The 72,089-nt window shown below is 39.8% G+C and overlaps 3 protein-coding genes across 3 annotated transcripts; 1 reads left to right on the forward strand and 2 right to left on the reverse strand.

The window, feature by feature from the left end:
- Positions 1–1,857: 1,857 nt before the first annotated feature.
- LOC104220513 (psbP domain-containing protein 2, chloroplastic) lies at positions 1,858–4,755 on the forward strand. Its single transcript, XM_009771396.2, has 3 exons — positions 1,858–2,241; positions 3,171–3,326; positions 4,198–4,755. Exons 1-3 carry the CDS (start codon positions 1,864–1,866, stop codon positions 4,456–4,458), a joined length of 795 nt encoding a protein of 264 aa, XP_009769698.2. The 5' UTR covers positions 1,858–1,863; the 3' UTR covers positions 4,459–4,755.
- A 2,203-nt stretch (positions 4,756–6,958) lies between these two features.
- On the reverse strand, positions 6,959–12,792 carry LOC104220514 (proteasome subunit beta type-3-A-like). The gene is made up of 7 exons (XM_009771397.2): positions 12,657–12,792; positions 12,343–12,524; positions 11,425–11,532; positions 9,170–9,259; positions 8,970–9,054; positions 7,934–8,028; positions 6,959–7,205 (listed from the first exon to the last, which is right to left on the reverse strand). The coding sequence occupies exons 1-7, from the start codon at positions 12,660–12,662 to the stop codon at positions 7,157–7,159; spliced, it is 615 nt and encodes a 204-aa protein (XP_009769699.1). The 5' UTR covers positions 12,663–12,792; the 3' UTR covers positions 6,959–7,156.
- An 858-nt stretch (positions 12,793–13,650) lies between these two features.
- On the reverse strand, positions 13,651–18,686 carry LOC104220515 (PHD finger-containing protein 1-like). Its single transcript, XM_009771399.2, has 6 exons — positions 18,499–18,686; positions 16,536–16,621; positions 15,677–16,297; positions 15,350–15,571; positions 14,941–15,065; positions 13,651–14,861 (listed from the first exon to the last, which is right to left on the reverse strand). Exons 1-6 carry the CDS (start codon positions 18,499–18,501, stop codon positions 14,638–14,640), a joined length of 1,281 nt encoding a protein of 426 aa, XP_009769701.1. The 5' UTR covers positions 18,502–18,686; the 3' UTR covers positions 13,651–14,637.
- Between the last annotated feature and the right edge of the window lie 53,403 nt (positions 18,687–72,089).

A 72,089-nucleotide genomic window follows, 5' to 3' on the forward strand; every position in this document is an offset into this window, starting at 1 on the left:
TTTATGTGAGATTTGAATTTTGTGTAAAAAATTAACCGGGTAGCATAAAATTGTGCTTAATAATTTAATCGAATATATGAACCGCCAAAAGCAACATATCACCTACACAAGGTATGAAAGACTCTCACGGCTGGCTAGAGGTCTCGCTCAACTGGATAGGTGGAAGATGACCTCATTCAGAATAAGACAATTGAAGGCGACAAAGATTCAGTTCGAGCCACCACGAGTGTTTAGATATAGCTTTTTTTTTCTTTACACGTTAATAGATATAGACAAAGGAGATATAGATTACTTTGATAATCTCTCATATATAATCAGGGGCTTTAACTCCTCAACTTTACTCTCTGCTCAGTTTTAATAAAAGAAAACAATTTGATTAAAAATAACGCTAAAACATAAAACCAAGACCAAAAAAAAGAAAGATTACTTCAAATATAATGTTTTAAATATTGTATAGAAACAAAAAAATGCCTTCAAATATAATGTTTACTGTAATTGTTACTTAAATTTTAATGTATCGTATTGTTTAATTTGTCGTTACCTAACGACGAAAAGTGCGTGTGGTCGCATTATTACCTCATTTTCTTCTTTCATCTTGTCATTCCATATTATTAAATAATCCTATTTTAACATTTACCCTCCATTTTGATGTAGTAATTCTACTTCGTATCTTATTTTTTCTTTATAATATTATAAGTTTATTCTTCATATTGTTGGTACATGACATCATAAAAACGACGAAAAATAATACGACCTATCCAAACATTGTATACTTCAAAACGATACAATACATTATTATACATAGTACCTTCCAACAAGCTGTAAGTTTCACTTGGTATATGCATTAGTTTAGCACATGGGGTTAAAAAAATAAATACTTCCTGAGTTTGTTTATATATTAAAATTGTATTTAAATTTTTTGGTCTTGAGATTTTTTTTTTTTTTTGGTAATAACTGTGACATATTACCATTCAATTTAATTTGTTTGTATGGTAATATCTCACAATTATACAAAACTTTTAAATTCTCAAGACCACAAGATTTAGAGAATTAAAAAAATTTATTAAATATAAAAAATAATTTTTGTTCAGATTATAAAGTAACGTAAGACATTTGAATAAACGAAGAAAATAATATTTTTGTCGCTATAGGTGTTACTCCCGATCCGTTTTATGCATGTTAGACTTGAAGTTTCTTTTTGTAAATTATTAAATATAATTTGTACTTTTTAATGTAATTTTTAAATATATTATTTTGTTTAAATAAAAAATTGAAGCCTAAAATCACACTGAATGTTTTTGTGTTTTGACCTTTATATTCAGAATTCACTTACACAAATTTAAATAAGAAGCTAATCCATAATTTAAATTCTTTGGGTACAACATTTAAGGATTTTATCATTGAACCTATTATATTTTTAAAATTAAAGATTCGTATATACTATTTATTGTAATTTTAATAAATTTTTACATATAAATTTATGTTCTGCGTCAAAAGTTATATGTTCAGTTGAACCCAGTATTAGAGTAAATTTGGATAAAGAGTAAATATTTTTACATTTTTTTGTTTAAAATTTTGTTTAGCTAATATTTTTCACTGCCAAACATCCTATAATAATGTACTGATTTAGACCATCGAAGCTCATTTTGTTTCAACATAAGAATAACTCTACCAGCCAAACAGTTACTTCTCTTAAATTATTTTGTAAGCATAAACTGGTGATTTGTTCAATTGCTTAAATAAATAAATAATGATTTGGGTTACTTTTTATATAATTTTTAAATATATAGATATCACTTTAAAAAATTATAAGAATTACCGCCAGAAAAAATATCCTAACCATAACTGCCTCTAAAAAATAAGATGACCCTTCCCTTCATCTTCTCTCATTATAAGTTATACAATACAATGTCTGCCTTTAGCTCAGTGGCTTCCTCAATTGCCTACAATGGCTTCTTCCAAAACCTTATTATGACTATGCCCATTAATCCACCACAGTTAAAAAAGCGAAAGCGAGCTTTATTAACTGTCGCAACATTCTCCACTCCGCACAAATCTATGGAAGAAATGGTTCCAATTGTTTCAAACAGGCGAGTGCTTAATTTATCCATTTTAACGATCTTATTGTGGGACCCTTTCTCAAGCTTCGCTGTGGCCATTGGTGGTGAGGTGTTAGAGCTTGAAAGATACACTGATTCTGCTGAAGGTTTCACTCTCCTCAGACCTTCTTCTTGGATTAAGGTCCATCCCCCTTTCTTTGCCCCTATTTCTTCCAAAATACACCCTCTGTTTCAATTCATATGGCATATTTTGACTGAGCATGAAGATTAAAAAGGAAAGGAACTTATGTCCCCATTTATGTTATGCAAAAAATTATTTTCTTATCACCTCATAAACAATTCATTTGTCTAGCAAATTCTTCTTATGTCATCTTCGACTATGTGCATTTTTAGTTATTGCACAGTCTAATAGGCAAGATTAGCGTTGGTGAATTTGTTGTAGTCATAACAAAAATGTTAGGGCCAAGTGCACATATAGCCATTTTCAGGGATGCTATTTAGAGATTAGCCATTACTTATTTTGTCCTGAAATTTTAAATTAAAAATCCTAACTTTAGGAAAATTCAGGATATTTTTGTCCCGAAAATTTGAACGGAAAAACTTAAATTCATGGCGCACTGACTAATTCTTAAATAACAGCTCTTTAGAGTGGTTACCTGGTGTCATTTCTACAAAATGTTATCATGGCTGATATTGGACAATTCTTACTCTATCATGTACACACACAACGGAAAGGAAAAAAGAAGTACTCTCCTATTCTTATCAAAGAGAAGGAACGAGGAAAACCGAAATATTCCTACTCAAACAAGTCAGTGGCGGAGCTAAAAATTGAATTTTTATAAAGGAATTCAAAAAATACTAGAATGTCATAGTTGACATTTGAACTTGCGACCTAAAGCAACTTTTGCACCCCTATAATAGAATTTTACCATATGTAGGGTGTTACAACAGTTTATATATAACCAATTTTTTTTACCATATTTGTACAGTATAATTTTTCGACGAAAAGGGATTCAATTGAACTTCCTTTCCTCTTGCTAGCTCCGCCATCAAAGTTATACCATATGAGGAGGTTTTGGAAACTGATTGTGCTGTTATTGGGTTCTTTAGGTTGATAAAGCTGGGGCAACTGTCCTGTTTCAGGATGTAAACAAGGGATCCAACAATGTAGGCGTTGTGGTTATCCCTGTAAAAATAACAAACCTTAGCCAATTCGGGACTCCACAATTCGTGGCAGATAAGCTAATTCTGGCTGAAAAGCGCAAGGTCAGAATCCTTTTGCTTTTGCTGCTCTTCTCTTTCTGTTTCTGTTTTGTTGCTGTTTCGTAATTCCATTATACTAATGAGAGATTATTCAACCAGATTTTGTTGGTTTTTAACCAAGTACTTGGGTAGAACTCAAAAGGTAGGAGTATTGATTGGGCCGAAAGTCTAGTGGTTATTGTTCACATATTTTGTTCTCGTAATCTCCATTTCCTTAGCAGTGTCATTTTCTGTGGCAAACTATTTGTATGTAGTAGAGAAGCTCGCCCTCTAACTATAAAAGTTTTATCACTCTCTTAAACAATAAAGAAGAGAAAGCCATCTTATGTAAATCTGTTGCGAATCGCAGTTGTGGGGGGACAACGTGTAATCCCCTTGTGAATCTAAAGAAGGGTAAAGGAGGAGTCCTATCAGCAAGTGAGATTTTTATGTTTGGGATTTGATAGAAAGATGTAAAGGTTATACTGTAGATCCTACCGGAAAAGAATAATAAAAATATAAATTTATTTCAAATCACTGGAGAAGTAGAATTTGCAAAAAGGTAACATGGGTTGAGTGCTACAATGCATATTAATTCCCCATCCCTGATTTCTCAAATTTTTATTTATGAATGTTGGAAATTTTGGCTGTTGTAAAGGACAGTCCAGTGCACTAAGCTCCTGCTATGTGTGATATCTGGGGAAGGGTTGGACCACATTGGGTCTTATGCACGCAACATTGGGTCTTATATACGCAACCTTACCTTGCATTGTTGCAAGAGGTTGTTTCCATGGCTTGAACCCGTGCCTCCTGGCTACATGGGAGCTTATACACAATTTGGCTTTTGTGCCCAACAATATTGGCAACTAATAATACTATGTCGTCTTACTCTTAGGAGAGTACAAAGGAGGCTGAGGTGGTTGCAGTATCAGAAAGAGCGGGAGAAGGAGGTCTTCAAGTGTATGAGTTTGAGTACAAGATTGATAGCACCAGAGGAGGGATGAAGAGGATATTGTCTGCTGCATTTGTAGCGTCTGGGAAGCTCTATCTGTTAAACATTGCGCACTCTGATGGATTAGAAAGTCCCATCGACCCAGTTAGAAGAAATACGTTGGAACAGATTCTACATTCCTTTGATACTGCTCCTTCGACTTAAATTGACATGAGCGCAAATTTTTTTCTCACTAGGCTTTGCCCTGCATATCCTCTGCTGGGATCAAAACCAAAAGGTATGCTCCCAGGTTTTCATTTTGAGTCCTGTTTTGTAATTTGCTTACTTAATAGTGACTAACCTGATTATCTTTAATGCGAGCCTCACATGCGTCTGGACTCTGGATGTGTAACGTTGTCTGTGTGTGACGAGAGAACGTCTTAATTAGCTACTTGCTTTTCTGTTTTACATGGAAGTTCCCATGTATAAAGGTAGTAAACCCCTGTTTGTGGACTGGCAAAATTGTCTGGTTCTTGAACTCTAGTAGCATCGGCAAAATTGTCTCCGTGTGACCTATAGGTTACGGGTTCGAGCCGTGAAATCAGCCACTGATGTTGCATCATGGTAGGCTGCGTACATCACACCCCTTGGGTTGCGGCCCTTCTCCGGACCCTGCGTGAATGGGGGATGCTTCGTGCACCAGGCTGCCCTTGAACTCTAGTAGCGGGTGTTGATTAGTGATTCTTTCTTGGTCTGCAAAATTAAGCGCTCAAACATAAAACTTTTACCCATCTATTAATCTGCTAATAGACCATATCATGCGTGTGTCAAACTTACTCATTTGAAATATGTAATACAATCTTACTGATTTGGATCAGTTATGTTTTAAAGTCTAGCCGAAGTTTTAGGGCAGACATGTTTTCAAATCTTTGGAACTCGTCAAAGTGGCATCACAACTTTGTCTCCAAGTGTTAAAACCATAAAATTCTCCAAATCTCACACTTATCCCTAATCTATAGGTGACCGTCTTTGCCAACCAAACTGATATATACAAGCCAGCACAGATACACATTTGCAATGTATGTACGCATACGAAAATCAGCTTGTAAAAGTCATTCATTGTGTATTTTATCCAGATATATGCAGTTTTAGAATTATAAGGAACATTGTAACCCATCCCCCCCCCTCCTCTACTGATTTCATCGTTCTTTTCAGTTTTTACTGCGTTCAAATTTGGTGTTGCTCTCCTGCTCACTGTTGAAGCAATCTCTCCTAAAAAATGCTTATTTCTATTTTAGAACTTTTCTAGCATCTCATATACAGTTTGTTCCTTGTCATGTGATCGGTTCCACAGAAACTTATGTCACTGTTAATCAGCCACTATTGGCTGAGGCTTGACCAAATGGTGTCAACATGATAATGACATCCTGGGATGATGAAAAGTTAGCTAAATGGAACTTATTTTTGTAATTGAGATTTTTGAGCTTTCTTATGGCTTAGTAAGAACTTCCTATGGTCTGCTGAGGAGGTTGAGCCACCTTTCTTAGTTCAGAAAGGAAGTTGGATTATAGACCTTGGCACTAGTCTTGGATAGTAAGTCTCACATATTTGGTTCAGAGGCCTAATTGTTGAAAATGCAATTGCATAGTCGGCATTCAAAGGTGTGGCTTAGTGATCAATGAAGTGGGTGCAAACCTAGGAAATCATGGTTCAAATCACAGCAGAGTCAAAAAACACTAGGTAATTTCTTCCGATTTGCATAAACCTTGGTGAACAGAATTATTCAGTACCTATGATGGTGGCAAGTAGCAAGTACTCGATGAAAAGTCGAGTTTCGCGTAAATTGGTCTAGATGTTACAGATATCCAACACTGTTGAGCTTGTGCCGAGTAAGATAGGGATTAAGTCCATTCCCGGAGCTTTATTTCTTAAACTTCTGGTCTTCTAAGGGTGTTTTGTTTCGCTTAATCATATACAGAGTGAAGACATTTAGTTTGAGCTTGAATGTGGTGCCAGATTATTTAGCATAAATGGTAATCATGCCAGAGTATTACTACGTATGTATTCCACTCGAGCTCCATTAGTGCTTTAGCAAAGATTCTCCTAACTGTTTTACAATCTTGATTTGAGATAATTTTCTGATGAATCTTTGAACAGTCGAAATAACAAGTAATCTCGATGTATTAGGTTCTTTTGAAATACTGGATTAGAAACAACATGAAGAGCAATTGGTTTTAACAACATATTTTGCAGTTCGCGTAGCAGTCTTAAGACCATTACTTCAACACAGATTGTGCCATAGCTCTGTATTTGATTAAACACTAGATTGAGAGACTATGCTTTGTAGAAGTTGATCTCCTTCGACTTAAAACTCTAGCTGAATGTTGATAACATCTGTTCCAAAGTTTCCCATTTATTTAGTACTTGGTGAGAGAGAATTTGATTTACTACACTGACCGGCTATGTAATGTCAGGAAGATCGCTGTAAGATTTTATTGGTGAAATTTTATCAGAAAAGGTCGACCAAAACAATAAAAACAAAAATTAAAATTAATTCCAACAGTAGGAAGGCAGAGTAAGTGCTCAATAGAGAACTAACTCTATCCTCAACACACCATGTTTTGGTGGTCGAGTGGGACAGGATGTAGAGGGTTGACCATTTGGCTGGCGAATCCTCTTCCCCGGCCCAACTGACACGCTACGCCGACAATGTAAAGTAAATCCGTCGGAAAGCTCAAATAGCTAATTGTCAACTAACTAGAATGTTAACATTCATTAGCGACCAACCACTGAATCTACAGTTAACAATCCTGGAGAGAAGCGTATACGACAGTATCAAATTGAAATGTGAAGTATTCATCAAGGAAAGTGAAATGTCCTCCGAGTGAATGCAATGTTGAACAAGTATAGCACCTACAAGTGTTTAGTCCATCCTTCCCTTCAAGATCTTCTCTGTCACTTCAGTTGGTGTACTGCAACCACACACAGATTGGACCAAATAAGATGGAAGTACCGAAAAAAGATTACTCGCTTCAACTAAGGACCAAATAACATGAAAGAAAAAGCAAAAAGGAAGGAAAATGAGAGATGCATAAAGAGCATATGTTAAAGTTTAGTACTCTACTTGGAGCTGGAAAATGCCTCACATAAAGAGTTAATGGCAACCAAAGTCCTCGATCTTTCCAAAAATAGAAGTGCAATAACAATCCCTTACAGCTCACGCTTTGGGGGAGAACTTCCACATGCAACAACTACAAAAGGTAATAGCTATTGCCTCCAACCAACCATCCCTCTGCCAAGACCCCTTCTCTCTGCTATTGCTTAGGCCCCCAGCTTGTCATCTTCCACAACCCAGTTCTCCCCGTTCCTAAGCCTCAAGCAAGAACCCATGTCTCCAACATTTGAATGGCGATCATTTCATCACTCTCACCCAGCCACCTCCCCATGCCCAATAATGCCACCATACTTTAGGCTCATCTTTTTCTGTTTCTGTTTTTAGGAGGGCATTTTCCCAAAATTACCTAATCCTCTAAACATGTTGGGCACAGAGTTCCTTGTTGCCTTAAAGACCACCATCTAGAACATAATACATGATGGATGATTATCATAGAGTAATTTTGTTTCGTTCAGGGACTCGGGCAGATATTACTAAGGAGAAATGATTAATAAAATGAGCATATGAAAGCAACTGAATACTTACACAACATAAACATGTCCTCCCCAACCACTTAAACAGTCACGGTCAACTGATGACAAAAGTGCCTGAGAGATGGTCTCAAACAATTCTTCTGGTCCCTGAAATGTTACCATGCAATAAAAAGCCTCAAAGCCAATAAAAATGTGAACTAAATGCATGGCAAACAACATAAACATGGCAAAGAAGTAAATAGAAAAATTCTAAAGCATGCACATGTAATGTTGGATAGGAAGATCTCAACCTCGAGAGAAACTTAAATACCTGCTCTAACAATTAATGTGAATAAAGTTCATCTTATTCATTTTGTTTATTAGTCAAAGATCGTTTCAGTAACAACACACCAAGCTGGTGTCAGAAACTATTTTAAAGTGAGTGAGCGGCTCAACCACCATACTCCATCTGGCTATCCCCATCATATATACACACACTGCGTTGCTTCCTCTACAACAAAAAGAATATGTGATATGAAATAAAAACTTCTTCCCACTACTACGGCTTAACCTCTTGCTCTCTTCCAAATAGACCAAAAAATGCATGGTGGTTTACTTTCCCATGTTGCCTTGTTCTCCTAGTGAATCCTATGTGGTTTCTACAGGTGATATCTTTGCTCCCTCATAAGCATCATCAAAGTCAGATCAACTAAAAAAGTGCAAGATTCCACAATTATGTTGTGAACTGACAACATAAAAAGATGTGATTTTGTATCCTTACACCACTCCTTACACTAAAAACACCAATGCAGATCTAATAAAACTGATTTTTCACCCATAAAGCAGCATCCGCTAGAAAGAGTAATTCGTCAAACCTGCCGGCAATTTTACTAAATCGACACACAGAACAATGACTAAAAAGACTCCACGTTCATGCATACCAAATACACTAATTCTCAGGCACCAGCTGAAATAAGCATCAAATAAAAGCAGCCTCAGCAACTCTAGGATGATTATCTCCATTAGGGAAGGAAAATTTGATGTGATATATGTCATTCAAGCTAGAGATTATGTAACTATAAAAAATAAAAGCAAGAACCGTAACAAACCATGTCAGGTTTGAACATGGCCTCACAGGCACCATATAGTGATTCAGATGCAGTGCCAGCAACAACAAAATCTTTTGCAAGCTCCCTGCACGAGAAGAATAAATAACAATACTGTAAGCATGCAAAGCCACAGAGAACCTGGCAGAGTACATAAGTCTCCAAATTTCAAACTTGAACCAGTATGAAGAAACTCAACGTACTTTGCTCCAATAGCATCCATTGTGCAAATAAAAGGCTTGTCATCATCTCCTAATCCAGCAATTACAGGTTGGCAAAAGTATGGACCAAACCTAGACAAAACCAAATGGATAACGCAGTTATTACAAGTGGAAGACCCAAACAAACAACCCAGACACGAATTTTGATAGGTTTTCTCCCACTAAACAGCTACTTGGAGTGATAAATTGTCATCAAGCTTGTTAATTGCAAATGCTAAGATTAGGCTCGATGAATTTTTGAGCTAAAATATGAACAACAAGATGTTCGACAAGGAAGTTCGAGAGCTCGGCTTGATTTTTAATTTGTCACTTAATATGGATCGTACCTGTATATTCATTGTGTGGGATATTTAACATGTCTGCATGAGGGGATTGCCAAGAAATATTCACAAATTCTGGGGTTAGACTTTTGTTATAATTCAGTAGGAAAAATTATTGGAAAGTAAGAACATGTCATCCAATGTTTTTTTTTTTTACCCAAATTAGAATCTGATTCTTCTTTTCTTCTAGGTACATCCTCCTATCTCGAGTAACATTTGTATACGATTTAGGAAACATGTTCACGCTAAAGAGTCCTTTTAGATCTCCTCTGATTTGTTGCTAATCATTCTTCACATCTCTCTCTTTTCTTTAATCTAATAGATGATAGATCTCAGATCTAGTCTATTAAATGGCAAACGATGTCTCACCCCACTCAAGAGCTAAAGTCAACTTAAAACTAAGATCTAATGGATTATTTGCAGGTAAATTGAGGGTTCAAACTTTTGTGATAAAAACCAAGCATTAGTTCGCGTTGTATTTGAGCTTGACTTTCAAAGTTGGTACATACATTTGACTCAGCCAAAAAAATTTGGAGTTCCGCTTGGCTTAATTGGATTACAGCGAACAGAAAGATTGGGGCCAACAAAGATTTAAAAGAATCAGAAAATAAATAACACTGCTGGGACCAGATATTTTCATCACCTATCTAAAATCTAGACTAAAAACAAGATACAACAAGATATGATGAACAATACATGCAACAACAACAACATACCCAGTGTATTCCCACAAGTGAGGTGTGGGGAGGGTAGTATGTATACAGACCTTACCCCCGACTTGTGAAGTTAGAGAGGCTGTTTCCGGAAGATCCTCGGCTATGAAGAACAATACATACAACAACAACCCAGTATAATCCCACTTAGTGGGATCTGGGGAGGGTAGTGTGTACGCAGACCTTACCCCTACCCTGAGGTAGAGAGGCTGTTTCCAAATAGACCCCCGGCATCCTTCCCTCCAAGAACTTCCCACCTTGCTCTTGGGGAGACTCGAACTCACAACCTCTTGGTTGGAAGTGGAGGTTGTTTACCATCAGAGCAACCCCTCTTGTCTTTCACAGCTTTAAATGTGCTTCAATGACTTGCAACTTATTTCAGGTTATTTTCTTCCGACATATTTCAGGAAGTATTGTAGACACCAAGAGGTATTATGACTCTACAACTAGGTTCCAGCGATATCTCAGAACTAAGCGGACAGATAGATTATGCAACAATGTAAGTGTACAATAGCACTTTACTGCTAGTCTACTACTCAACTCCCCATAACGACGTCCTTGTAAACAAAGCTAAAGACAAAGATTAAATGACTTACCAAGACTAGAATCAGCACATTGACTACTAAAGATTCAACATAATCTTAGGATATATATTTCTTCATATGTTGTATTGGCAGGAATTGGTTACATTAAAAGTGGGAATCCAGCAGCTCAAGCTCCGCCATGGGAGGCAAAATGGGACCATCAAAAACCCTTGACTAAGGAGTTTCCAATATGCATTTGGTAGGGAACATGAAACAAGTTAAAATGCGGGCTGTTTTTCCCCCTTTTGCCAACAACAGTTCGTTTTTACTTAATCAAAGGAATAAAATTCAGGAATCCTATAAAATTATGTGGCATACTGAAGTTCTTCACCAGCAAATATTTGTTAAAGATATGATAGGCATATTAAAGAGAACTTCCTATACAATTGCAAACATCTATAAAAACAAATATATTTGTATGTTGGTTTGGTTCAGTTTTTTGTTGTTCAGTACCTAAATAAATCAAACCAAATATACGCCAGTTTTTTAAGTCAGTTTGATCCAATTTTTCAGTCTGGTTTGGTCTTACGGTTTTCCTTGGATTGAACACCACTAACCGTGAGTAATCTTCAGGAAGTAAACCTCAACATTGCTACAGAACAAATAGCTAGTTTACCAACCTTTTCTCATAAAGAATAGCAGATACAAGGCTGGAAAAAGTTTCAGGCTTCATATCTCTCTCTTCTCTAAGCTGATATAGCTTGTGACGGAAGACGAGCCTTTGATACCTAAAGAAACCGTAATCAAAAGCACATATCAGTGTACAAAATCCAAACAAATCAACCTAATAACCAGATTTTGATGCACCCCCTCACCATCCCACAATCAACAAGAAAGCAGCACCAAATAAGGAACAAAAAAACACAGTTCCACCCTTTATTTCGCACTCCCCACATCCCCAACCTGCAGGAAGCATCTTAGTCAGTTATCACCAACTCCAAGCTCCAGTCAACTTCCATGCTTAACATTTCTACAGCAATACAATTTTCTATATTTTTTTATAACCGTGGTGTCTGGGCCAGCTCTCGCGCACCTCGATAATTTTCTATATCTTTTTTGGATGACGGTGGTGTCTGGCCCAGCTTGATATGCACATCAACTATTTCACGGGTAGGTGCTACCTCCCAATAGCATAGGTACCAGGTAATGTGGCCCACATTTTAAGCATATTGAAAGAAATCACCTAGTAATTTTTTGACTCTGCAAGATTTAAACCTAAGACCTCATGGTTCTCTTTACACTTCATTGAACACTAAGCCATCCCCTTGGATGCCCAAAAAAATGTTCTTTTTATTGACAATAGTGGTGTTTGGGCAGCTTATGCGCACCTACTATCTCCCACCAAGTAAAGGCACCCAGTAACACTGCTGATCAAGGCTTACGCAGATCATAGATGAGAAGAAATCACTTATAGTAATAGTTTTTCTTTTAATGCTAGAATTTAAACTCTAAAGAATGTTGAAAACGCCCAATCCAATTAGCAGGCAAGAAAAAATAGTAAGAAAAATACTCAATAGAAGAGAGGAATTGGAAATTACAGGGTTTGGGCATCAGTACCGAGGCCAGAAAGGCCAATAAAAAGCTTGTCATGTATTTTAAAAATTCTTTGGAAATCAGTAGCAATCGTTTGCAGCTGTACACCAAGCCGCCGGTCACTGGCAATAGCGAAACAGTTTTTCCCAACCATAGCCACTAAAGCACTTCCATTGTACTCGAAGATCTGTTCATAAATTTACCAAATTTTCAGAAATAAGTATTATATAAATTCTCATATTCGATGCATAAGAGCTAGGTTTACAACAGTTATTAAGCATTTGTGCACATCAGATGAAGAAGAAAAAGAAGAACTTACCGACATCGGAAACTGATTAGAAAAACGATTCGATATTTTCCGGTATACTTTAATTTGCTAATGAAGAGACTGTGTTTTGGTGTCTTGGGGAACACTTAAATTGCAGCACCTTATATTGAATCTTTTTGCAATATTCAATATGGAGGGATGAAGAGGATTTATTTTATTTTATTTTATTTTGTATCTTTTTCTTTTATTTGTTATTTAATTTTCTAGTTTTAGCATTACTTTTTAAAATCAAAATTGCCAATTCTCAATGTAAGTTGTAATATTTATTTTGTAAATAGATAATTATCTTTAATATATTAACCATTTATTATCTTTCGATGCTTGGAAGAAGGTGCTATTTGTACATCATGACCCTTTACAATTTTGAATTTAAGAAAATGACCTTTTTAGATCTCTTATGTGTAAAGACAGATCTCTTACGTGTAAAAATAAATCTATCATGTGTAAAAAAAGAGGTAGGGTCATAAAACTAAAAACTAATTACCCCGAGCTTGGAAGGGACAAAAGAAAAAAAATTATTTTTTCTTCAATAATTTTTAATCTCTAATGAACCTCTCAGTAGGATTCGAACCAAGAAGAAGTTATGACCTTCTATAAAAGATAAAAGGACGAGTAGATTGTGTAGGATTCCCAAGAAATTCTTTGGGAAACAGATGATTAGTCATATGCTTCTCACGTTTCGTAACTAGCCGGGACATTGAGGAATATCCAAAAAGGCATTTCGGGAATCACCCTGATTTTATCTCTTTCATTTCGTTTGAAAAAAAGAAGGATCCCAAAGAATCGGTCTTTCTTTTCATTGTTGAATTTTTCTTTGATTAATCAATGTATGATATTCTAAATCCTCATTGGCTAGAATCTCTTACTTGGATGAAACTAGATCTTGTAGAATCATATCGAAAATGGTGCAAATATAAGTATCTATTAAGCTATTCTATGATTATTAAGTAATAAAATAAGTTGTGAAATTAATGTAATAATGATGTCAATGAAATTGTGTCAAACTTTCAAGGATATCGCAGATAAGAGTATTACATAAACAGAAAAAGAGAGAATTATTTCTCCTAGTTGATTACTTTAACATTTAGCAAATCTATCTATAGCTTAATTATCTCCTCTATATGAATAACCATAGAAGCGAACCACCCCTAAGTAGTTCATGGTTTGGTCACAGAGCCTACAAGAAGCAACTTGTTATGATCAATATTGATATGCGAGACATTATTGTTTAAGTAATTTCAATAAATTTTCATATTTTATTCTTGAATCAGAATAAATTATAAAGAATTAAACCTCGGCTACTTGAGTAAAACTTCCAAGCTAATAGTGGATAATGAAATGTGTTGAAAACTATAGTCTCAGGTTAAAATCCCAAACAGAAGCAAGAACGCAAGGTAATTTCTTCCTATCTGTTCAAGTCTTGGTGTACAGAGTTACCCTGTACTTGTGCTGATGGGAAGTAATAGGTAACCAGTCTTTGGTGCACAAAGTTTCACAGGACATTACTAGAAGTTGCTGCTTTCCACCCCCTTCTTAATTTTTCTCTACCTTTCTCTACTTAAATACCAAGCATATGTGTGCGACAAGGTTTGAACCCGTGAGATGCGCCTAACCCACAAATCACACATTGCATTCTTACCACTAGACCAAAGCCCTGTGAGTTAGCTTCCTCGCTTTTTTCACCAGGTTACTTACCAACAGTCCTTGAATGCATTCATGAGGCCACAAAATTTTCATTTCAGTCAAATAGTACAAAAATGAGCAGGCCATTATGCTCATTATTAAACTCCTAGGTTTTCAAACCTTTGTTTTGCACCAAGAAGAAATCAGTAGAATCGTCTGATACTAGATGAAGAGGTACCCTGGAAAGCAGGAATAGAGGCACAGGCCTGCCATTAGAAGAAACCTTGAAGAGATGAAATATAACCGAGGTATATCTATTGAAAAGCTAAAAGCTCGGAGTTCAGATGCTTCAGGAAGTGCTAGACGCAAGGCTTGCGCTATTGCTTAAAGGGTTAATAGGACTCTCTGCTCCCCAACTTTTGGCTTTCACAAGGTTTAACTTATCTTTGACATCCAAAACATTCCCTGGAGTTTGAAGCATCACAGGTTTAATCCCGTTCGATACCATTTGAGAGCTACTAGAATCCTGCTTTGCTCTAAAAACGCCCCATAAATAGTGTTTGCCTTGGAATCCTGCCAACCAGTTTTCTCAAGCAACTTAAATAAAAATTTCAGTGAAGCAGCGTTTATCAAATATCAAATAAAAACTTACTCCAGTGAAGCAGGGGCAGTTCCGTGGAAGTGAAAACCAATAGTTCAGCATTTGTCACAACTGCTCGGAGAGCAAGTTGTTCGCCAATCATCTCCTCAACCAAATGATCAAAATCCATCACATGTCTGTACTGAGAAAAAATAGAATGACAACAAGCGAATCTGATGGGAAAAAAAAAAGGCCAGGCCGGTGCACAAAGTATCCCGCGTTGACGTAGGGTCCAGAGAAGGGCGTTTTCTAAGGAGGTGTGATATAGGCAGCTTACCCTGATGCTTGCATCAGTGGCTGATTCCACTACTTGAACCCGTGACCTATAGGTCACACGGAGACAACTTGACCGTTGCTCCAAGGCTCCCTTTTAATCTGATGAAAAACAAAGTGTAAAATAGTGAAAATATAGAATAATTACCTCGCATCCAAAGGAAAGAAATACAATGCAATATTAGCATCAGAGGGTTCTGATGTGTTGAAACTCTTAGGCCATATATCAGATTTCGGAAGCATTTCCAGGTTAAGCAAAGGTGGAAATAATTTTGCTTCTTCAAAAACCTTTTGGCATGCTTTGACTGATAGGTGAGCTACAAGTCCGCCAAGTATCTCATACTTTTTGTTCCATATATAAAAACCACCCCTGCCAACAAAAATGCAAGAGAACAAAAAAAAATCATTCACAATAAAACAGGTCCATACTGATAAATAATCTCCCAAGCGAATAATACGTGAGATATCTCCTGACCTCCAACTAGGATCATAAACAGGCTGTGCTTGTTCCTGGACACCATGTATAAAATCTTTTGGCAGTTCGCCGTTCAAAGATTGAGAAGCGTCTCCATTTAGAGCAGTTCTATTTTCCGGTGTCGATCTCCTGTCTCTTTTTGATTCCCTTCCATGACAATCATTAGACGAAAATATACTCCCCTTTTCAGTGATGGCAGAACAATCACCCATTGCATCGAGCTGAGTATTTGCATCACGAGGTTGCTTGGAAATACAAGGTTGAAGACTTTGCCCAACCATCTCGGTCAGTGAACAATCAGTCTCTCTCTTCGACAACTTAGTTGGCAAGGCAGAAAGATCAGCTAATTGCATTCGTTCATTGCAAGCAGTTCTTGCTTGTAATTGCTCCGAAGAGCTAATTACTCGTCCTGTTACCTCTTTCTTATCTATCACATAAGTAGGATTATATTTCTCCTTCTCGCTAATCTTCCTACCTTTGCTATCACCTACTAATTGACTATGCTCTACCAAATCAATTTTGGGACATTTCTTGACATGTTTTGGCACCTTCATCTCACAATCATCACAAACCCAACAGACATATTCATCAAATGTTTCCGGAATTTTATCAAGGCAGTAGCTGAAGAGATAAAAGAAAACCGAGGATTAAAAAACAAAAGAAAGACATCTGAAAGATTAACCTAAAATCTTTATCCGTATTTAAAGACAACTAATGTATGTTCCAGCCATCAATTAATGCAAACCGGCAAACCAGAAATTTTCACGCAAGAGAGAACAAAAACTCAAAAAACAAAAGCTAATAAGAGACGGTAAAATCATTGAACTTTACAATGACATTTAGTAGTGTGTCAACTCACCGATGCACAGCAACTTCTAGACATTCTACACAGAAAACAAAGGCGTTAGAGAATCCTTTGTCACCACACTGTAGACATATTGTCACCTGCAGAACATGGCGAAATAAGTATGGAAAATACAGTTATAGGCAAAGCAATATACAACTAGTGGGTAGCTTCCACCTAGCTAGCATTTTTGCTTCGTTTGTATTGCAATTTGCACACTGTGCTTCTAGTTCGATATTGAGTAGGCTAAGTTCACCTTGCAGATAGTTTTTCTACGTGTTTTTCAAAAGTAAAAAGCGCAAAAAAGCGACAAGGTCTATGGAGCTTAAAACAAAAAGTGAGAAGGGACACACACGATTCTTTGAAGTAAAGCGCAAACTTCAGGAAAAAGCAATAAATGCCAAACATATATGATTTCGTACTATAACAATCAAATTGAAATTAATATACTAATTTTCTACCTAATATACAACAATAACGGTATTAATCCAACTTCTGAATGTTGATATTCAAAGAACCAACCAATCTCATTTGGATCACCTTGAACATCATTGTTAGAAACACATACTTCACTGAAGCATATGGCTTCGCTCGTGAAGCAAGAATCACTAGCTTCACATCATTTCATCTCTTTAAGCGATGAAGCGCTGGCTTTCAATTAGCACCAGTCTTTTTTTATTGCCACCACACCACTAGTTAAAGTGATTGCAAGCAGAGCTTTGGACACTTGGTTTCTTTAGTAAGTTAATCCAGCCAAGCTTGCACTATGCTTGGCATTCTTACAATTATAACCAGGTAAATGATTGTTCTATATGTTTTAAAAGACATTAGACCTTTTAATACGTTGAAGTAAAACAATTCATACACAATTGAAAAACATCTATCCATGAAAGTTCTTATTTTATCTAAACAATTTCACTATCCACAAACTACGTATAACAAGCAAAGAAAACATAGCAAACAGCCCGGGGCGGAGCTAGTAGGCATTTCGTCGAAAAATTATACTGAGCAAATAGGTGGAATTTTTTTGATATAATAAAAAAAAGGGCAGCCCAGTGCACTAAGCTCCCGCTATGTGCGGGGTCCGGGGAAGGGTCGGACCACAAGGTTCTATTGTATGCAGCCTTACCCTGCATTATAAATTGGTAATCCCCTTGAGACAAGGGAAAATTCTAGTGTAATGATAAAGGGGGTTCAAAAGTTGTTTTATGTCACAAGATCAACTCTATGACATTCTAATATTTTTTTTGAATCCCCTCATATAAATTTCTAACTCCGCCTTTGTTTAATCAGTGTATCGGGAAACAACAAATCACAAGTAAAAAGTTCTTTCACAACTGTCAATGAAGAGAATACACATTTCCTTCTCTGTGGTGAACCCGGTGGTATAAAACTAAATAAATTCCTGAAAGCCCAAAAATTTGTGATAATTAAATATACACATCATATTCCTGATTTTAGTTGCAAGAGCTCAAATCAACCACTGATGCTCGTGTTAGGGTTGTCTACATAACATACCTTGGGGTTGGCCCTTCCACGGACTTAGGATTGTGAAATAGTTAATTTAGAGTTGACTCTTAACTCTTAGGTTCCGTTTGGTACGAGGAATAAGGGATAACTAATCCTGGGATTAAATTTGGGATGAATTCATCCCAATTTTGTTGGGATAAAATTGCAGTATAACTAATCCCGTATCCTGAGATTGTAGTATTATTTCTATCTCTATGGGAGGGTGGAATAACAATCGCAGGATAACTAATCCTGGGATAACTTGTTTCCAACCCAAACAATCTCTTAATATTAGTTCTATCAAAATTTAGAGTATTAGCCGAAGTAATTACAATGCTTTCGTGCATCGAGCTGCCCTTTCAATACTCAGGACTTAGCAACTAAAAATCCTACATTGAGAACAAAATGAAACAAAGAGAAACAAATACTGAAGAGAACAAGAAAATTGTACAAGCACTTAAAAACATACCATGGTGGGAAGAAGTTTATGGACCCAGAAATAAATGCAGATAGGCAATGGAAATATGCGAACGAAAAGCTCATATATAATAAGAATTGAGGAAGATTCTGAACACAACAACTGCGTTTGTGTTACTTATTCGTCAACTCAACTCGCAAGTGTATGTATATTAGATGGTACTTGTAAGTACCATTGGAATTACCGGGTTAAAAATCGGTGTATTGGGTCAAACTTTGGCGGGTTAAAATAATTATATATGGAGACCTATACTAGGAGCAAGTGTACAAATAGACATTTTCCGGGATGTGAGCCAAATATATCCCTCTATTATGATAAAATATTTAAATATATCGTTATACTTTTGGTCCAAATACACCCTTGCCGTAATATTATTGGTTCAAATATACCCCTCTTCCGTTAAGTTTATCCAAAGTGGACATCCAAACCTACGTGACACTGACATTTGATGAGGTGAATGTCATATGGCATGCCACTTCAGCGCCCTTAATTCATATATAAAAGATTAAAATTTAGAATATAATATTTTTCATTGGTAAACAGTAATGGTGGCAATAGTGGTGGAGGGGAAGAAAATTTTAGTGGAGGAAAAAAATAGAAGGGAGGGGTAAAATGGGTTAGGGGCGCTGAGGTGGCAAGCCATGTGGCATCCACCTCATCAAATGCCAGTGCCACGTAGGACTGGATGTCCACTTTGGACAAACTTCATGAAAGGGGAATATATTTGAACCAATAATATAACGATAGGGCTATATTTGGACTCAAAGTATAACGATGAGTACATATAAATCTTTTATGATAGTAAAGGGGTATATTTGGCCCTTTTTCGTATTTAGAGATTAATCAGTATTTATTTTTTTCTGAATTTTAAATTAAAAATCAGAACTTCAAAATATTTTTGTCAACTGAAAAACTAAAATTTAAAACGCACTGAATAATTCCTAATTTACAGCCATTTATAGTGACTACCTGGTGTCAACCCTATAGTAACATCACTTAATAATATGATCATTTTGAATATGGGATTATAAATCGGAAGTTAAATAATGAGGAGAAGGCTTTAATTTATACTAGGGTTTACTTCATCTCAATTTAGTTTTTTTTTCTTCTATTTTTATTTGGAAAAGGAAAAACAAGATTGGGAAGCTAAAGAAGATAGATCGTACTCCCTTTAGAGCCTGTTTGGAAAGCGCCCTAAGAATTGGATTTGGGTGTAACTGGGTATAATTACACGGTTTTGTATGTTTGTCTGTACTTGGTCAATATGAAATTGGGTGTAATTGGAGAGGTGTAATTATACTCTCCAATTTTTAAGGGGAGGTGGGAATTGATGGTAATTACACCGCGAAATTATAATGTTACTTTCAAATTTTTCCCCTTTTTGTTTTTATTTTAATTTATTTTTTATAATTTTTTATTTTCATCATTTTAATTTCTTTTTTAATTATCAAATATATTTTTCTTTGTACATTATTTATCTTTTATTTCTCTACCTTTACTTCTTGTGATACCATGTAATTGCTCATATATTTTATTTTCTTCATTTAGCGTAACTGCATTATTATTCTAGTTTTTGAAACTACATCTTCTAATATTAGAATAATGAGTCATTAACAAACTTAACATATGATGAGTGATGTCATTAAATTAGAATTTCATTGTTGAATAAGGTTATAAACTTATTATGTTTCCTAATCTTCAGTTGTATTATAGTTTATTTTTATATGCTAAACTATTTTTTATTTTTTGGATTTTGAAATTGTGTTATATTTATGGTTTCAATTTATTTGTTTTAGCAGTATTGACTTGTTATTTCACATTGCATGTAGTTCATTTTTTTAGTTAGAATTGATAGATTAGTTTTGTTAAACATTTGAATAATGTTATGACGTTATATTTATAAATATTAATTTATTTTTATCAAACATGCATTCCATGATGTTCTTACAAGATGTATGTTTTTATAATTAATTAAAAAAATATTACTATTAATTTGGATAATATATATAAATTAATTAATTTTACAATATTAGTTATAAATATATGTTTTCTAATTAATGTATATTCAAGAAAATATATGCATCTTAAATGCCAAATCTAATATCATTTAAACTTATAAAAAATTATTTATAGGCATATATTTATAACATTAACTTTTAAGTTTTGATAATTACTTCATTTAAAATTTAATCTAACTGTGTAATTACATTTGTGCAGCCAAAAAATACGCTTGTAATTACGTTATGACAAACAAACAGGTCATCGTAATTACTATATTGTATAATTACTAGGCTATATAATTACTACTCTAATAATTACACCAATTCCAATTATCAAGTGGCTTTTCAAACATACCCTTAGTTCAATTCATGTAAAATTACTTTTTTTGGCCATTTAAAAAAGAATGACTTGTTATTAAATTTGAAAATAATTTTTGCAAACTTTCACTTTACCAGTAAAGAGAAACTTTTTAGCCATGCAAATGTTACGTATCTCTAAAATCACAAGATTCAAAACTCTTATAATTGTTATGACATGTTTAAGATCATAAGCTCCAAAAATCTTTCTTTCTTAAATTTTTTGCTTAGTCGATAAATTTCACATGATTGATGAGGAGAGAGTATGATTTTAAAATATTTTTTAAAATGAGGAGAAAAAACCTCAAAGATAATATTTTCGAGACGTCCCAAAAATATTTTTTTGACCATATATGTCCTAACCGAAAAATTGAAATGTCACGACCTAGTTTCTCCCCCCGTGAACTGTCGTGACGACACTAGTCTCTACGACTAGGTAAGCCTAATATTGCGGAAATAAAATGAAAACACAAAGATAACAGCTAACAGATATAATTAATAAGCGAAAACGGTGCCATCCAACATATACAATAATCCTCTTCCCCAAAACCCGAAATGTCGCAATGTCACAAGCTTCTAAGAGTTTCCAATTGCTCTATACATTCATGACTGAAGAAAACAAAGGGGAAATTAGCACAAGGGGATGGAAGGGGACTCCGAGGTCTGCGGATGCGGGCAGATGTACCTTGAAGTCTCCTGAGGCAGCAACCACGCAACTAGACCCAAGGTTGATAGCTAGTACCTGGATCTGACACGGAAAACATGTGCAGGAAAGACATCAGTACACTACAACGGTACCCAGTAAGTGCCAAGCCTAACCTCGGTCGAGTAGTGACGAGATTAGGTTAGTGCCCTACTGGTATAAATATAATGAGATAAAACTGAAAGAAATTTTACAGTAAAATAAATACGGAAATCTAACAGGAATAGAATTCAATGGAAGCCAACAGCTCAGAACACAGTAATAGCAACAGGGGATCTCCCGAGATACCGTCCCGTAGTCCCAAACGTAAATGTGCATTACTGGGGGATTTACCGTAATATCATTCCGTAGTTCCAAAGTAAATATGCAGTACAGTGGGATCTCCCAAAATATCGTTCCGTAATCCCAAAGTAAATATGCAGTACAGGAGGATCTCCCAGAATACCATTCCATAGTCCCAACGTAAATATACAGCTCAACCAATATAACAACAGTTACAGCAAGGAAACCTACAGTTTAGACTGATTTCACATCAAAGAAAATATGTAATTTCACTAAACATGTTGCACAGAGTTCAAATTGGCAGTTAAAACACGTAGGCATGCTTTTCTAATCTAAACAAAGTAGTTACATATGCTAGTGTAGTTTAAACAAGGAGAAACAAGTTATGACTTAGTGAAAAATGGAGTTTTACAACAAATAGCCTGTGTACGTACTCGTCACCTCACGTATACGGACGCTCATATATCAAACAATACCAAATCTTAAGGAGAATTCCCTCACACAAGGTTAGGGAAGCCACTTACCTCGAACCAAGCTTAAATCAATCAGTAATAATGTCCTTTCCACGAATATCTGGCTCCGGAAACCCAAATCTAACAAAAATTATGTTACACCTTGTGTATTTGGCGTTATCATGCTGTAAAGGGGCTAATTCGATTGGAATATAATTTCTATAAAATATTTAAATTATGCGATAGTTATACATTAAGATTGGAAGTCATTCGAGTTGTGATTAAAAATTCGACAAAGATCGCCGCAAGTTATGGGTTTTAAATTTCACTGAAATTTGGATAAAATGTTGATGAGCTTTTCTCTCAATATGCTAGGTATTATGGTGTGTTCTACCCACCTAATCGAAGGTCTATGAGTCTAGTTTTCAACGCAACAAACCGTTTGTTAATACGACTTCGGAGTAGAGAGATATTAAAATTTTCGTATAGGGGTGCACAATGTTACGGGAATAGTGTGCATAGTCGGTTTTGGTTAAATTTTTTTTTTATTTAAGTCAGTTTTAAAACATAACCCCTGCATTTTATCCTCTCCAAAACAGAACCTAAAACCTAGGGATTTCCTCTCAAACTCCTCCCATCCATCTAGCCAATCATAACAACAATTTAGTCATCCTCAAGATAGAGAACACCATGGTAGCTTCGGAATCGTGAATTCTTCGGTGTTTCACTTTTCGTAGGAAGACTCCGCCTTAAAGTAATCTCGAATTTAAAGTAATTCTGGTCACATAAGGTATGATTTAACTTCCTCTTTGATCTTTGTAAACTTCTACCATAAGAATTCTTAAGAAATAATTGAAACCTCTATAGAAATGTTCTTGATTTTTTTTAAAGAAACCTCTCTTAATATGACTTAATTGTTGGAGCTGTTTTATATGGTTTTATTGTGTTGTTTGGATCTGTGAAGACATGGATGGAATCATGTCGATGAGTAGATGTAGTAAAGTAAAAATTTGGTGGTGTGTTGGGGGGAAATTAATCTACAAAAGAGTCTACAAATTCATGCCCGCAAGTTGTTCGCTTAAATGTCTAAATGAAGAATTATATAAGATATGAGCTTGAATTTGATATTGAATGGTTCGTATTATGTAGGAAATCATTCCTAAGGCTTTCGAGGTCTTGGAAACCGTATATAACTCCATCGACAAGGTATGTAGGGCCTTCGCTATACTTTTCGGCATGACTAGAATTCGAATATACGTTTATCGAATTGTTTCGTCGGATTTGAGTTATTTCACCTTCAACTTATAAAGATGCTTAGACCTGATCCTTTCTCATAGATTGCTTACTTCAGAGAATATCTATGAATTCTCGATTTTCCTTGTTCCTTGCTTAAAAAGAACTAGAGCCTTTTTACTCGTTCTCCTTTCGACGTTCATATAAATCATGAATAAGTAACACTTACTTCAAAGGTACTCATAATACATAACTCTCATGTTCTTAGTACTTGTTGGATCGTAGTTGAAAAATTAAATATTTTAGCGACAACCATGATAGTCGGGGAAAATTATGATAGGCCACTTCGACTCTTCTTAGAATACGTCTTTTAAGGTTAGTTTTGCATTGCACTTATATAATTCATGATTTAATGTATGTATGTATTTACTTTCATTACCGAGCCGCACTATAGACGGCCGGGTATGACACCTATTGTGTAACCACTGATCAGTTGGGATTACCGAGCTTCACATGGCCGGGTACGATTCTACCGAGCCTTTATTATGGCAGGGTATGCTATGGATATTGTAGCCCCACAGAGGGATTTATTATTATATAATGTAATATATTATAAGTAGCGATAGTGAGCGACGATTCCACGAGCATACATTTATATCCATGTTGAATTTTAGTTTCCTATCGAGGCTAGTTTCAGAATTCAAATTGTCTCTATATCTCTTCTCTTAATAATTACATTTTTCATGTTACACTTATCGCCCTACATATTCAGTACATATTTTGTACTGACGCCTTTTTATGCGCTGTGTTCATGCCCACAGGTTCGGATAGACAGAGCGGCGTGCCTCCTCTGTAGGACCCCCAGGATCAGCGTTGGGTTTCGCACTCCACTTCTTCGGAGTTGCTGACTTTGAGTCCATAGGTACTATTACAGATGTATATGAGTAGTTTTGGGCATGTTGGGGTCCTTGTCCCGGCCTGTTGAGATTGTCTTACACTCTTAAAGCCTTGCAGACTAGTGGTCATTGCATGTATATTTTTTTTGTATGGCCCTATCGGCCTTCTGGATAGCTGTCATACTGTTGTTGTAGCCTTGTTGGCCTAAGTTATATATATATATATATATGTGTGTGTGTGTGTGTGTGTGTGTGTGTGTGTGTGTGTGTGTATGTGTCGTTTTGTGCTCTTCTGCCTGCAGGTTATTATATTTTAGATCATATCTCATGGTTGGTTCGCTCGGGCCTTCGGGCATCGGGTGCCAGCCACACCTCCCAAGATTGGGGTGTGACAAACTTAGTATCAAAGCAGGTCAGTCCTAGGGAGTCTGCAAGCCGTGTCTAGTAGAGTCTTGTTTATGGTGTATTATGCACCACACTTATAAACATGAGGCTATTGGACATTTAGGATTATTACTTTCTTCTTGATCTAGATCGTGCAATAGTGCCTAATCATAAGTGTTCATTCCTAATTCTCTTTTTGTTTACCTTCTCAGTGATGCCTAATACTATGAGATGACAAGTGGCTATGAAATTTATTTAGAGGTTAGATGAGGAGGCGTGAGAGGGCACAAGTCAGGTCCCACCTGCTAATGTAGATCAACATGAGCCACAGAATGAGGCTGATTCTCAGGCTTCCGGGGCAGCACCCTCACCACCCCGGAAGGGCGTAGAGGAGCTAACGTACCTCCAGTCCCTCTCCTAGTTGTTCCTGATCAGGACCTAGATATGCGGAGTGCTGTACAATTGCTGACTCAAATAGTGGCCTTCCAGGCCCAACACCAAACCTTCGGTATTGCTGATAGGTCCGTGAGTGCGAGAGTTTGAGACTTTATCAACTTGGATCCTCTAGTATTTACAGGGGTTGATCCTAATGCTGACCCACAGGATTTTCTGGATCTTATGCAATGGACCTTACAAATTATACATGCCACAGATGTTGAGTCAGTGGAGTTTACTTCTTATAGACTACGTGCTATTGCTGTGACATGGTATGAGACTTGGAAGCAGACTCGAGGGCCTAATGTGCCGCTAGTGACATGGAGGGAGTTCTCTGAGGCATTTTTACAACAATATTTGCCAATTGAGCTTCGAAGAGCCCGATGAGATAGGTTCTTACACTTAGAACAGGGTAATATGAGCGTTTGGGAATATAACATGCAGTTCAACTCTTTGGCTAGGTATGCTCCTACGATTGTTGCTGATATGAGTGATCGGGTACACCAGTTTGTTAGTGGTTTGGGGGCACACTTGATAAATGAGTGCACTACAGCTTCTCTAAACCAAGGAATGGATATGTACAGGGTCTAGAGGATCACAAGAGGCAACAGCGAGCCAATCGAGAGCATGATAGAGACCAGCAGAAGAGGGCACGGTTCATAGGTAACACAAGAGAGTTTCGAGATAGATTTAGGCCACAATTTCCTAGGCGTCCATCTTATCCGGTAGCCAGTGCACCACCACAGTTTCAGGGACAGCGACATGATCGAACCACTTATTCTGGTCTAGGTTAGAGTTCACGGACCCCGGGTCCACAGTTTAGAGGCGAGTTCAGTCAGATGAGGCCTCAGTTTCCCAGATGTGATCGATGTGGCTGAAATCATTTTGGACCATGTTGCCAGGTTTCTGATGCATGTTATGCATGTGGACAACCAGGTCATATTATGAGACATTGTCTGATGACAGGCGGAGGAGGTATGGCTCAGCCAACGGCATCTGCAGGGGCTTCTTCTTCTTCGGTACGTCCTCCTCGGCAGAGTATGCAGACATCAGCTAGCAGGGGTAGGGGAAGAGTTGGAACTTCTGGTTCAGGAGGTCAGCAAAATCGCATATATGCTTTATCGAGTCGTCAGGATTTAGAGTCATCTCCGGACGTGGTTACAGGTATACTATCCGTCTTTTCTATCGATATGTATGCCTTGATAGATCCTGGTTCTACATTGTCGTATATCTCCCCCTTCGTTGCTAGTAAATGGGATAGAGAGCCTGAATTATTGCATAAGTCATTTGAGGTATCTACGCCAATGGGTGAGTCTGTTGTAGTTAGACGAGTATATCAAAGTTGCGACGTGAAAATTCATGACCGCCATACGTTAGCTGATTTGCATGAGCTAGAAATGGTTGATTTTGATATCATTATGGGTATGGATTGGCTGGCTTCTTGTTATGCCAATGTAGATTGCTGGACAAAGATTGTTCGTTTTAATTTTCCAAGTGAGCCTATTATTGAATGGAATGGTGATGCTGCAGCGCCTAAGGGGAAGTTTATTTCTTACCTTAAAGCTTGAAAGATGATTTTGAAGGGGTACATCTATCATTTGGTACGAGTGTATGATATGGAGGTGAAATCTTCAACCCTTCAATCGGTTCCCGTCGTGAATGAATTTCCCGATGTATTTCCTGATGAACTTCCTGGTCTTCCTCCCGAAAGAGAAATCGACTTTGCTATTGATGTGCTTCTAGATACTCAGCCAATATCTATTCCTCCATACAGAATGGCTCCTGCTGAGTTAAAAGAATTGAAAGCCCAGTTGAAGGATCTTCTGAATAAAGGCTTTATCAGGCCCAGTATTTCTCCCTGGGGTGCACCAGTGCTATTTGTTCATAAGAAGGATGGTTCATTAAGAATGTGTATTGACTATCTTCAGCTCAACAAAGTGACTATCAAGAACAAGTACCCCTTACCCAGAATTGATGGTTTGTTTGATCAGTTGCAAGGTGCCAAGTATTTCTCAAAGATTAACCTTCGATCCGGCTATCACCAGTTGCGAGTTAAGGAGAGAGATATCCCGAAAATGGCTTTTCGGACTAGATATGGCCATTATGAATTCCTTGTGATATCTTTCGGTCTTACTAATGCGCCAGCAACTTTCATGAATTTAATGAATCGGGTTTTCAAGCCATTTCTAGATATATTTGTAATTGTTTTCATTGATGATATTATGGTCTCGATCAGAAGCAGAACATGAGGATCATTTGCGTGTGGTGTTGCAGACTTTGAAAAATTAGAAATTATATGCTAAATTCTCCAAATGTGAATTTTGGTTGAATTCAGTGGCTTTCCTTGGGCATATCGTTTCCGGTGAAGGTATTAAGGTAGATGGTCAGAAAATTGAAGCAGTACAAAATTGGCCTAGACCCACAACTCCTACGGAAGTTCGTAGTTTCTTGGGCTTAACTGGTTATTATCGGAGATTTATGGAGAACTTCTCTTCTATTGCTGCTCCCATGACAAAATTGACACACAAAGCCGTTAAGTTCCAATGGTCTGATGCATGTGAAAGGAGCTTTCATGAGTTGAAAAAACGCTTAACCTAAACATCTATTCTAGCACTTCCTGAGGGATCTGAAGGTTATGTGGTATATTGTGATACATATAGGGTTGGATTGGGATGTGTTCTAATGCAGCATGGAAAAGTTATTGCATAAGCTTCGAGGCAGTTGCGGAAGCACGAACACAATTATCCGACTCATGACATTGAGTTAGCAGCCGTTATATTTGCCTTGAAAATATGGCGTCATTATCTTTATGGTGTTCATGTGGATATCTATACAGATTACAAAAGTTTACAATATATATTTAAGTAGAAAGAGTTGAACTTGAGACAAAGGAGGTGGCTTGAATTGCTGAAGGACTATGATATGGATATTTTGTACCATCCGGGCAAAGCGAATGTGGTAGCTGATGCGTTGAGTCGCAAATCCATGGGCAGCTTGAAGCATGTAGAAGCTGGGAAATTATAAATGACTAAGGAGATATATCGATTGGCCAACCTGAGTGTGCAACTATATGATACAGGTGACCAGGGTGTAGTAGTCCAAAATATTGCGGGGTCATCACTAGTAGATGAGGTAGAAATGCGTCAATTTGAGGATCCGAAGCTAGTCAAGATTAAGGAGAGCATCCCTTTTCAGAAGAAGCAGTTGTTCGAGCAATCTGATGATGGAATTCTAAAATATAAGGGCCGATGGTGTGTACCTAATGTTGGGGAGCTTCGTAAGCAAATTATGACAGAGATGCACCAGTCTCGGTACTCAGTTCATCCTGGTTCAACTAAAATGTATCATGATCTTCGTTAGCTATACTGGTGGAACGACATGAAGAAAGATATAGCCACATTTGTGACTCAGTGTCCCAACGGCCAGCAGGTTAAAGCCGAACACCAGAAACCTGGAGGGCTACTTCAAAATATTGAGATTCCAGCTTGGAAATGGGAATCGATTAATATAGATTTCATTACAGGATTGCCCAATTCTCGCCGGAAGTTCAATTCAATTTGGGTCATTGTGGATAGGCTGACGAAATTAGCTCACTTTCTCCCAGTTAGGACCACCTATTCAGCTGAAGACTATACGAGACTGTATATCAAGGAAATAGTTCGGCTACATGGAGTTCCGCTTTCTATTATATCTGACAGAGGTGCCCAATTTACAGCTAATTTCTGGAGGTCTTTTCAAGAAGGTTTGGGTACTCTTGTTAACCTTAGTACAACCTTTCATCCGTAGACCGACGGATAAGCCAAATGCACTATTCAGACGCTCGAAGAGATGTTGTGAGCTTGTGTCTTAGACTTCAAGGGAAGTTGGGAAGATCATTTACCGCTTATTGAGTTTGCCTACAATAACGGTTATCACGCTGGTATTCATATGACACCCTATGAGGCACTATATGAGAGGAAATGTAGATCTCCTATTGGCTGGTTTGATGTTGGCGAGACAAAGTTACTAGGACCCGAATTGGTACAGCAAGCTGTAGAAAAGGTAAAGTTGATCCAGGAAAGGTTGCGTACAGCTCAAAGTCGACAGAAATCATATTCAGATAGCCGACGTCGAGACTAGGAATTTGCTATGGCAGACTGGGTATTCTTGAAAGTGTCGCCTATGAAGGGTGTAATGAGATTTGGCAAGAAGGGAAAACTCAGCCCTAGATATATCGGGCTATATCAGATTGTTCAGAGAATTGGGAGAGTAGCCTACAAACTTGACTTGCCATCGGAATTAGACGCAATCCATCAGGTATTTCACGTTTTCATGCTTCGCAAATATTTAGGTGATCCTTCTTGCATCGGCCCTATTGAGGATATTCAAGTTACCGAGGACTTGTCATATGAAGAAATACTTGTTGCCATTATTGACCGTCAAATCCGTAAGTTACGGACTAAAGAGGTAGCCTTAGTAAAAGTACTTTGGAGGAACAATAATGTAGAGGAAATGACATGGGAGGCCGAGGAGGACATGAAGTCCAGATACCCTCATTTATTTGAGTCTTCAGGTGATATGCTTGAGACAAATATGGCAGGTGTTGCACATATATCAACCAGTGATAGTTGAGGTAATTAAGTTATGGCTAACCTTCTTATTATCATTATTGTATAAGTAAACGGCCGTGTGGGACCAAGTTGATATTAATATGATGATGTGTAGCCCTGTGTGGCCTTAGATATGTATGTTTGGGCTGATGACAGGGTTTGGATAGTCCTATTTACAGGGGAAACTCTGGCAATTTTTTTTTTTAAAAATAAAAATTCAGAGGTTAGGTTAACCGCTAACATTCGAGGACGAATGTTCTTAAGGAGGGGAGAATGTTACACCTTGTGTATTTGGTATTATCATGCTGTAAAGGGGATAATTCGATAGGAAGATAATTTCTATGAGATATTTAAATGATGTGATAGTTATACATTAAGATTGGAAGTCATTCGAGTTGTGATTAAAAATTTGACAAAGATCGCCGCAAGTTACGGGTTTTAAATTTCACTGAAATTTGGATAAAATATTGATGAGCTTTTCTCTCAATATGCTAGGAGTTATGGTGTGTTCTACCTACCGAATTGAATTTCTATGAGCCTAGTTTCCAACACAATAAACTGTTTGTTAATACAACTTCGGAGTAGAGAGATATTAACATTTTCGTACAGGGGTGCACACTGTTACGGGAATAGTGTGCATAGTCGGTTTTGGTTAATTTTTTTTTATTTAAGTCAGTTTTAAAACATAACCCCTGCATTTTATCCTCTCCAAAACAGAACCTAAAACCTAGGGATTTCCTCTCAAACTCCTCCCATCCATCTAGCCAATCATAACAACAATTTAGTTATCCTCAAGATAGAGAACACCATGGTAGCTTCGTAATCGTGAATTCTTCGGTGTTTCACTTTTCGTAGGAAGACTCTGCCTTAAAGTAATCTCGAATTTAAAGTAATTCTGGTCACATAAGGTATGATTTAACTTCCTCTTTGATCTTTGTAAACTTCTACCATAAGAATTCTTAAGAAATAGTTGAAACCTCTATAGAAATGTTCTTGATTTTTTTTAAAAGAAACCTCTCTTAATATGACTTAATTGTTGGAGCTGTTTTATATGGTTTTATTGTGTTGTTTGGATCTGTGAAGACATGGATGGAATCGTGTCAATGAGCACATGTAGTAAAGTAAAAATTTGGTGGTGTGTTGGGGGGAAATTAAGCTACAAAAGAGTCTACAAATTCATGCCCGCAAGTTGTTCGCTTAAATGTCTAAATGAAGAATTATATAAGATATGAGCTTGAATTTGATATTGAATGGTTCGTATTATGTAGGAAATCATTCCTAAGGCTTTCGAGGTCTCAGAAACCGTATATAACTCCATCGACAAGGTATGTAGGGCCTTCTCTATACTTTTCGACATGACTAGAATTCGAATATACGTTTATCGAATTGTTTCGTCGGATTTGAGTTATTTCACCTTCAACTTATAAAGATGCTTAGACCCGATCCTTTCTCATAGATTGCTTACTTCAGAGAATATCTATGAATTCTCGATTTTCCTTGTTCCTTGCTTAAAAAGAACTAGAGCCTTTTTACTCGTTCTCCTTTCGACGTTCATATAAATCATGAATAAGTAACACTTACTTCAAAGGTACTCATAATACATAACTCTCATGTTCTTAGTACTTGTTGGCTCGTAGTTGAAAAATTAAATATTTTAGCGACAACCATGATAGTCGGGGAAAATTATGATAGGCCACTTCGACTCTTCTTAGAATACGTCTTTTAAGGTTAATTTTGCATTGCACTTATATAATTCATGATTTAATGTATGTATGTATTTACTTTCATTACCGAGCCGCACTATAGACGGCCGGGTATGACACCTATTGTGTAACCACTGATCAGTTGGGATTACCGAGCTTCACATGGCCGGGTACGATTCTACCGAGCCTTTATTATGGCCGGGTATGCTATGGATATTGTAGCCCCACAGAGGGATTTATTATTATATAATGTAATATATTATAAGTAGCGATAGTGAGCGACGATTCCACGAGCATACATTTATATCCATGTTGAATTTTAGTTTCCTATCGAGGCTAGTTTCAGAATTCAAATTGTCTCTATATCTCTTCTATTAATAATTACATTTTTCATGTTACACTTGTCGCCCTACATATTCAGTACATATTTCGTACTGACGCCTTTTTATGCGCTGTGTTCATGCCCACAGGTTCAGATAGACAGAGCGGCGTGCCTCCTCAGTAGGACCCCCAGGATCAGCGTTGGGTTTCACATTCCACTTCTTTGGAGTTGCTGACTATGAGTCCATAGATACTATTACAGATGTATATGAGTAGTTTTGGGCATGTCAGGGGTTTTGTTCCGGTCTGTTGAGATTGTCTTACACTCTTAGAGGCTTGCAGACTAGCGGTCATTGCATATATATATTTTTTGTATGGCTCTATCGGCCTTCTAGATAGCTGTCATATTGTTGTTGCAGACTTGTTGGTCTAGGTTATATATATATATATATGTGTGTGTGTGTGTGTGTGTGTGTGTGTGTGTGTGTGTGTGTGTGTCATTTTGGGCTCTTCTGCCTGCAGGTTATTATATTTTAGATCATATCTCATGGTTGGTTCGCTCGGGCCTTCGGGCATCGGGTGGCAGCCACACCTCCCAAGATTGGGATGTGACAAACTAATTACATAACATAAATATAGCTACAAGAAGCTAATCTAGCTAACGAAATCAAATCTAAGGCAAGAAATTAGAAGAAAAAAGCCCAAAAAGCCTCCCCGGGCACACATCTCGGAATCGGATAAAAGTCACAAAATACGAACACCCATTCACTCATGAGTCTAACCATACCAAATTTAATCAAATCCGCTACCAAAATCTTGATCAAACCCCAAATTTCGGCCTAAGAACTTTTCTCAAATTTCTCCAATTTTCACCCCAAATTCGAAATTTAACGATAGATTAGTGAGATATAACCAAGATCAAGTTAGAAATTGTTACCCAATTGATATCTCTGAAAATTCCTCAAAATCTCATCCAAATCTGATTTCCCAAACTCAATTTTTGATAAAAATGGCTAACCCTCGATTTTTGAAATGTTTATACTGCCTGCCAAGATTTCTTCATCGCGAACGCGACGACTCCCTTGCGTTCGCGTAGGGTAACACTTTACTGTGACGATCCGGCCAGTCGTCTCATGAGTTACCGCTCTGTTTCCCCTCATTTCTGCTTCTTATTGCTTTGTCTATCGGTTCTATGAGTGATCAGGTTGGTTGGCTCAGGTTCAGAAAGGATATGGTAAGGTTTGAGACACTTAGTTTCTTTTGAGGAATCTTAAGTTAGAAAAGTCAATCGGATGTTGAATTATGTGTTAGAGGGATCAGATGTGAGTTTCGATGGTTCAGATAACTTTGGGAGGTAATTTGGGACTTAGGAGCATGATCGGAATGTATTTTGGAGGTCCGGAGTAGATTTAGGCTTGAATTGACGAAGTTGGTATTTTGGCGATTTCCGGTTGATTGGTGAGATTTTGATATAGGGGTTGGAATGGAATTCTGAGAGTTGCAGTAGTTCCGTTGTATCATTTGGGATGTGTGTGGGTAAAATTTCAAGTCATTCGGATGTGGTTTGGTTGGGTTTTTGATCAAAAATGTAATTTACAAGATTTTGGAATTCTTAGGCTTGAATCCAATGCGAATTTGGTTTTTTGATGTTATTTTGAGCATTCCGAAGATTGGAACAAGTTTGAATGAGGTTATGGGATATGTCGGCATGTTTGGTTGAGGTCCTGGGGCCTCGGGTGAGTTTCGGGTGGTCAATCAGACCATTTCATGATGTTTGGAATTGCAGAAAATTGCAGATCAGTATTGTAAAAAAATGACCTTTGCATTCGCGAGTGGGTCCTCACGTTCACGAAAGATCAGTTAATGAAGGCTGGGATTTAAGCCTTCGTGTTCACGAGGAAGGCTCCGCATTTCGAAGGGCTGGGTGTTAGGTCATCGCGTTCGCGTGAAATAGACCGCGTTCGCGTAGAGGAATTTGGTCTGCTGGACTTGAGGTATTTTATTCAACATGTTCATTAGAGGGGTAATGCGATCGCGAAGAGCGGTCTAAGGAAAGCATTGCGTTTGCAGTGCGAAGGCCACGATCGCGAAGAGTAATATTTGGTCAAAGTTGATTTGTGCTTCGCGAATGCGAGGCGCTGACCGCGTTCGCGAAGAAGGATTTCAGGCCTGGACAAAATGTTTAAATAGTCGCCTTGTCCGCGAATTTGGGATTTATTTCCTCCATTGTTGAGCCTATTTAGAGCTTTTTGAAGAGTATTGAAGAGGGATTCAAGGGGAATCACTTAGAGGTAAGATTCATGGACTTAAAACTCGATTCTAATGTGAAATCTACCTAATTAATCATGGAAATTAAGCCTAAAATGGAAGAACTAGGGCTTGAAATTGGAGACCTAGAAATTTGGGATTTGAGGGGTCATTTATGGTTGAATTTTGATGCTTTTGGTATGTATTAACTCGGGGAGCGATAAGGAATCCATTGATGTGACTTTTACCGGAATCCGAGACATGGGCCCGGAGGTCGAGTTTTGATGATTTCGGAATTTGTGTTGTATATTGATTATTTTTGCTTGGGATTCGTTCCCTTTGCATATTTTGACATTGTGATTCTGATTTTGGATAGATTCGACGCAAGTGGAGGCCGATTCGAGGGGCAAAGGCGTCACGGGCTAGAGATTTGACAAGATTGAGGTGAGTAATGATTGTAAATAATGTCCTGAGGGTATGAAACCCCGGATTGCACATCGTTCTGCTATATTGAGGTGATGCACACGCTTGATGACGAGCGTGGGATCGTGCACTGTTGGGGATTGTGACTTAGTCCATCCCGAATGACTATTTTACCGCATATTTAACTGAAATCTATTTGTGTACATCATGTTTTAGGCTGAATGCCATATTTGAGCCTCCTGCCAATTATTTGAACCCTTCGGGGATTTTTATTGATATTTCCTCATTGTTTTGACTTTATACTTGAACTCAGTCATGCTATATTCCACTATTTTCATAACTCAGCCATGCTTACTTTGTTTTAACACTTTGCCCGAGTGGCTTGTGAGGAATTTGACTGAGTAAGGCCGAGGGACTATGTCGTGAGGAAACATTTGGTTATGAATATGAGGCCGAGGGACTGAGATATGTACACCATGAGGTGGCTTGTTGATATGAGGCCGAGAGCCTAGTGATGATGCCATGAGATGGCTTGATATAGCGCTTGGGCTGTAAGGGGACCCTTGAGCAGTCTACACACCCCTAGTGAGCGCGGGTACCTATTGTGATGTGAGAGATAGCCCAAGGGGCTGGTATTGTTGACATTGTAGCCCAAAAGGCAATCCTTTATGTGCTTATATGTCTTATTTGTCTATCATTTACCTGTTTAATCGTTGAATAGGCATTTCTTGAAGTTTAAACTGAACTTATACAATTTTTCATATCTTTACTGAACCACTATTCTTACATGTTTTACTGATTCATTATAGCCTATAATGTGCCTTACGTGATTTCATGCTTTTAGTCTTTATTTATGATTATTACTCACTGAGTTGGAGTATTCACTTTACTCCCTGCACCCTATGTGCAGATTCAGGCATATCTAGTCCCGTTCCCGATTGTTGATCTTTCCAACTCAGGCGGATCCAAAGATCCTCTAGGTAGCTGCCGGCGTTCGCAGCCCAGAGCTTCTTCCCTATCTTATTTCTCCTTGTTTTATTTTTTTGGTATTAAACTCTGTAGACTTTTTCTGAGTATTCTTCCAGATTTTTAGATGCTAATGATAAGTGACACCCCGGTATCGGGCTGTGTTGGGTTGTATTCCACAAATTATGCTATTATCTGCTACTTAGAGATTTTATTTATTATTCTTTAGACTTATTTCTTACGGTTTAACTGTTAAAAATTGAAGTGGGAAGTGTCGCTTGGCCTCGTCTTCACGAGAGGCGCCATCACGACCAAGTCCGGGTTTAGGGTCGTGACAAGTTATTATCAGAGCCTAGGTTACATAGGTTTCACGAGTCATGAGCAGGTTTTGTAGAGTCTCGCGGATAGGTACGGAGACGTCTGTATTTATCCTCGAGAGGCTGCAGAACCTTTAGGAAAAACTTCATATTCTTGAAATTCTTGTCGTGCAAATTATTGATCCAAGTACTAAACTTCTACTATTCTATTCTCTCACAGATGGTGAGGACACGCAGTACCGGTCAGGATGGGCGACCACCAATACCACCAGTTGTGGCCACTAGAGGCCGAGGACGCGGTCGTGGTCGCGCTAGGGGAAGAGGTGTTGCCCACATAGCAGCTAGGGCAGCACCTGCAGATCCACCAGCCACCCTAGTTCAGGATCAGGTCCCAATTATGGATGCACCAGCTCAGGCACCAGCTGTGCCCATTGTGATTCCGGGTCTTCAGGAGGTCTTGGCTCAGATTCTATCAGTTTGCATTGGCCTAGCTTAGGCGGTTTCAGCCACTATAGCCGCAACTACTTTTCAGGCCGGGGGAGGCAATCAGACTCCCGCCACTCGCACACCTAAGCAGGTCGTGCAGGGACTTCAGACACTAGGGGAACATCCAGCCTAGCAGGTTGCAGCTGCTTAGGACTATGTAGTTCTTACCATGCCAGAGGGTGAGCAACGTAGGTTGGAGAGGTTTGGTAGACTTCAGCCTCCGACCTTCAGTGGTGCAGAGGGCGAGGATTCCCAGGGTTTATTGGATAAGTGTCAGAAGATGCTTCGTACAACGGGTATTCTGGAGACCAGCGAGGTCGCTTTCACTACTTATCAGTTTTCGGGAGCTGCATTCACTTGGTGGGAGACTTTTGAGAGAGGTAGGCCTGTTGGTGCAACACCCCTTACCTGACAGCCGTTCTCCATTCTCTTTCTGGAGAAGTATGTGCCGCAGTCTCGTAGAGAGGAGCTGCGTAGAGAATTTGAGTGGTTGCGTCAGGGAGAGATGACTGTGATGCAGTATGAGATGAGGTTCTCCGAGTTAGCTCGTCATGCTATTTGGTTGGTTCCGACAGATAGAGAGAGGGTTAGGAGGTTTGTTGATGGCCTCACTTATCAGCTTCGTATTCTCATGACCAGGAAGAGGGTGACTGGTGCTTTCAAGGAGGTTATGGATATTGCCCATGAGATTGAGTCTGTTCGTCGCCAGGAGCGAGGGGAGAGGGAGGCCAAGAGTCCTCGAGGATCTGGTAGCTATAGTGGTGCTCCTTCAAGAGGTCAGTTTCAGTACGGCAGAGGCCGTCCATTCAGGCATGCTCAGCCAGCTCACCCAGGTTATTGTGGGGCATTACGGGTCATGGTTCTCATCAAGGCCAGTCATCACTTAGTGCCCTTCTAGCTCAGAGTTCTTCCCGTGTTCCATCAGGTCAGGGCTCTTCTATGCCAGGTGTATTTGCTAGTCACTCCGGTGCAAGGGGTTCCCTTCAGTCCCCTTCTCCAGCACCTGGGAGTTGTTATGAGTGTGGAGAGATGGGTCATATGTGGAGGCAGTGCCCTCGTCGTCTTGCGAGCTCATCTCAGTAGAGGAGTCAGCCATTGGATTCAACTCTAGTTACTTCATCATCACCCACCCAGCCAGCTAGGGGTGGAGGTCAGTCAGCTAGGAGTCTCCCCAGAGGGGGAGGTCGATCAGGCGGCGATCAGTCCCGTTTCTATGCACTTCCAGCTAGACCCGATGCTATTGCTTTCGATGCTGTCATTACAGGTATTGTTTCAGTTTGCCACAGAGATGCTTCTATATTATTTGATCCCGGTTCCACCTTTTCTTATGTATCATCATACTTTGCTCGTTATTTGGGTACGCCTCATGAGTCTCATGTTTTACCTGTTCATGTATGTACCCCGGTGGGCGATACTGTTGTTGTAGACCGTGTGTACCGGTCGTGTGTGGTGACTATTGGGGGTCTGGAGTCCCGAGTGGATCTTTTATTATTGTTTATGGTAGATTTCGATGTTATTTTAGGCATGGATTGGCTATCTGCATGTCGTTCTATTCTGGACTGTCATACTAAGACAGTCACATTGGCAATACCGGGTGTGCCACGGATTGAGTGGCGAGGTGTGACTGATTATGTTCCTAGTAGATTAATCTCATTCTTGAAATCCTAGCATATGGTTGGGAAGGGTTGTCTTTCATATCTAGCCTTTGTGAGGGATGTCGGTGTTGAGACTCCCAGTATTGTTTCTGTTCTAATTGTGAAGGATTTTTCCGATGTGTTTCCTGTAGACCTGCCGGGCATGCCACTGGACAGGGATATTGATTTTGGTATTGACCTGGTGCTGGGCACTCAGCCCATTTCTATTTCGCCATATCGTCTGGCACTAGCGGAGTTAAAAGAGTTAAATGAGCAACTTCAGGAACTCCTTGATAAGGGGTTCATTCGGCCTAGTGTGTCACCTAGGGTGCGCCAGTTCTATTTGTGAAGAAGAAGGATGGCACTATGAGGATGTGCATTGATTATAGGCAATTGAACAAAGTAGTAGTTAAGAACAAGTATCCTTTGCCTCGCCTTGATGATTTATTCGACCAGCTTCAGGGAGAGAGAGTGTTCTCCAAGATTGATCTTCGTTCAGGTTATCACCAGTTGAAGATCAGGGACTCGGATATTCTTAAGACAGCTTTCAGGACCCGATATGGTCATTATGAGTTCTTGGTGATGTCTTTTGGGCTGACCAATTCCCCAGCAACGTTCATGTATTTGATGAACAACGTGTTTTGGCCTTATCTCAACTCATTTGTCATAGTATTCATTGATGACATTCTGGTGTATTCGCGTAGTTAGGAGGAGCATGCGGAGCATTTGAGAGTTGTGTTGCAGAGATTGATGGAGGAGAAACTTTATGCAAAATTCTCCAAATGTGAGTTTTGGCTCAGTTTAGTGGATTTCTTAGGGCACATGGTGTCCAGTGAGGGTATTCAGGTTGATCCGAAGAAGATAGAGGTGGTTCAGAGTTGGTCCAGATCGGCCACAGCCACAGAGATTCACATCTTTCTTGGTTTCGTGGGTTATCATCGTCGGGTTGTTCAGGGATTCTCATCTATCACATCGCCCTTGACCAAGTTGACTCAGAAGGGTGCTTCATTTGTATGGTCGGACGAGTGTGAGGAGAGCTTTCAGAAGCTCAAGACAGCTTTGACCACAACTCCAATGTTAGTTTTGCCATCAGCTTCAGGTTCATATACCATGTATTGTGATGCTTTAAAAGTTGGTATTAGTTGTTTATTGATGCAGGAGGGTAGAGTTATTGCTTATGCTTCTCGTCAGTTAAAGCCCTATGAGAAGAACTACCTCATTCATGATTTGGAGTTGGTGGCCATAGTTCACGTATTGAAGATTTGGAGGCACTACCTGTATGGTGTGTCTTGTGAGGTATTTACTGATCATCATAGCCTCCAGCACTTGTTCAAGCAGAAGGATCTTAATTTGAGGCAGCGGAGATGGTTGGAGTTTCTAAAGGATTATGATATCACTATATTGTATCATATGGGAAAGGCCAACATGGTGGCCGATGCTTTGAGCTGAAAGGCGGTAAGTATGGGGAGTTGGGGAGAGACCTCTTGCAGTTGATGTTCAGGCCTTGGCCAATCAGTTAGTGAGGTTAGATATTTCGGAGCCTAGTCGGGTATTGGCTTGTGTGGTTTCTCGGTTTTCCTTATATGATCGCATCAGAGAGTGCCAGTATAATGATCCACATTTGCTTGTCCTTAAGGATAGAGTTCAGCATGATGATGCCAAAGATGTGACCATAGGTGATGATGGGGTGTTGAGGATGCAGGGCCGGATATGTGTGCCCAATGTGTATGGGCTTCGGGAGTTGATTCTGGAGGAGGCCCATAGCTCGCGGTATTCCATTCATCCGAGTATTGTGAAGATGTATCAGGATTTGAGGCAACATTATTGGTGGAGAAGAATGAAGAAAGACATTGTGGGATTTGTAGCTCGATGTCTCAATTGTCAGTAAGTGAAATATGAGCATCAGAGACCGGGTGGTTTGCTTCAGCAGATGGATATTCCAGAGTGGAAGTGGGAGCTGATCACTATGGACTTTGTAGTTGGACTTTCACGGACTTTGAAGAAGTTCGATGCTATTTGGGTGATTGTGGATCAACTGACCAAGTCTGCGCACTTCATTCCTGTATGTACTACCTAATCCTCAGAGCAGTTGGCAGAGATCTATATCCGAGAGATTGTTCGTTTGCATGGTGTCCCAGTTTCCATCATTTTAGATAGGGGAACTCAATATACTTCGCAGTTTTGGAGGTCTGTGCAGCAAAAGTTGGGTACTCAAGTCGAGTTGAGCATAGCTTTTCACCCTCAGACGGACGGGTAGTCCGAGCGCACTATTAAGATATTGGAGGACATGTTACGTGCTTATGTCATTGATTTCGGAGGGTCATGGGATTAGTTTCTACTGTTTGAAGAGTTTGCTTATAACAACAGCTACTAGTCGAGTATCCAAATGGCTCCGTATGAGTCTTTTTATGGGAGGCGGTGTAGATCTTCAGTTGGTTGGTTCGAGCCCAGTGAGGCTAGGCTATTGGGGACAGACTTGGTTCAGGATGCTTTAGAAAAGGTGAAGGTAATTCAAGAGAGGCTTCGTATAGCGCAGTCGAGGCAAAAGAGCTATGCTGATAGGAAGGTTCGGGATGTGTACTACATGGTTGGCGAAAAGGTTCTGTTGAAGATTTCGCCCATGAAGGGTGTTATGAGATTTGGGAAGAAAGGTAAATTGAGTCCTCGGTTCATTGGACCTTTTGAGGTGCTTCAGAGGATTGTGGAGGTGGCTTATGAGTTTGCTTTGCCACCCAGCTTGTCGAGTGTGCATCCGGTATTTCATGTTTCTATGCTCCGCTAGTATATTGGGGATCTGTCTCATGTTCTGGATTTTAGCACAGTTCAGTTGGATGGTGATTTGACTTATGATGTGGAGCCAGCAGCTATTTTGGAGCGTTAGGTTCAAAAGTTGAGATCAAAGGATATAGCTTCAGTGAAAGTGCAGTGGAGAGGTCGGCCTATGGAAGAGGCTACTTGGGAGGACGAGCGGGAGATGCAGAGCAGATATCCTACCTGTTTGAGGCTTCAGGTATGTTTCTTGACTCGTTCGAGGACGAACATTTGTTTAAGTTGGGGAGAATGTGAAGACCCAGCCAGTTGTCTCATGAGTTACCGCTCCATTTTCCATATTTATGCTTCTTATTGCTTTGTCTATCGGTTCTATGAGTGATCGGGTAGGTTGGCTCGGGTTCGGAAAGGATATGGTAAGGTTTGAGACACTTAGTCTCTTTTGAGGAAGCTTACGTTGGAAAAGTCAACCGGATGTTGACTTATGTGTTAGAGCGATCGGATGTGAGTTCCGATGGTTCAGATAGCTTCGGGAGGTGATTTGGGACTTAGGAGCATGATCGGAATGTATTTGGAGGTCCAGAGTAGATTTAGGCTTGAATTGGCGAAGTTGGTATTTTGGCGATTTTCGGTTGATGGGTGAGATTTTGATATAGGGGTTGGAATGGAATTCCAAGAGTTGCAGTAGTTCTATTGTGTCATTTGGGATGTATGTGCAGAATTTCAGGTCATTCGGATGTGGTTTGGTTGGGTTTTTGATCACAAATGTAATTTACAAGATTTTGGAATTCTTAGGCTTGAATCCGATGCGAATTTGGTGTTTTGATATTGTTTTGAGCATTCCGAAGGTTGGAACAAGTTTGAATGAGGTTATGAGATACGTTGGCATGTTTGGTTGAGGTTACGGGGGCCTCAGGTGAGTTTCGGGTGGTCAATCAGACCATTTCATGATGTTTGGAATTGCAGAAAATTGCAGATCAGTGTTGCAGAGAAATGACCTTCGCGTTCGCGAGTGGGTCCTCGCGTTCGCGAAGGGTCAGTTGATGAAGGCTGGGATTTAAGCCTTCGTGTTCGTGAGGAAGGCTCCGCGTTCGTGAAGGGTTGGGTGTTTGGTCATCGCGTTCGCGTGAAGTGGACCCCGTTCGCGTAGAGGAATTTGGTCAGCTGGACTTGAGGTATTTTATTCATTGCATTGGAGAAAGGGGTAACGCGATTGCGAAGAGTGGTCTGAGGAAAGCATCGCATTCGCGATGGGAAGTTTGCGATCACGAAGAGTAATTTTTGGTCAAAGTTGATTTGTGCTTCGCGAACGCGAGGCGTTGACCGCGTTCGCGAAGAAGGATTTCAGGCCTGGGCAGAATGTTTAAATAGTCGTCTTGTCCGCGATTTTAGGGTTTATTTCCTCCATTGTTGAGCATTTTTGGAGTTTTTGAAGAGTGATTCAAGGGGAATATCTTGGAGTTAAGATTCATGGATTTAAAACTCGATTCTAATGTGAAATCTACCTAATTAATCATGGAAGTTAAGCCTAAAATGGAAGAACTAGGGCTTGAAATTGGAGACCTAGAAATTTGGGATTTGAGGGGTCATTTATGGTTGGATTATGATGCTTTTGGTATGTATGAACTCAGGGAGTGATAAGGAATCCATTGATGTGATTTTTACCGGAATCCGAGATGTGGACCTGGGGGTCGGCTTTTGGTAATTTCGGAATTTGTGTTGTATATTGATTATTTTCGCTTGGGCTTCATTCCCTTAGCATATTTTGACGTCGTGATTCTGATTTTGGATAGATTCGATGAGAGTGGAGGCCGATTTGAGGGGCAAATGCATCGCGGGCAAGAGATTTGACCGGATTGAGGTGAGTAATGATTGTAAATGATGTTTTGAGGGTATGAAACCCCGGATTGCACATCGTTGTGCTATATTGAGGTGACACACACGCTTGATGACGAGCGTGGGGTCGTGCACTGTTGGGGATTGTGACTTAGTCCATCCCGAATGACTATTTTACCGCGTATTTGACTGAAATCTATTTGTGTACATCATGTTTTGGGCTGAATGCCATATTTGGGCCTCGTGCCAACTATTTGAACCCTTCGGGGATTTTTATTGATATTTTCTCACTGTTTTGACTTTATACTTGAACTCAGTCATGCTATATTCCACTATTTTCATAACTAAGCCATGCTTACTCTATTTTAACACTTAAATGATCTTTTAAATGATATTTTGGGCTGAGAATCATGTTTTACTATTGCCTGAGTGGCTTGTGAGGATTTTGACTGAGTAAGGCCAATGGCCTATGTCGTGAGGAAACATTTGGTTATGATTATGAGGCAGAGGGCTTGAGATATGTACGCCACGAGGTGGCTTGTTGATATGAGGCCGAGAGCCTAGTGATTATGCCACGAGATAACTTGATATAACACTTGGGCCGTAAGGGGCCCCTCCAGGAGTCTGCACACCCCCAGTGAGCGTGGATGCCCATTGTGATGTGAGAGATAGCCCGAGGGGCTGGTATTGTTGACATTGTAGCCTGAGGGGCAATCCTTTATGTGCTTATCTGTGTTATTTGTCTGTCATTTACCTGTTTAATCATTGAATAGGCATTTCTTGTAGTTTAAACTGAACTTATACGATTTTTCATATCTTTACTAAACCACTGTTCTTACCTGTTTTACTAATTCATTATAAACTATAATGTGCCTTACGTGATTTCATGATTTCAGTCTTTATTTATGATTATTACTCACTGAGTTGGAGTACTCACTTTACTCCTTGCACCCTGTGTGAAGATTCAGGCGTATCTGGTCCCGCTCCCGAGTGTTGATCTTTCTAGCTCAGGCGGATCCGAAGATGCTCTAGGTAGCTGCCGGCGTTCGCAGCCCAGAGCTTCTTCCCTATCTTATTTCTCTTTGTTTTAGTTTTTTAGTATTAAACTCTATAGACTTTTTCTGAGTATTCCGGATTTTTAGATGCTCATGACTAGTGACACCCCAATATCGGGCTGTGTTGGGTCGTATTCCGCAAATTATGCTATTATCTGCTACTTTGAGATTTTATTTATTATGATTTAGACTTATTTCTTATGGTTTAACTGTTAAAAATTCAAGTGGGAAGTGTCGGTTGGCCTCGTCTTCACGAGAGACGCCATCACGACCGGGTCCGAGTTTAGGGTTGTGACATTTACTAATCCAAAAATACCTCTTCACGAATGCGAAGATCCTCTCGCAAACGCGTACCCTCTGTTTCCTAAAGCTTCGCAAACGCGACCAATACCATACGAACGCGTAGAATAATCCATAGGAGACCCTGTTGCTCCATTTCCTCTAAGCGAACGCGATGCCATTCACGTGTTCCCGATATACTGATGGCCACCCCTTCGCGAATGCGTCCCCATAATCGCGAACGTGAAGAGAAATTTCTCTTCCTAACCCAGCTCTTCTTTGCGAACGCGAGCTCCTCTTCGCGAATGCGAAGAACAAACGTTTGCAACAACAACCAGCAAAATCTGCTATCTCTCTAAGTCAAAAAATGACCCCTTGAGCATTCGAAACACACCCGAAGCCCACGGGGCCTCAACCAAATATACCAACCAATCCTAAAATACCATACGAACTTAATCGGGTGCTTAAATCATATCAAACAATGATAAAATACAAATCACCCTCCAATCCAAACTTAATGAACTAGAAACTTCCAAATTCGACAATCGAGGTCGAAACCAACCAAACCACATTCGATTGACCCCAAATTTTGCATACAAGTCATATTCAATACTACGGACCTACTCTAACTTTCGAAATCGGATTCCAATCCCAATATAAAAAATTCCACTACCGGCCCAAAACTCCAAAAATTTGACTTTCGCCATTTCAAGTCTAAATGAGTTACGGACTTCAAAAATACAATCCAAACACGCCCTTAAGCCCAAAATTACCCAAAGGATCTAACGGAATTGATGGAATTCCATTCCAGAGCTGTCTTCATACTGTTCTGACTATGGTCCAAATTCTAAGACTTAAGCTTCCATTTAGGGTATAAGTGTCCCAAAACACTTTAAAACGCAAAATGAATCTTCTGGGCAAGTCACAATAGCAGAAAAAGATACAAGAAAAGCAGTTAATAGGGGATCATGGCTCTAACTCTCAAAACGACCGGCCGTCATTACATGAAATTTCTGACTTAATTAAAGAAGAAAATTCTAGAATTGACAAGTGAACTTAATAAAACCAATATTATATGAGAAAATAAACAAAAGGAAATTTAAAAAGAAACTTAAATTATCACATGGTCGACTAAATGCATCAAATACTAATTGTGCATTCTAGCCCTACAATTGATCTAGAATTAAATTGTTTTAATTTGAATTTAATTTTTTTCTAATATCTAGAACTTTAGTACAACTAAAAAACTTGTTCTTTGCCCGCAATTTGAAATGAGAATCCTGCTAATCTTTTCTCTAAGAAAGCATAGAAGACTTTTGAAACTTGTAATTTAAAACAAATCATAAATATTTATACGACTATAGATTATTTCATTAAGGGTAATTTAAAGTTTAAAGTTACATTATTTCTAAATTTAGAAAGAGATCAATCTTTTCGAAAAGGATTAAAAAAGAAAGTGAATTCATTCTTTTTACTTTATTAATTTCTGATACATTTTTTTCCCTTCTATTCTTGCTTCACCTATTCTTTGTCCTTTCTCTTTAAGTATAAATTAATAAAAGTTTTTTTCCTACAAATTTTCTCTCCCATTTATTTATCAACTTAATACTTTCATGATGTAGTGCAAGGTGGTGTCCCAAATTGCCCAACTTGCCAAAGATTAGTGATTTGCCAAAAATATTGATTTACACAATTTTTTTTGGATACAAGTACTCACTTGTGAAGTTGACGGTAGGTTTATCCATTACTAATGCAAATGTAGAAAAAACATCATTATTAATGAAGTAGGAAAACAAATCGCGGAATAACACTAGTGTTAAGTATTTAAAGCATATTAATTCGAGTTAACATAGTAAAACCTCCTTAATTTTTTAATTTTCTATTTTTTTTATTATTTCCTTTGCATTCACTTTTCTTCCTCATTTTTTTTCACCCTTCCTCATTTTTTCACCTTTGTTCTTCATTTTTTCATCTTTCTTCAATTCTCCATATGGGTTCCCCCTGAAATTTTTTCTCCCTCTCTTGTTTCTTTTGAAATAATTATTCTTTCTTGTTTTATATGTCTTTGTTAGGATCGAAAATCGGGTAGTGCAGAATTTAGCCAAATAATATTATAATAACAATAAGAAAGACAATGTAAGTTGATAACAACGACAATTAAAGCATATAAATAAGACACAAATTTAATGTGGTTTGATCAAAGTGACCTACGTCCACAAGCGGAGAGGAAAAAATTGTAATGACCCGACCGATCATTTTGCTTTCTAGAACCCTGTTCCCCTAAATAAGAATTTATGCACTCGCTTTTACTGATTTATGACTTGCGGGGATGGTCAGTTCGGGATTCTAAAGAGTTTGGGTATCAAAATCGGGATTTGACAATTCCAATAGGTTCGTATGATGATTTCGGACTTGGGCGTATGTCCGGATTGGGTTTTGCATGACCCGGTAGAGTTTTGGCGCCTAATAGTGAAAGTTTGTTCTTGAAGAACTTTGAAGTTCTTTAAATTTAGTTTGGAGAAGGTTTTGGTGATATCGAGGTCCGAATTGAATTCTGAGATCAGAAATAGTTCCGTAATGTCATTTAAGACTTTCACGCAAAATTTGGTGTCAGTCCGAGTAGTATAAGTACGTTTCGGTGCATTGGGAGTAAATTGAAGAACTTGAAGTTCAAAAGTTTGATTCAATTGGTTTTAGGGTGTGATTCTTAGTTTTAATGTTGTTTCGGGCGTTCCGAGAGTTTGAGTGAGTCCGTTTTATGATTCCAAACTTGTTGGTATGTTCGGGCAGGCCCCGAGGGCCCCGAGCATCAATCGGACGAGGCCTGAACTAAGTTGAACGTTTGAGCAAGAGCTGAAGCTCCGGCTGCTATCATAACCGCACCTGCAGTTGGTTAGCTGCAGGTGCTAGACCGCAAAGCGGACAAAGCCTCGCAGATGCGGCCCAAGGAGAGGAGCCCAGGTTCTGCAGATACGACTCGTTTTTCGCAGAAGCGGGACTGGAGAAGTGGGAGCCCGTCCGCAGAAGCGATCCCAATCGGACCAGCCAATACCGCAGAAGCAGACACCCGGTCCGTAGAAGCAGAACCGCAGGTGTAGCCCACGCACCACAGGTGCAAAAATCGCTGGGGCAGTGAGGTTCATTTAATACGGGAGTTAAGCCATTTTTACTCATTTTCTCTCGTCACTCTTGGGCGATTATTGGAGCTTTTTGAGAGGGATTTCCATCTAGATTTTGGAGGTAAGTATTTTCTACCTATTGTGAGTTAAATACATAAATTTCGGGTAGATTCCAACATGAAAATTGGTAGAAATCATGGGTTAGATGAAAAACCTAGGGTTTGATAAGAATGAGATTTTTACCACGAAATTGGCCATGAAACTTAGTGATAATCATATATTCAGGTTCCTTAGGTTATGGGTAACAACTTCCTTCGAAATCTTTTTCGGAGTTCGGGCACGTGGGCCCGGGAGTGAATTTTAGGAATCTTGCCTTTGGGGTGGGTAATTACTTTAATAGTTAGAATATGAACTTTTGAACCTATAATGATTGGTTTTTATGGTTTGGATTGCTCGGCTCCGATTTGAGGGTTTGAACGCATTCTTGAGTTTAGAAGTAAGCTTTGAAGCAAGGTAAGTCTCTTTTCTAACCTTGTAAGAGGAAAATTTTCCCTATAGGTGAATTTAATTGATATGTGATTATTTGTGGGGGCTACATACGCACGAAGTGATTGGAGTCCGTACGTAGCTACTATTCGTGTTATGTCCGCATAGTTTTAGGTTCATACCATGCTTTGTGGATACCATTATTTGATTATATGTGCTAATTGTAACCAAAGAAATTAAGTTGAGGATTTTTAAGGATTTAAAGGCTTCGAGTTGAGTTGTCTTCATTTTTTAAAGAATCAAGAAAGGGTTATGATTTAAATGATAAAATTATGTTTGACCGCATCACACATATGATCCGCGAGCGGGGTTATGTTTTGACCGCGTCGCTTGTATGATTCATGAGCGGGGTGAATAGATGCATCTATGGTTCACGCCTTTCTACCCTCGACAGTGTATAATTTATATTTATGTTGGATCGGGTTGAAAGTCCTCGATAGTATTTGTGTGTTATAATAGAACTAGAACTCTTTATAGTTTGTATAATTTGCTGCTTGAAAGGCCACCCGTTGTTAAATGAAGAAAGTGCCTTGAATTCTCAAATATGATGGAAGGAGTTTCCAATTAAATTTCTTGTTTTGAGCTTATTGTAAGATACATACATTATGATTTAAAATTGGAACTTCATATTATTTATATTGTTGGCCTGTCATGACCCCAACCCCGGTCGTGATGGCGCCCAACACATTGCTAGGAAAGCCTGACCAACTAACAACCCCAATCCGTTTTCTTATTAAAATTATTATCAGCTAACACAGTTAAATTGCTAAATTACCCTAATAAGAGTTTAAGACAACGAGTTAAATATGCGAAAAATTCAGATGATAATACTACTTCATAGCCCATAAAGATTCAGGTGTTCCAGAGGTTGAGTGAGGGTTTTCAGTCGATCAGTTTATATTCGGGAGCATCGAGGTAGCTTCACGGCGTCCGCAACCCGGATCTCTCCCTTCTATCCTTTCGTTTTATCCGTATTTCCTAAACTAATGATGTATTAAGCTGTTAAACTTGTACTAGACTTGTCACGACCCGAACCCCGATCCGGTTGTGATGGCGCCTCTCGTGAAGACAAGGCCAGCCAACCAACCCATTTTGCCTTTTCAGAATAGTTAATAAGAATAAACAATTTTAGCATAATTAAATAACCACAGTCTAAACAAAAGTTTTCTTTATTAAATGCGGAATACAACCCAAACACAGCCCAAACCGGGGTGTCACAAGTTACGAGCATCTATTAGGGTGTAAATACAACTACAAGGTCTAAATTATACAAAACAGGAATAATGAGCAAAAGGGAGAAAAATGGTGCCGCGAACGCCGACAGCCACCTTGCTAAACTCCGATAACTCTGCCTCTGACCAACCAAAACCCACTATTGGGTGTATAAATACCTGCATCTGCACACAAGGTGAACAGAGTAATGTGAGTACTCCGACCCATTGAGTAATAAACATAAATAATGACTGAGAATAAGAAATCACGGAAAACACAGAGTAATCTATAATGCGGCTGTTTAAACAATTAATATGAAAGCAGTAAACCAATGGAAACGAAATATGGTAATGCTACAACAAATAAGCAGTTAAGTGACAGACATATAAGGAAATCAACACATAAAACGGTACCCTATAGTACCCGCTGCGGCGTGCATCCCGATCTATATATCGCTGCGGCGTGCAACCCGATCCATATATTTCATCGACGGTGCTCACTAGGGGTGTGCAGACTCCGGGAGGGGCCCCTTACGGCCCAAGCACAATATCAAGCCATATCGTGGCATCAAAACCTAGGCCCTCGACCTCGTATCACTATCAGTATAACACTGCTGCGGCGCGCAACCCGATCCCATAGTATCCTCACGTTTCGCCCTTGGCCGTACTCAGTCCAGAAATCATATAAGCCCCTCGAGCATTAGTAAAACAATAGTTCATAGCACAAAACATCATCTAATATATCATTTTAGTTTCAAACCGAGTAAAAGTGGCTGAGATGTAAAAACAGTGGAAAACGGTACGACAGAGTTCAAGTAGTAAGTCAAAACAATGAGGAAATAGTGATAAAACTCCCCAGAGGGTTCAAATAGTTGGCATGAAGCCCAAATATGACAATCAGTGTTACACCCCATATTTTCGTACATGAAAATACGCCATAAATAAATTAATGAGAGCCCGAAAGTGAGATGTCACATTTCGCAGTATTAAGTTACGATAGTGTTGCACCCAACAGTATTACATTATGGTGACGTTATGCTTTGCAGTATTAAGTTACGACGATGTTGCATCCTGTAGTATTGTATGTTGGATTTGTCGTAAGGTAATTGACATCAGTCCAAGTAAAAGATTATTTGGAGATTATAAGGATTATGCTATTTCACAAGTGAGGAATAAATTTGTAAAGGTGAAAGGGGAAGCAAGTCAAAGAAAATGAATTTTTTGCCCAAGTTTGGCATATTGGGGTAAAATACGGTCCGAGCTAAAATACCCGATATTTATGGACTAGTGACATGCAAGGTACTACATGCCCATGCTAGAAAGGTGTATAATGTATGTGAAAAGTGAGTAATATTTTAAGTAAGTGAGAATAATTCTCAATTTTTCAGGTAATTGATTTATTATCGGGTAACGGGACATTACCCGATTAACTAATAAGTGGATAAAAACTAAATAATTATCCCCAAACACACGTGGCAAGAAGCCACCAAGATAAGGAGTGACTAGGTATTCACTTAGTATGCCACCTAGGCATAAACAAGATTGGAGGATTAAGTTATCTGCCAAAAAATCCATTTGAATCAAAAAGTAACTCCAAAACAAAATTAGTCTTTCAAGACTAAAAAGAAACAGAAACGTTTCCTCTCATTTCAAAAACCAAAATCGTTTCTTCATTTCAAAACCAAACCAAGTTTTAGTTAAATTCATTCCTTAGTTCAAAGATATTAGAAGCAGAACCGTATTCCTTCCAAACCTTTACGTAGTTCGTTCCAAAAACTTCAAGGAATCAAAAGAAATTTAGTCCGCGAATTTCTAAGAAGCTCGGGCAAATTTTGCTCAATCAACGAAGGTTTTCCAATGGAGTATTATACGATTTTTCCACCACTCCAGGTATGTTAAAGCTTTTTTCTTTTGGCATGATTCATATGATATGAAAGAAACGTGCAAATGCACAAATTTCATAAGTGACTCTACTCATAGAAGTAATAGAAATATCTATGTTCTTTAATTCTCATGTGTCATAATATTTTATTATCTGTTCATGGGTCTCAGAAAAATACGAAAGTTGAAAAGATGTTACTTTATGATATTGCTCAAGAGGCAAAGTGGTCTTATGACCTTCCGAATGATTCTATTGACATACTTTTCATGCATTGCATTCATGTGCATTGACCCATGACTAGATGGCGTTATATACGCATATATATGTAAATATATGTATATGGAATAGGAAAAGGTTACGACATTATATATGCACTACCACCTGATCAGCTGGTGTGAGCACCTGATTTTTGCTTTTACGCGACAATCACTCCAAAAGAAAAAAAATAATAGCAATTGGTCTTGCTGTACATTTGCTGGATTTTTACGTGGCATTTTTGCTGGTTATTTGTGATTTTGCCCATGTTTGTTTTATTCAAAATATATAAATATATATGTGTATATGTCGTGTGAACCGTAGTCTGTTTATTAAAATAAAAATAAAATATGTGCGTCCTTCATTGTATTTTGTCATTAAGTGTTTAGTATAATTAATTGTGTGATAATTGTTGTCCAATGTTTACATGGTATTATTCGGCAAATTATTTTAAGGAATTAAAAAGAAAAAAAAAAGAAAAAAAAAAGAAAGAAAGAAGGAGTTCGGACTTGGGCCAGTCCGATTTCAAAACAAACAAGCCCAAACAAACTCAGCCCAAACCCCATGTTAAACCCGGTCCAGACCAGTTGGCCTCAGGGGGCATTCCAAACGACACCGTTTTACTGCAGTCCGATCTGGGCCGTTGATCTCAGAGTGATCAACGGCCAAGATCAATTCCCCACAACCCACGAACAAAACCCGACCCATTCCACCCGGACCAACCCAAACCCCCATTAGTTGAAACGACACCGTTTCCCCTAAGCCCTTAGATCCAAGCCATTGATCTCAGTTGATCCAACGGCTGAGATCAACTCACCTATTCCATATATAAACCCTTTGATCCTACCCTGCCCCCCCATCCGATACCCCAGCCTCCGTCTTCAACCTCATCCTCATCAAACCCTAGAGCCGCCCCCGTATCCCCCACCATGAAAACCGGCGGCATGAACGCCGGTGACCTTCCCCTTAACACCCTAGAACCCCCTTGCCATCCTGAACATGGATCTGTTAACCATGTAGTTCGAATCATCCCCTAGGTCCTCGAATCTTCATTTGAAGATTCGAGTCAAAACTCGGTTTACACCAACCAACCCCAGCTTCACACCAGACACTCCCCAGACCCCCCTCGTGACCAAACCATACTTGGTTTGGTCCGAATCTGACCAGGGAAGCCTGAATCCCGGATCTGAATTTTGGAAATTTTTGTATTTCTTCGTCACTGGTTTATACCGGTTCAACCGAAGAGGTTAAGGTCTAATGGACTTTAATCAAAGTGTTTCTCATCTGAGAAACACTTCGATTAAAATCCATTCAGCCTTAAGAAAGGTCTGTCCAAATCCGAGTCAAGGTTTTGATTTTTCAAAGATTTGAGGTGAGTCTTGTTTTCTTTTCCTTATTTTTTTAGTCCGTGTGATTTGTCTTTAAAAGTTTGTTCATATTTGTTTTAATTTTACCAACTTCTGTTTGTCCACTTTGCCTGAACTTCTGTTTGTTTGAATGAGTCTTTCTATTTGCCCTGATAATGTGTATGTTAAGTGGTGTGCAATTAGCTGATTCTCTACATTGAACTGATCAAATGGCTTCCCGAGCACCATTTTGTTTATCCAGTACAATTCAAATCATATGTCGATACTGTTGAATGTTTGATTTTTGGTTACAGTTGTATGTGTTATGATTAATATAGTCGAGTCGACATATGTCGTCAATTAGTTTCAACTGTCCGAACAATAACAAATTGACTTGCTTCTGTTGAACATTTGCCTGAATCAATTAAGAACCAGTTTTGCTTACTTATAGCTGTTGATTTAGATCAGTAATGTAAAAGGGATGTTTGGTTTAAACTTTGAATTGGAGGGCATGTGCACTCATGCACAGCATGTGCATTGGTGCACCTCATGTGCTTTGTGCACAGCCTGTTTCCTGCATAAAAGGGATTTTGAGTTAAAAATGGTTTGACAGCATATGCTGTCAGATATATTCTGCTGCCCATGCTTTGTTTTAGTTTAAGAAGTATTAAACCTTTTAAAAAATGAGCCTGCCAGGGAATGTTGATGGGGGTTAATACTTAAAATAGATGAGTGGAAACTGAAAAGGGGCAGCACATGGGAGGGGTGTCTGATTAATCTAACAGGCTGTAAAAGGTTTGAGGTTGGGGCTTATAAAGGGAGGACATCTGATAAAAGAAAGGGGGAGGAAAAAATATAGAGACTGGACCTTGAGGGCTGTAAAAAAATATACAGACACTGTTAGGAGTTTTGAAAGAGAGAGTTGATAATGATACACAGAAAAGCATACAGAAACATTGAGAGACACCTAAGGAAAAGATACAGAATTAGAGGTGAGAGAACCCTGGAGAAAAAAAAAAAGAAAAAAAATAAAAATACAAACACTGTGAGGAATATTTAAGAAAGAAGATAGAGAGTGGATAGACAAAAAAGCAGAAACTGTCTTCTTCTTCTTGCTAATTGTTCGATTCCCAGTTTGCTTAACCTGTTTCATATAAGTGCTGATTTCCCCCAAGTATCAGCTAGGTTTCTGCTTGTTCTGTTTCTTATTGGTTTGCCTTCTTTTGGAATTGGACCTGTTTGAATCCTGAGCCCACTTCCCTGCTTGTTGCTGTCACTTTTGCCCATTGGCTATAACTGCATCTCGTACTGGGGTTCTGTTTCTATTTGGTTACCTGCTTGTTTGCTGCTGCTATTTGATTCCTGCTGCTGCTGACCTTCCTCTGTCATTCTCTTCTTCCTCTTGGCATTTCAGCATTCCAGGTACACATTTCAAATCCTGTGTGGGTGTAAACTGTAACCGTTCGAAAGCATGAAATGAAGGGAATTCCGAGAAGTTTAAATGTCTGTCTGTAATGCTCGTGGTCTATTGCCCTTTTCGTATGAATTGATCAGTGTATAATTCAATAGTAAAATGCCAGTTAGTTAATGCTTAAGCTGAGTTTTAGCCTCTTGTATCTTAGTTTGTAGTTGTTTGTTGATATGGTTTAAGTAATGGTGTGGTACGTAGGATGTACAAATATTTGACACAGTGACTGATCAGATTCTTGTTTTAGCTATAATGATAGGATACTCCACCTTACACAACGATATTCCATTTTATTTTAGTTCCTTTCGTCAAAACCCGCTAGGCAGCATATAGGAGCGCGTTCGAACCCCCAATGATAATAATGCTCAGTGGGTTAATTCCCTTAACCTAGCCTAAATGAGTCTAGTTTGAATTCAAGTCAAGAGATGTTTTGGATAGGAGCCTAGCATTTGTCACGTAAATTCTTTATCAAAGTAGGACATTTCTCATAAAGTAGGACGTCTTTTACTTCACAAATAACTAATCAGAAATTGATAAGATTTAGGCCCAAAGCATATACTTGAATTGATATGTATCTTCTTTCTTCTATTTTTGATTGAACATAGTTAGAAATGTAGCCACTTTAGGATATCCTTTTTCTAAAATAGAGATGAGTCTCGTCAAATAAAAAATGCAAATTGCGGGGCCCTCAATAAATAACCATGATAATTATTTAGAATTCAAGACAGGTCATTTAATAAATTTCATGGCCTTCTGCAAAGATAATAACGCGTTAGACTCTGAAGGCGCGGCTTAATTAAATCATATTCTTAAATTCGGGTGCACATTGATGTGACCCAAATCCGAATCTCAACGAAGTCCGAATGTGTCGACGATCACGGGTGCATTGATTGTGACGTGGTTCGAGATGCATTTCCACGACGTTGCAATTCCATAAAAATAAATGATAATAATAAAAGCGGTTTAAACTTAATAAAAGCACGTAAGTCACAACATGTAGTTAAATCAGATATTTAGCCATTATAACAATTTAAGCGACCGTGCTAGAACCACGGGATTCGAGGGTGCCTAACACCTTCCCTCGGGTCAACAGAATTCCTTACTTAGAATTTCTGGTTCGCAGACTTCATTTGGAAAAGTCGAAAATTTCCTCGATTTGGGATTCAAGATAAACCGGTGACTTGGGACACCAAAAGCCAAACCTTTCCCAAGTGGCGACTCTGAATTAAATAAATAATCCCATTTCGAATATTGTCACTTAAATTGGAAAAACTCCCTCGCGCATTTAACCCTTCGGGGCGGGCGCGCAAAAGGAGGTGTGACAAAAAGTTAAATCTGCTGGGGACTAATGGACCCAGAACCACTGGTTCAGGGTTCAAGAATTCGAGCTTAGAATAATTGTTATATTTGGCTTTATTATCTGATCTTTATTACATGTTTTTGCATAATGTGCTAAATGCTGTCTTTTACCGCTTTGATATTATCTGAACTGTATATAAACTGTGCCGAAACCCTTCTCTTCTTACCTCCGGGGAGAAGCTCGCTGGTCGAGACTCCCTATTCTGTTAATGTCAATACCTAAAATAAGAAAGAGGACGGACAAGTTACAAAGCCGGACGATCTCGCGGGTCCCCGGTACGTAGCCCCTCCTCGACTCGAGTTGGTCCGCTCGGGTACACAGTCTAGAACAAATACCAAGGTTTAAACCTAGTATAACGAAACTTCATGCCGGATCCCTAGTAGGAACGTTTATTTGCATCATGTTGCATTTGACTTAGGGGGCTCAACACAGGGGTTGGGTCCGTCTAGGACAGGCAACCTGAATTGAAAAGACCACCCTGCTGCATCCTATTTGTTTTGTGCATTTATTTGCTTCGGTTCCGCATGCTGACCGGTTTCTAAAAAAAGAGGAAAATAGCAACGTGGGGAGATAATTACTTATTTTGGAAAAATAAAACCAATGTTCAAGTATTGTCAAAACCTCACCGGAATTGTTCTAAAGAAAAAAGAAAAAAGAATAAAAACAAAATTTGTCTTCTTAGTTTGAATTATAAAAAAAAGGGGTATATATAAAAAAAAAAATTCTTTCACTTTCAAAATCAAAAAAAAGAAATGGTATTTATTTTAAAAGTAAAAAAAAATGGAAAACTCATAATTCAAAAATTTTTTTTTTTTTCTTTTGTAATACCCTTTTTATAAATTCAGACTGATAGTCCAAATATTGCAAAAATTATTTTTTCTTTAGTCTTTATCTTTCTTCAAAAATAATAAAAAATACTTATTTCTGATTTTTAGGTTTATTTAATTTTCTCTATTCACGGTATGCCCGAACTACGCCGGTTTGATTCTCACCGGATGTGAGATACGTAGGCAACCCTCGTCGGGTTCAACCCCATTTTTTTCTAAATAGCCAAAAATCAGTAAATAAATAAATAAAATATGTGTTAAATTTTTAATAGAGTCATAAATAAGTCAGGTGACATTGTTTTATCATAAATAGCCAAATGTTCCCGAAAGGGACGCCGGAAGGCTGACTTTGCATAAACAGCCACCTTTGGGTCTTGTTTAGCATTTTTTTTTAAAAAAAAAAACCCGCACAGCCTTAAAATCTTTGTCTCTGAAGTGTTTAAAGGCCGTGGGCAAAGCTTTATCCTCTCTAAAAAAAATATATATATATATATTTTTTGAGTCAGTCAATTTTGTTAAAATCACCTTAATAAATGTGCAGGATGAGCACGGTGCAAAATGAACATTTTTCAATAATGACCAAAATCCCTGTCAAGTTACGGCTATGGTGGAAAGATCTAGGTGTTGAAGGACAAAATGAGGTTAAGAAATATTTGAAAGGTCTTGTGGGTCTGTTGGAAGTCCAGCCTCGGGGAGATATCATAAGAGCTTTGGCTACCTATTGGGACCCGGCGCACAATGTTTTCCATTTCTCTGATTTTGAGCTCACCCCAACTTTGGAAGAAATGGCCGGATACATCGGGAATACTGAACTTCCGCTGAGGGAAAAATACTTGGTCGCCCCAAGAGTCGTCACAGTACATCGGTTCCTGGATTCATTGAAAATACCTAGAACAGTCCACAACCCGGATCTAGCAGCCGGATTCTGTACTCCATGCTTCATATATGATAGATACGGTCACGAGGGGGGATTCAATAATCCAATCAACAAACTGTGCAGCAAAGGAGTTCGTCAGAAGTGGGACGAGCACAGACGGGTGGCGTTCATGATAACGTTTCTGGGACTTCTGGTATTTCCCAGGAAAGATGGAAACATTGATTTGAAGATATCGGGGGTCGTCAGCACTTTACTCACGCAAAGTGACAGTACTCTCGCGCCTATGGTGGTATCCGACATCTTTCGAGCTCTCACAGCTTGTAAAGCTGGGGGAAATTTCTTCGAAGGTTGTAACTTGCTCCTGCAGATATGGATGACCGAGCACCTTTGCCATCATTCCGAGATTTTGAGCCGTGGTTCCCCGGATAAGACCCGCATAGAAGAATCTTACGCAAGAGCCAAAGAGATCAGTTTGCCCGAAGGAGTCCTGGCTTGGACCTCGTTCTTTCAAGCTCTTACTGCCAGCCAAATACAATGGAAGTTGGGATGGTTGCCCGTTGATGAGGTCTTATATATGTCAGCGACTAAAACTCATTTCTTGCTGATGGGGCTTAAGAGCATTCAACCTTACGCACCCGGCCGAGTTTTAAGACAGTTCGGAAAATGCCAGACAGTACCTCATGAGGAAGATCTAAGCACTCAAGCAATCGAGATAAGTCCTAACGGACAGTTCCCAGAAGCAAAGATTCGCCAAATCTGGAATGAGGGTCAATATTTGAAATCAGATACTTGCGTGCGGGATCAAGCCAAAGGAGAAACGGCGCCAGGTTACCTTGCATGGTACAGAAGGGAACTCGAGCATGAAAGGCCAGCTAAGAGACCCCACATCCGGAATTTTACCGAATCATCACAAAAGCAGTGGGATTGGTTAGCAAAAGAAAGAGGCTATTGCACCGAAATCAGCGGGTTAAAGCAACAAGTGGAAAAATTGAAATATGAACACAACGTGCAAGTTGCTACCGATCTGGGAGAACGGAACAGGTTGATTCAAGAAAATGAAATGCTCAGAGCCCAGATCAAACAGATAAGGTTGGATGCAGATAGACAACCAAGGCGTCGATCGGACGAGCAGCTGATAAAAGGGCTAAAAGGTGAAATCAGGGAATGGCGAGATGGTTTGGAGAAATCTGAAAACATCATAGCAGAGCTCAAAGCACAGTGGGATACAAGAACGGATAAGCATCGCAGGTACCTGAATCGATTGGAAAGCGACCATGAGAAGACTGTTGCTAAGATAAAGAGAGAGATGGCTGCACTTGAGATCAAAACAGCTAATCAGGCCAAGGATTTCCAAATTGAGAGCAGATACTGGTATGACTCAATAGCCCAGATGAAGTTGGAAGTACGACGACTGAAGCATCAGCATGTACAAGATGCTCAAGTTTTCAAGATATGCAGCGATCAGACAAAACGCCTGCTCGTAGAGAAGAAGCAAACCAGAGATAGGATCAAGGCCATTGCCCATGCCATCACCAGACGATGCCTACGATGTGAGAACATGTCCAGCGCTACCGTCCTCTCGGCAGTAATGGGTTATGTCAAGCAGACTATGCACGAGCTAGAGCAACTTGAGAGGGATCTCACGCCTAGGACCGCGGCGAGGCCGAACGACGCCCCGCGGAAACCAATTTTTAAAACCATAATGCATTCATAGGTCAAATCTGTATCTTAGCATCTTCTGCCTGTTTTTTCATCAGGGTGATTTTTAGTCTATTTTTGAGTCTAGGTTTATTTCCAAAGTTTGCTTTTTCTTTTGCAAAATGTAGTTTGTAATAGACTGCTTCAATAATAAAGAGTTTGCTTCTTTCACGCTCATTCGTGTTTTCGAACTACGTAATGATCTGATTCACGTGAGTATCGTGATACGTAGGCAATCCTCATCGGATCCGATCGCATTTTATTTTGCTACAAAAAAATATAAAAGAAAAATAAATGAAAATAAAATAAAAGAAAAAAAAAAAAAGGGGAAATAAGAGGAAAATACCGGAATGACGCGTGCTCTCGTAGCAGACATATAGTAATCCACTTAACTGTATAGGTGCATCATGCCCAACGTGAGATTAACTATCTGTTATTTGCTGCAAATTAACCGTGCGCTTGTCATTGAGCATGTTTCCAGGGTTTTTGAAAAGACGGTTGGTTTGGTGAAAGTCTGGCCTCGCACTCATACTTCACGAGGTCAAGGAGAGGTGTTCAACTACCTATTGTTAGGACCAGAAACAGTACTCACACCTACTTCACCAGGTCAAAAGGAAGTGTGGAAATGTCTTCGGAAATTCCATTGCAAACAGTCCCCGTCTCTGAGGAGAGCTCAATCTCAGCCGTCCTCACGCCTGAATCCGCAACTGCAGAAGAAAATAGAATCCTACGGCTCCGCATGTTGGAAATGCTGGATGATTGGAACAATGGGAAAGAGCCGCCAAGTGTCGTCCCCGGATTCCCTGAATTATTCTCCAGGTCAGGTGGGACTTCTAATGTCCCCATAAATTACCCTGCTACCCCATTCGGGTACCCAGCCAACTCCGTTTTCTCCGCCGGATCACCTTCTGAGCCTCATCCCCGAATGTCGGCCACCGATGCAAGCATGAATATCTTTACTGCATCGCCTTGCCCAGCTACGGCACAGCCTGCCACATACAAGCCAAGCTTTGACTCATCCTCTTTTACATTCCAAGCACCATCGTTCTCAATGGAACCAACCAGGTTCGCTACCAACAATAATCCTCTACCGCCTCAGTGCGAACTCGCACCGGGACAGGATCAGAACCCCAGGATTGCAGAACAAAATGAGATTGCTAAGAGAATGAGAAGCCTTGAACAAAGTTTGAAGAATATGCAAGGTTTGAGCGGGCAAAAGAGCGTCTCTTACACCGACCTGTGCATGTTCCCTCACGTGCACCTGCCGACGGGTTTCAAGACCCCCAAGTTCGAGAAATACGATGGGCACGGTGACCCCATTGCACATCTTAAGAAATACTGCAACCAATTGCGGGGAGCCGGCGGAAAGGAAGAACTGCTAATGGCGTATTTTGGGGAAAGCTTAGTAGGGATAGCTTCGGAATGGTATATGGATCAGGAAATGTCCCGATGGCATATATGGGATGATCTCGCCAGAGATTTTGTAAAGCAATTCCAGTATAACATCGACATTGCGCCAGACCGAAACTCTCTGTCGAATCTGAAGAAGAAGCCTTCGGAAAGCTTTAGAGAGTATGCTATTAAGTGGCGTGAACAGGCGTCGAGAGTGAAGCCTCCCATGGATGAAGTGGAAATGGTCACTACCTTTCTCCAGGCTCAAGAGTCTGACTATTTCCAAAACATGATGTCAGCCATGGGTAAGCCATTCGCGGAAGCAATCAAGATAGGAGAGATGGTAGAGAATGGGCTGAAAACGGGTCGGATATTGAGTCAAGCAGCCATAAGGGCAACCTCCCAGGCCGTCCAAAGCGGGTCTGGAGGGACGACAAGGGGGAAGAAGAAGGAAGAAACGGCTATGGCAGCCTCTGAAGCAAGGGAGTATCGTCATCCCAGGCCCCATTTTTCGGAAAGGGCCCCACAACACTACTACCCCCACTCAAATGTGGCATATGCTCATCAACCTTATATGGTCATGAATGCCCAGCCTTATAACCATTCACCACAACAAGCCAACCGAGGCCCAGTTCCACCTCCCAGAAATCAGCTTCCTTACCGCAACCACTATAACCCACAACCCCCGCAGAATAACTACCGCCCCCAGGAGCCACCTCGACGGCGGACTTTTACGCCCATCGGTGAACAATACTCCACATTGTTCCCTAAGCTAGTCCAGTTGGGTTTCTTGCAACCAATTCCCCAAACGAGGCAAAACCCGACATCTCCTTCTTACAAAGCCGGAGTCAGATGCGCCTATCATTCAGGGGCCGAAGGACATGATACAAACGACTGCTGGTCATTGAAAAGAGTGGTCGAAAACTTGATAGAGCAGGGGAAGATAGTGCTAAGGGACGAAGAGATCCCAAATGTAACTAACAATCCATTGCCCGCTCACAATAATGGGCCGCTGATCGGCATGATTTGTGAAGACAAAGAGTTCGACCCTGCCTTGAAAGCCATAATTGCCATTGTCGACACAGCGAGGAGGCCTGAAACAGACCAGAAATCAGAAAGGGGGGAGGAGGCCAAGGCTGCAGAAAGCAAGCCCGAAAAGAAGGTGGAGAAGAAAGTAGTACCAGCAAAGGGTGGAGTTCTTTACATACCACGAGGTCAAGCCAAGAAGACGCAGAACTTCGGGATCAAAAAGACAAAACCTATGTATGTGCCAAAAGGGGCCTATGTGGTCCGGGGGACGATTCAACCACCTCGGCTGAATGAGCCAGTGGTTATCGGACGCGTGCCACAAAAGCCAATGACCAACCCGTCCACAGTGCCGTGGAATTATCAAAAGACTTTGGTAACGTATAAAGGTAAGGAGGTCATGGAAGAACTTCCAGAAAATACTTTCGTTGGAGGGTACTCAAATACCCAAGAACTGAACAACGCCACACAAAGGCGCTTCCCTCCAAAGGAGCCTGTGAGTGTTGAAGAAGCGGAAGTGTTCTTCAAACAGATGAAGATGCCGGATTACGAAGTGATAGACCAGCTGCGCAAGCACCCTGAGCAAGTGTCCATGCTGTCACTATTAATGAGGTCAACCGAGCATCAAAAGATCCTGCTGAAAACCCTGAATGAAGCATACGTACCGGTCGAAACCTCGGTGGAGCAACTAGAGCGGATGACAGAAAGATTCTTCGCCGTCAACCAAATCTCCTTCAGCAAGAACGATCTACCCCCGGAAGGAGCAGCACACAACAAGGCATTGCATTTGACAGTCAAATGTGAGGACTACTATGTCAAGCGGGTGATGCTGGATGGGGGATCAGGTGTCGACATCTGCCCGCTCTCCACGCTGCAAAGAATGGAAATTGAGACCGGAAGAATCCGACCCAACAACGTCTGCGTGAGAGCTTTCGATGGTATCAAGAGAGACACCATGGGAGAAATAGACCTGTTGCTGGTCATAGGACCAGTCGAATCTCGAGTCACTTTCCAAGTGATCGACATGGACACATCTTACAATTTCCTCCTTGGCAGGCCTTGGATCCATGCGGCAGGAGCCGTGCCTTCTACTCTTCACCAGATGGTGAAGTTCGAGTATGAAGACCAAGAGATCGTGGTCCATGGAGAAGATGAACATGCCATTTATCGGGACCCATCTATCCCGTATCTTGAACCAAGAGAAGGGAGTGAGCATACGGTCTATCAAGCTTTCGAGGTGGTATTGGCAGAGCAGCACGAAGAGGGAGTACCTTGCCCCCAGCCTTTCTTGTCTAACGCTTCGGTTATGGTGGCCAAAGAGATGATCCGACACGGATTTAGGCCAGGGAAGGGGCTTGGACGAAATCTTCAGGGAACGACGGAACCCATTACTTTACCAGTCATCAAGAAACCTTTTGGACTAGGTTTCAAACCTACTCCAGCAGACGAAAAATGGGCAAAGAAAAGGAGAAATGAGGGCTGGAAGTTGCCTCAACCACTGCCGGATTTACATGCGACTTTTGTCAGGCCAGGGTACACTGAAGAAGAAGAAGATGAGGTCTTCACAGTTGAGGAAATCGAGGAAATATGTGGGGCAATGAGGGAAATGCTCTACGAGGTCCACATGGTTCAACCAGGCGAAGGCACGAGCACTTCCTATTCTTTCTTTCGTCCTGATTTTATTACTTTTCCTCTTATCTTCCTTTTCAGTCCTAATAATGCGGCTTTAAATATGACATGCTTGCGGACTTCACGCCCAGGTCACAATGAGCTATTTAACTGCGAATTAATGAATCCAGAACCAGAATATGATGCGGAAGAGGCTTTTAGGGAGATAAACCGAGAGTTGGAATATTTCGAGAATAAACCTAAGCCGAATCTGAATGACACTGAACCGGTAAATTTAGGAACCCCGGAAGAAATCCGGGAGACCAAGATAAGCATTCACACGGACAAGAAAACGCGAGAGGCGATAATTCAACTTCTTCTTGAATTTAAAGACGTGTTTGCTTGGTCATATGATGACATGCCGGGACTAGGTGTCGATCTAGTGGTTCACAAATTGCCGATTCATCCTGATTGTCCTCCGGTTCAACAAAAGCAACGAAAGTTCAAAACCGAGGTCAGTGACAAAATTAAAGAGGAGATCACCAAGCAACTGAAAACAGGAGTGATCCGGGTAGTCCAATATACAACATGGTTGGCGAATGTGGTTCCAGTACCGAAAAAGGACGGGAAAACTCGAGTATGTGTAGATTACCGAGATCTGAACAGAGCAAGTCCTAAAGATAATTTCCCGCTGCCCAACATCCACATCCTCGTTGATAATTGCGCCAAGCACGAGATACAGTCTTTCGTAGATTGTTACGCTGGGTATCATCAGGTATTGATGGATGAAGAGGATGCCGAGAAAACTGCCTTCACCACGCCTTGGGGCACCTACTGTTATCGGGTCATGCCGTTTGGTTTAAAGAATGCTGGGGCTACTTACATGAGGGCCATGACCGCCATTTTCCATGACATGATGCATCAGGAAATAGAGGTGTACGTGGACGATGTAATAGTCAAGTCCAGGACACAGGATAATCACATCCAAGACTTGAGGAAATTCTTCGAGAGGCTAAGGAAGTATGACTTGAAGCTAAATCCAGCCAAATGCGCTTTCGGAGTTCCGTCGGGTAAACTTTTGGGTTTCATCGTAAGCAGGAGAGGTATCGAGCTAGATCCGACTAAGATAAAATCTATCAGAGATCTACCCCCCCCAAGAACGAAGAAAGACGTGATGAGTCTTTTGGGCAGGCTGAACTACATCAGTCGGTTTATTGCCCAGCTGACAAGCACGTGTGAGCCCATATTCAAGTTGTTAAGAAAAGATGCGGCGATTAAGTGGACAACGGAGTGTCAAGAAGCCTTTGATAAAGTCAAAGAGTACCTTTCGAATCCCCCAGTCTTGGTCCCTCCCGAACCAGGGAGGCCACTTTTCTTGTATCTGACAGTCTTGGAGAACTCCTTTGGCTGCGTCCTGGGGCAACACGATGTGACCGGGAAAAGGGAACAGGCGATCTACTACCTGAGCAAGAAATTCACCAGCTACGAGGCCAAATACACTCTGTTGGAGAAGACATGCTGCGCTCTCACATGGGTTGCTCAAAAGCTGAGGCATTATCTCCAAGCCCACACTACATTCCTCATAAGCAGGTTGGATCCCTTGAAATATATATTTCAGAAACCAATGCCTACTGGGAGACTGGCTAAATGGCAAATCTTGCTTACGGAGTTCGACATAGTTTATGTCACTCGCACGGCAATGAAAGCCCAGGCGTTAGCAGATCATTTGGCCGAAAACCCGGTCGATGAGGAATACCAGCCATTGGATACCTACTTTCCAGATGAAGAGGTAAACACCGTAGAAGTGATCTCAGAGGAAGCTCATGTTTGGAAGATGTTCTTTGACGGAGCCGTGAATGCCAAGGGTATAGGGATTGGGGCAATTTTGATCTCACCTGCCGGTCAGCATTATCCCGCCACAGCTAGACTTCGTTTCTTCTGCACAAATAATACAGCTGAATATGAAGCCTGCATTATGGGCATACATATGGCAATCGATCAGGATGTCAAAGACTTACTGATTATGGGAGATTCTGACCTGATCATCCGGCAAGTTCAAGGCGAATGGGAAACTCGGGATGTCAAACTTATCCCATACCGACAACATGTGGAGGACCTCAGCAAGCGCTTTAACTCAATAGAATTCAGGTATATTCCGAGGTTTCACAATGAACTGGCAGATGCACTTGCTACTCTGGCTTCTATGCTACCCTACCCGGGCGACGCCCACGTCGATCCTTTGGAAATCCAAATCAAGGAAAGACACGGTTACTGCAGTGTAATCGAGGCGGGATCAAATACGCAGCCTTGGTACCATGACATCAAGAGATTCTTGAAGACACAAGAATACCCCGAGCATGCAACTGGAGATCAAAAGAGGACCATTAGGCGACATGCAAGTGGTTTCTTTTTGAGCAGTGAATTGTTATATAAGAGGACTCCGGACCTCAATCTCTTAAGATGTGTCGATATCGAGGAAGCGAGAAAGATCATGCACGAAGTACACGCAGGTGTGTGTGGACCTCACATGAACGGGTATGTCTTAGCGAAGAAGATCCTTAGAGCAGGTTATTACTGGATGACCATGGAAAAGGATTGCTTTAGCTTTGTCCGGAAGTGTCATCAGTGTCAGGTGCACGGTAATTTGATTCATGCACCTCCCACGGAACTGCATCCCATGTCCGCACCTTGGCCATTTGTCGCTTGGGGCATGGACGTCATTGGACCAATTGAACCAAAGGCTTCGAATGGACACAGGTTTATACTGGTTGCCATCGATTACTTCACAAAATGGGTAGAGGCTGTCACTCTCAAGTCGGTCACCAAGAAAGCTGTAGTGGATTTTGTACACTCAAATCTTATCTGTCGCTTCGGTATTCCTGCGACTATCATTACAGATAATGCAGCAAACTTGAACAGTCACTTGATGGGAGATGTGTGCGAGCAATTCAAGATAACACACAGGAATTCCACTCCTTATCGGCCAAAAGCCAATGGTGCTGTGGAAGCTGCAAATAAAAACATCAAGAAGATTTTGAGGAAAACAATACAAAGTTCCCGACAGTGGCATGAGCAGTTACCTTTTGCATTATTGGGGTACCGCACTACGGTACGCACATCGGTGGGAGCGACTCCTTATCTTTTGGTTTATGGGACCGAGGCCGTAATACCGGCAGAGGTAGAGATTCCTTCACTTCGAATCATTGTCGAAGCAGAAATCGAGGACAGCGAGTGGGTTAAGACTCGGTTAGAGCAATTGACGTTGATTGATGAAAAGCGGATGGCTGCAGTTTGTCACGGACAGTTATACCAACGAAGGATGGCCCGTGATTACAACAAGAAAGTCCGACCCCGGAATTTCGAAGTAGGTCAGCTAGTACTGAGGCGTATTCTGCCGCATCATGAAGAAGCAAAAGGAAAGTTTGCCCCAAATTGGAAAGGCCCATACATTGTAAGGAAGATACTGCCGCGGGGAGCATTGTATTTAGGTGATATCGAAGGAAATGACCCCGACACAGCAGTAAATGCAGATGCAGTCAAGAGGTACTACGTCTAAATCATACTCCGGTGGTCCTGACACATTTGAAAATGGCAAAGGTTTTATTCCCCACTACTCCCTAAACACTACCCAATCCTCTCCGAGAAAAAAAAAAAAAAAAGAAAACAAAACAAAACAAAACGTTGATTGAGGCCTGAACTACGTTTGACTTGATTCCGAAAGGATACGTAGGCAGCCTCTCCCTGAGGTTCAGTCACACCAACAACAAAATCCCATCCACCATGAAATTGAAAACCGGGGCATGTCGGACACTTGAGAAGTTTAGTATCAGCTACCTCTCTTTACCAAGTACAAGTCTTCAAATCAATTACCAAAGATAGTGGGAAACCAATAAGCATCACAAATGGAAACCGGCACACCCTGAGTTGAGAGAAATAAAATGAGAGAGTCTCGACGGTGAAAACCTTCGGGCACCACGAGGCGACGGGAGTAGAGAAACCAAAATGAGAGAGCTTATTTAGTGAAAACTCGCAAAGAGTGCTATCAAGCGATGACAGGAGGAGAAATGAGAGAGGTCATCCAGTGAAAACCCGCAAAGGGCGCTGTTGGCCGAAAAGGAATGACGCCACCCCAAGAAGGTCTCGGCAAAGTTCCACCGGTTTTGGAATCACAGATCTATTCTGGTTCAGGAAAACGCAAGTTCATGGAAGGTCGGACGTCCAGTCCAAAGAGCATGTCATGTCATTTAAAGCCAGCGTTATCTTCCTCAGATAAGTCTTTCTTGTCCCTGAAAGGGTATTCTTTTGCTGATTTGTTTTCCCTTTCTTTGTTTCTTTTCGAATCCCTTTGCATTTTTACCCCGAGTTCAGAACACACCGGAAAGAGTAGGTGGCCTGGTTTGTTTGCATGGAATCCCGTCTCATGATGGAAAGCACCTCGTCTCGTTGATATGATTACCCAAGCATGATGAATCATGGCGTTTGAGGGCGTTCCGGAGTAAAGGAAAAAGAGAGAAATCTTGAAATCTTCCCCAGCAAGTCCACCTTCGGACAAATCCCCACAGAGTCTTCCCCTGTACAAATCCCAACAGAGTCTTGTACAATCTCCCACAGAATCTCCCCAATATATATAAAAAAAAAAAAAAAAAAATGGAATCTCCCCAGCACATCCCAGCAAGTCCTTTTGTAGACATCCCCAACAAGCTTACCCCAACAAATCCTAGAAATCCCGCTTTGAAATAAATCCCCAGCATGCCCATTGTACAAAAATCCACACAAAGAATCCACTTTGTAAATATTCCCCACAAATCTTCCCTTTCGTACAAATCCCCACAAAATACCTCCAATAAAATCCCCGTTGAGAACCTCCAAGCAAAACGGGACACAAAAAAAGAGAAAAGAAAGAAGAGCCTTACGAGGCAAATCATCACAGAATCTGGAAATACAAGCCTGAGCGGTCTAAAGGGTTTCGGCCTATGAATCAAATCAATGGCGGGACATCACAACAGGAATGAAGACGCAACAAAGAAACCGGGAACGATCAAGGTCACCAAACCGACCGTCATTTCCGAACTAACAATTGTCCTTTGTCTGAAAAGTTGAAACAGGTGTAATCCAAGACAACCGTGCAAAGAGCAGGTGTCGCCCAAAGAAGAAGGTACATGGGTACAAGAAATATTTTGGCAATAAGGAATTCACTCGAAAGGTAAGTTTCCACGAAACTCCCTTGTATCCTCTACTAAAACAAAAAAAAATTCAAAAAAAGAGGTTTTAAACTCTAAACTGAGCTTTTCCATGCAATCAGCATTAGGGTTTTAAACCCTAAACTGAATTTTCCTTTTAATCAGCATTAGGGTTTTAAACCCTAAACTGAATTTTCCTTTTAGTCAGCATTAGGGTTTTAAACCCTAAACTGAACTTTTTCCTTTCAGCCAGCATTAGAGTTTCAAACTCTAAACTGAGCTTTTCCATGCAATCAGCGTTAGGATTTTAAACCCTAAACTGAATTTTCCTTTTAGTCAGCATTAGGGTTTTAAACCCTAAACTGAACTTTTTCCTTTCAGCCAGCATTAGAGTTTTAAACTCTAAACTGAGCTCTTTCATGCAATCAGCATTAGGGTTTTAAACCCTAAACTGAATTTTCCTTTTAGTCAGCATTAGGGTTTTAAACCCTAAACTGAACTTTTTCCTTTCAGCCAGCATTAGAGTTTTAAACTCTACACTGAGCTTTTCCATGCAATCAGCATTGGGGTTTTAAACCCTAAACTGAATTTTCCTTTTAGTCAGCATTAGGGTTTTAAACCCTAAACTGAACTTTTTCCTTTCAGCCAGCATTAGAGTTTTAAACTCTAAACTGAGCTTTTCTATGCAATCAGCATTAGGGTTTTAAACCCTAAACTGAATTTTCCTTTTAGTCAGCATTAGGGTTTTTAAACCGTAAACTGAACTTTTTCCTTTCAGCCAGCATTAGAGTTTTAAACTCTAAACTGAGCTCTTTCATGCAATCAGCATTAGGGTTTTAAACCCTAAACTGAATTTTCCTTTTAGTCAGCATTAGGGTTTTAAACCCTAAACTGAACTTTTTTCCTTTCAGCCAGCATTAGAGTTTTAAACTCTAAACTGAGCTTTGCCATGCAATCAGCATTAGGGTTTTAAACCCTAAACTGAATTTTCCTTTAGTCAGCATTAGGGTTTTAAACCCTAAACTGAACTTCTCCCTTTCAGCCAGCATTAGAGTTTTAAACTCTAAACTGAGCTTTTCCAGCCAATCAGCATTAGGGTTTTAAACCCTAAACTGAATTTTCCTTTTAGTCAGCATTAGGGTTTTAAACCCTAAACTGAACTTTTTTCCTTTTAGTCAGCATTAGGGTTTTAAACCCTAAACTGAATTCTTCCTTTGTTCGGCGTTAGGGTTTTAAACCCTACACTGAACCTTTCCCCAGCTAGTCGATATTAGGGCTCCAACCCTGAACTGAGCACGCATATCCTCTTTCATCAATTTTATGAACTTCCTGGTGAATAATTAACGAAATTTTCCTAGTGAAACTGGGGTAAAAAATTTCGTTTGTTTGTTTCTTTTCTCCCGCAGGTCCGACCTCGAGCCACATGGATCGAAATGACCCACGAGATAAACCCCAGTTCGGAATCATAGAAGAAAAAAGAAAAAAAGAGATATCCCGAGATATCAGAGTAAAGGGAAAGCAAATCGACTCCAACATTTGACTAAAGTCCTGACCTCTGCCAGTCATATTTTATTCGGTATCCCGGAGATTAAACAAGTCACCGCAACTCGCAAGCATCAAGATTCAGATCAAAGTCTACAAGTAGAATCAGCTAAGACCCAAGATCAAGTCGTAAAAGAATCATAGATAGGAATCTTGTAACTAGCAGTTGACATGCATATAAGTAGTTAGTTCAGTTCCCAATTTTCGCTTGGTTGTAATAAGGCGGTCAGTGACGTAGCAGTGACAACAGCAGCAGCAGTAGCGGCAAGCATTGCAGTCCCATGGTAACCCCAGCTACCAAAACTTCTCGAACTACATTGACCTGATTCCTGTTTAGCCCAGGATATGTAGGAAATCTTTGAAGCAAGATTCGGTCAGATCTTTCAAAAACATGCTTCATACGGAGTGGTCCATAGGTAAAAATCGCTCATGCACGCTCACTTTGTCTTTGCACGAAAACTCTTCGTGTTTCCGAACAAAGAGGGGCAGCTGTGAGCACCTGATTTTTGCTTTTACGCGACAATCACTCCAAAAGAAAAAAAATAATAGCAATTGGTCTTGCTGTACATTTGCTGGATTTTTACGTGGCATTTTTGCTGGTTATTTGTGATTTTGCCCATGTTTGTTTTATTCAAAATATATAAATATATATGTGTATATGTCGTGTGAACCGTAGTCTGTTTATTAAAATAAAAATAAAATATGTGCGTCCTTCATTGTATTTTGTCATTAAGTGTTTAGTATAATTAATTGTGTGATAATTGTTGTCCAATGTTTACATGGTATTATTCGGCAAATTATTTTAAGGAATTAAAAAGAAAAAAAAAAGAAAAAAAAAAGAAAGAAAGAAGGAGTTCGGACTTGGGCCAGTCCGATTTCAAAACAAACAAGCCCAAACAAACTCAGCCCAAACCCCATGTTAAACCCGGTCCAGACCAGTTGGCCTCAGGGGGCATTCCAAACGACACCGTTTTACTGCAGTCCGATCTGGGCCGTTGATCTCAGAGTGATCAACGGCCAAGATCAATTCCCCACAACCCACGAACAAAACCCGACCCATTCCACCCGGACCAACCCAAACCCCCATTAGTTGAAACGACACCGTTTCCCCTAAGCCCTTAGATCCAAGCCATTGATCTCAGTTGATCCAACGGCTGAGATCAACTCACCTATTCCATATATAAACCCTTTGATCCTACCCTGCCCCCCCATCCGATACCCCAGCCTCCGTCTTCAACCTCATCCTCATCAAACCCTAGAGCCGCCCCCGTATCCCCCACCATGAAAACCGGCGGCATGAACGCCGGTGACCTTCCCCTTAACACCCTAGAACCCCCTTGCCATCCTGAACATGGATCTGTTAACCATGTAGTTCGAATCATCCCCTAGGTCCTCGAATCTTCATTTGAAGATTCGAGTCAAAACTCGGTTTACACCAACCAACCCCAGCTTCACACCAGACACTCCCCAGACCCCCCTCGTGACCAAACCATACTTGGTTTGGTCCGAATCTGACCAGGGAAGCCTGAATCCCGGATCTGAATTTTGGAAATTTTTGTATTTCTTCGTCACTGGTTTATACCGGTTCAACCGAAGAGGTTAAGGTCTAATGGACTTTAATCAAAGTGTTTCTCATCTGAGAAACACTTCGATTAAAATCCATTCAGCCTTAAGAAAGGTCTGTCCAAATCCGAGTCAAGGTTTTGATTTTTCAAAGATTTGAGGTGAGTCTTGTTTTCTTTTCCTTATTTTTTTAGTCCGTGTGATTTGTCTTTAAAAGTTTGTTCATATTTGTTTTAATTTTACCAACTTCTGTTTGTCCACTTTGCCTGAACTTCTGTTTGTTTGAATGAGTCTTTCTATTTGCCCTGATAATGTGTATGTTAAGTGGTGTGCAATTAGCTGATTCTCTACATTGAACTGATCAAATGGCTTCCCGAGCACCATTTTGTTTATCCAGTACAATTCAAATCATATGTCGATACTGTTGAATGTTTGATTTTTGGTTACAGTTGTATGTGTTATGATTAATATAGTCGAGTCGACATATGTCGTCAATTAGTTTCAACTGTCCGAACAATAACAAATTGACTTGCTTCTGTTGAACATTTGCCTGAATCAATTAAGAACCAGTTTTGCTTACTTATAGCTGTTGATTTAGATCAGTAATGTAAAAGGGATGTTTGGTTTAAACTTTGAATTGGAGGGCATGTGCACTCATGCACAGCATGTGCATTGGTGCACCTCATGTGCTTTGTGCACAGCCTGTTTCCTGCATAAAAGGGATTTTGAGTTAAAAATGGTTTGACAGCATATGCTGTCAGATATATTCTGCTGCCCATGCTTTGTTTTAGTTTAAGAAGTATTAAACCTTTTAAAAAATGAGCCTGCCAGGGAATGTTGATGGGGGTTAATACTTAAAATAGATGAGTGGAAACTGAAAAGGGGCAGCACATGGGAGGGGTGTCTGATTAATCTAACAGGCTGTAAAAGGTTTGAGGTTGGGGCTTATAAAGGGAGGACATCTGATAAAAGAAAGGGGGAGGAAAAAATATAGAGACTGGACCTTGAGGGCTGTAAAAAAATATACAGACACTGTTAGGAGTTTTGAAAGAGAGAGTTGATAGTGATATACAGAAAAGCATACAGAAACATTGAGAGACACCTAAGGAAAAGATACAGAATTAGAGGTGAGAGAACCCTGGAGAAAAAAAAAAAAAAAAGAAAAGAAAAATACAAACACTGTGAGGAATATTTAAGAAAGAAGATAGAGAGTGGATAGACAAAAAAGTAGAAACTGTCTTCTTCTTCTTGCTAATTGTTCGATTCCCAGTTTGCTTAACCTGTTTCATATAAGTGCTGATTTCACCCAAGTATC

The sequence above is a fragment of the Nicotiana sylvestris genome, chromosome 4, assembly GCF_000393655.2.
Source record: "Nicotiana sylvestris chromosome 4, ASM39365v2, whole genome shotgun sequence".
Classification (NCBI taxonomy): Eukaryota; Viridiplantae; Streptophyta; class Magnoliopsida; order Solanales; family Solanaceae; genus Nicotiana; species Nicotiana sylvestris.

Coding starts and splice junctions, on each gene's coding strand:
- LOC104220513 (XM_009771396.2), top strand. CDS start 1,864: ATGACCCTTCCCTTCATCTTCTCTCATTATAAGTTATACAATACAATG. Junction 2,242..3,170: donor GACCTTCTTCTTGGATTAAG/GTCCATCCCCCT, acceptor TGGGTTCTTTAG/GTTGATAAAGCTGGGGCAAC. Junction 3,327..4,197: donor TTCTGGCTGAAAAGCGCAAG/GTCAGAATCCTT, acceptor TCTTACTCTTAG/GAGAGTACAAAGGAGGCTGA.
- LOC104220515 (XM_009771399.2), bottom strand. Junction 16,298..16,535: donor CTAGAAGTTGCTGTGCATCG/GTGAGTTGACAC, acceptor TTATCTCTTCAG/CTACTGCCTTGATAAAATTC. Junction 15,572..15,676: donor GTTTATGATCCTAGTTGGAG/GTCAGGAGATAT, acceptor TTTTGTTGGCAG/GGGTGGTTTTTATATATGGA.
- LOC104220514 (XM_009771397.2), bottom strand. Junction 11,533..12,342: donor GGTACTGATGCCCAAACCCT/GTAATTTCCAAT, acceptor CGGTTTCTTTAG/GTATCAAAGGCTCGTCTTCC. Junction 9,260..11,424: donor GCTATTCTTTATGAGAAAAG/GTTGGTAAACTA, acceptor GGTTTTGTCTAG/GTTTGGTCCATACTTTTGCC.